Raw genomic sequence first — 72089 nt, forward strand, 5'->3', positions numbered from 1 at the left:
CAGTAGTCCGGTGCCGCTGGATAGGAGCGTTGTGGATCCACAACGCTGCTTTTGATTAGCCTTGATATTTGACTAGCTTTAAGTCAGACAGGATAGCTGTTTGCAGGTAGCATTATAAATGTCCAGAGTCAGTCATCAGGTGAAAAAGGATTGAGTTTGTTCTTTGTACATGCTTGATCATATATTACACCAGGTGCAGAGTTTCTGCAGGGCACCCCTAGGGTACATCCCCATGTGGCATTCTGTAAGTACCACTGCAGACATCTTTGTAAAAGTAAGGCAGTGACATCCAAAGGGTGATGTGCAATGCAGCTGTGGAAGCCATAAAAAGATTGTCCAGACATATAATATTGATAGCCATAACCAATCATAAGAATAGGTTATCAGGAGGTCCAACATCCAGCACCTCCACCGATCAGCTCTGGCAGTGACTAGCCCCATTCATTGTATATCACCTTTTGCCAATTCCACTCCAGTCCCCCGGTGCCATCTTGTGCCTGTAACTACTGACTGGCCAGAAGTCAGGAGTTACATCACAAGATCTCAATGTAACTCTATGAGAACCAGGTTCTCATAGACTTGTATTGAGTTGTGACCTCTGGCGCGCTCCGTGAAACACTGGTGCTGCTGGCAGGTCACAAGTCACAGGAACAGGAGACCAGAGTGGTGATGGAAAAAGATGAAGACTGTGGCAGTGGTGCATGACCAGGGGCGCAGGGACTTAGATATAACACCACTCCAGCAGAGCTATTAAAAAAAAATGCTGGAGTGGTGCTTTAAAGCTGTCAGCAGATTTCACAATACAAAGTGCATATGTTATTAAATAGCTCTTAGACCTGATGATACTGGTGTTGTTTTCTTTTTAAAACTCATTAGAATGACTGTTTAGTCCTAATAGTAAGATGAGCTTTTTATGAGTCCAGCTATCACTATCAGTTTCCAGCTACAGCTTGTACTGAGCTGTGGGAGATCGCAGCAGGGACAGTGAGGAGCTGTCAATCAGGCTGGATAGACGGGGATTACTTTTACAACTTGTAATTCATACTGTATCCAGCCATACTAGTTTTCACAGTAAATACGGGATCCTGATGAGCAGGGGTGTCGGACATCAACTGATTGGATATTGTTGCCCTTTTTTAGGCAGAGGTTATTAGTATATGCCCAGACAACCTGTATAGAATCTTATACATAGCAGTGCTACTGTAAAATGCTGCTGATTTTCTGTCCGGAAAGCCACTGTTTTCATTATGTGGGCACTTACCCTGACACTTCTCCAGCCTGAATCTAAGAAGTACGCGCGCTGCTGCTCTCAACACTAAGGCTATGTTCACACACTGCGTTTTTTACCTGCGTTTTGGGTCCGTTTTTGCTGCAGAAATTTCTTGAGAAATTCTTGTAACCTTTCTGCAGACATTCCCCAGCAAAACCTATGGCAAAAAAAATTAGCTGTGCACACACTGCGTTTTTTTCTTAAGAAAATTCTTTCAGTAGATTTTCTTAAGAAAAAGAATGAGCATGTCACTTCTTTTCTGCAGCTAACTGCGTTTTTTGCCATAGATAATTGGCACAATAATGCAGGGAGCAACCAGAGGTAAAAACGCACCAAAAACGGACCGAAAACGCGGCAAAAACGCAGGTGCGTTTTTGGTGCGTTTTTTAACACAGGTGCACTCTTAAGAAATTTCTTAAGAAAAATCATTTTTCTAGTGTGAACATAGCCTTACATCATATCCATCATAACAGGCCTGAAATATTTCTGATCATATTTCTTCCAAGGTAGCTGCTAGGTACCATATTTGGGGGTGGGCACGTTATGGACATTTCGATGTATAAGGGATTTGGGGAATCTTTTTCCCACATCCCCCTTACATTATGTTATTGGCCTGGTATGACTGAATCTGTATCTAATCCTAGCCCTCCGTGTCTTAGAAGTGTGAAGCAGCTGCACTGTATACTCGGTCCACAGTAAAGCATTGGAGAAATCTCTATATGAAAGTCATTTAAAGGTCAGCCAGCAGACAGATGTAAACAGCAAGTCCTTCCCCCGAGCCTGCAGTCTACCCGTACAGTAAGGTGTCACACAGGACTAAATTTAGTTACCAATCATGTAATGTATACTGTGCCGGTGCAGGGATGAGTCTGTTTCTACACATTTGGCCAAGAGTACAGAGAACATTGCTGTGATCGGTAATTACATTTCATGGTGTGTGGCATTAGGTAAGAACAAATGACGTGAAGAAAATGCCTACAGACTCTCAAAACTAGCAGCAACTGTGCCCTAACTCCATCAGTGGACCTGCAAAAAGAAAGGATGACGGAGTAGAGCTGTATACTGAATATAGTGTTATTACCGTGCTCCTCCAGCAGTATAGTAGATCTGTCACTGATGGGAATCTCAGGTTTGTGCTATGTAATCTGAGAGCAGCATAATGTAGTGGAAGAGACCCTGATTCCAGCTATGTCACTTACTGAGCTTTGCTATTTCAGTACAATCAGTGTTTTATTAGCAGGAGGTTATCACTGCAGGACAAGCTTCCTAGTCCAGCCAACACTGAGAACAGCATAATGTAGTGGAAGAGACCCTGATTCCAGCAATGTCACTTACTGGGCTTTGACTGCTGCCCCCACTAAAATAAGTGATACATCGCTGGAATCGGGGATCATGATGCTGTCGGGGTACAAAACCTGCCAACAAATTCCCTTTTAATTTATTCACCCTCATATGATAACAAGATGACTCTGGTCATACTCTCCCCAGTCTATAGAGCAGAGCCAACTAGGGATGTCCAGGAAAGAGAAGACTATTTTGACTTCTGTATTGGCAAGGGAGTATCTTTTTTTTTTTTTTTTTTTTTTTTTTTTGTTTATATAAATAGTCTCATAGAGAACACAAACAATATATAACCATATTTAATTGTTATTGTCTGAAGATTTGTTCTTTTAGTAGACATTCACTTCCATCACAAGAACTGGCTTGTAATCAAGTTAGTGCGGGGTGCATCATTACGAAGTATGTGGCACAGGTGTAGGGTCCCAAACCCCATGCATTCTGTTGTAGAAAGCCTATGGCCCCGATTCATGAAGATGGGCATTGTACATGCAAATATTGATGAGGAAGTATGGTGGATTAAGAGGTGCCTCATTCACTGGCTGCCTGCCCATAAGTTTATGGGTGTATTGTGTATTTTCGCTGTATAAAAGGCAGCGTCTTACAGCTCCAGCACAGTGGATGGGGTTTATAGGAATCTCCTGCCCAATGGGCTTCTTGTTTACGCTGCATAACTGATCTGAGATGCAGGTTGCATATCCGCCACATGTCAATTTCTCCTGCGGGAACACTGAGTTTTTTGTGCAGATTTTCTCCATAGACTTGCATTACATGCGGAAAATCTGCATGTAAAAAATACACGTGTTTCCAAGGTGGAAACGCATAAAAGATGTATGTAACCCACACATAACTGTATCAATAACGTTTTGCCAAATACCAGGAAGTATAAAAAACAAAGCAGCTTTATTTAAAGAATGAGAGAGTAATAAAAAAAAAAAAACATCAAACGTGATAAAAAAAACCCAGAACAGAACACAAGTGACTTAATTTACATATTGGCGCAAACAAAAAATCTGCCTGTAGGAATGTAGCTTAAGGCGTCTGACTGGACCTTGGGAAAGTGGCCTGTCCGGCGCAAAAATGTGTTGGTATTAATATAAACCATTTTGGGATCCCAAGGGTCTTCATTCCTACATCGCAGCCTAGATGTGATAGTCTCCATAAGGCCAGGATCACACTTGCGTGAGTGTCGGATCGCACTGCCCGGACCTGCCTCGGCTCTCCTGACAGGAGCGGGTCAGAATCACAGAAATGCATACAGCAGAGCCGCTCCGGTCAGGAGAGCCGCGGCCGGGCAGGGCGATCCGACACTCGCACGAGTCACACGCAAGTGTGACTCCAGCCTAATTGCAAACATTTGTGGCAAGGCGGAGACTGGAGTGAGGTTTGTGGTGAGGCAGAGGAGACCGGAGCAAGGGGTTTCAGGCAAGGCGGAGGAGACCGGAGCAAGGGGTTTCAGGCGACGCTGAGGAGACCGGAGCGAGGGGTTTGCGGCGAGGCAGAGGAGACCGGAGCGAGGGGTTTCAGGCGACGCCGAGGAGACCGGAGCGAGGGGTTTCAGGCGACGCCGAGGAGACCGGAGCGAGGGGTTTGCGGCGAGGTGGAGGAGACTGGAGCGAGGGGTTTGCGGCGAGGTGGAGGAGACCGGGGCGAGAGGGCTTGGGGCGAGGCGGAGGAGACCGTGGCGAGAGGGCTTGGGGCGAGGCGGAGGAGACCGTGGCGAGAGGGCTTGGGGCGAGGCGGAGGAGACCGGGGCGAGAGGGCTTGGGGCGAGGCGGAGGAGACCGGGGCGAGAGGGCTTGGGGCGAGGCGGAGGAGACCGGGGCGAGAGGGCTTGGGGCGAGGCGGAGGAGACCGGGGCGAGAGGGCTTGGGGCGAGGCGGAGGAGACCGGGGCGAGAGGGCTTGGGGCGAGGCGGAGGAGACCGGGGCGAGGCGGAGGAGACCGGGGCGAGGCGGAGGAGACCGGGGCGAGGCGGAGGAGACCGGGGCGAGAGGGCTTGGGGCGAGGCGGAGGAGACCGGGGCGAGAGGGCTTGGGGCGAGGCGGAGGAGACCGGGGCGAGAGGGCTTGGGGCGAGCGCACAGCTCGTAATGAATGGTCGCCACGCTCCGTCCTGCCCCAGCTTTACCTGGACAAAACTGACGTGAAACCGCCAAGTCCCATCTTTCTTTCCAAGGTTGTGCTGTGCAGATTTGCCGGCTGTGCAGTGTCTCCCGCCAGATTTCTGCACACTGCCTGTTACTTTTTGCACTCACTATAGATCTTTCTGGAGGTTTATGTACCTGTGTTGTGAGATCACGTCTGATCTTGTTACCCATTATAAGACCTCATGCACACATTCAGTATTTGGTGCGTTTTTCCCTCAGTATTTGTGGCCAGAACCAGGAGTGGTGATAAATACAGCAGTGGTGACGGTGACGTGTTTCTATTACACTTTCCTCTGTCTGGTTTTGCGTTACAAACACTGAGGTAAAATACTGACTACATGCTCACCGTGTGCACGTGGCCTTAGTGCTTTTTCTAGGCAGATTTTCAGTATTATTTGAGGGGGTTTTTCACCCCTCCATTGGTGTGCAGACATAAGCTGAGCAGCCCGTAGCAACCAGGCAGACTGCAGCTCGTGTTCCTATGGCAGACATGGAAAGGAGTACCTGTCTGGTTGCTACGGGCAACGGCTCTCCTGCGGTGGGAGGTGCACCATCCCCCGTCCTATAGGAGCACGCCTCTCCCCGCAGGACAGGGTTAATCCAAGCAGTGGCCGCGGCGTTGTGGGCGTGTCTGGTGACGTTGTGGGCGGGGTATACGTGCCCTTCGTCATTCTGGCTTTAGCAGGGGGGAGGGGACTGACGTCTGGCCGAGCGCGGTCACGTCACGTACTCGCCCCCTGTGTTGTGAATAGAGGAGCAGGACGTTGTGTCTTAAAGGGACAGAGCCCCGGGTGCGTGCTGCTGGTGCCTGTGCAGTACAGCGCGTTCCCCAGTATCCGGGGCTGGGTGGCAAGCGAGGAGCCGCCTGTGACCTCCGGTGAACCCGGCGTGCAGGGACTGACACTGAGGCAGTGGGTACGTTACCGACACAGCGGGGCAGGATGTTGTGAGCGCCCAGCTCCTCCCCCTGACATGTAAATACTGGTCACCGGGTCACGTGCGGAGCGCGGAGAGTCCCGGTGACCCGCCGGCGGGCGCACGTGCTGGCCAGTGTGCGCTTGTTATTGTTCCGCCTCCGCCCGGCCTCTCTCCTCCCTTTGTGTCTCGGGACGGGTGAGTGCCGCCGGAGACGAGGCCTGAGGTGGGCGCTCTCCGCCTTATTCCCTTTGTTGTTGCTTTGTTGTTTCCTGTGGAGCACATGGTGAGGCTGGAGCTGCTCTTAAAGCCACAGCTTCTCCCGCAGCCCGGACCCATGTGGTCATCAGTACAATGCTGGCAGTCAGCACATGGCTGCTACCCCACAGAGGGCACTGCTGCATACATGTGCTGCCATTCTCTATGCTGCGTTACATACAAATGTCTGGCAATAAGGTCCCTGCGTTCTGTCCATCTACACTTGGAAACATCTGATACACACTCGGGTGGGGTATCGTGGGACACTGGGATCCACTCCAGGGGGAAATTCTCCGGCAAGGGGATCTGCACCTGCAAGGAGGGTAGGTAGCCATCCAGCGAGGGGGTGGATCTACACCTGGGAGAGGTATCGTGGGACACTGGGATCCACACCTTGGGGGGATGGGGGGGTTCTTGGAGAGGGGATAGTTGTCCAGCAGGTGGTCTGCTCCCAAGTGGGGCACTGGGATCCACACCTCACAGGGGGGTTCTCCAGCAAGGGGATCTGCACCTTCTGAGGAGGGGAAATAGTCGTCTGAGGGGGATCCACACCGGGTGAGGTATCGTGGGACATTGGGATCCATATCTCGTGGAGGGAGCAAGTGGATCTGCACCTTCAAGGAGAGGGGTTAGTTGTCCAACAAGGGGGATCTTCACCTGGGTGGGGTGGGACATCGGGATCCACACCTCAGGGGGATGGGGTATTCCGGCAACGGGATCTGCATCTTCGAGGAGGGGAGGTAGTAATCTGGCAAGGGGAATCTTCACCCAGGTGGAGTGTCGTAGAACACGGAGATCCACACCATGGGGGTGGTTCTCCGACAATGGGATCTGCACCTTTTAGGAGGGGAGGAAGTCGTCTGACTAAGGGATCTACACCAGGTGAGGTATCGTGGGACACTGGGATCACACCAAAGGGGGGTCTCTAGTAAGGAGATCTGTAACTTCGAGGAGGGGAAGGTAGTGGTCCGGCGAGGGGATCTACACATCGGGATCTCTTATGTATTCTTTCCTGACACTGTCTTTAATCAAGTGCTGGTAAGTTGATTGCATCAACAACAAAAAAAAAGCACCCCAGAAATGTAGGCAATATTGCCTTTACAGGATCTGTTTCTCTTTGCGCTGGAACTGCTGTAGTTTTTTTGTTTTTTGGGGGGGTGTTACGCACATGCAGCATATTTATGTCCACTGTATTATCTTAACGCCATGAGGATTATGGCTAATACATTGACATTAATGCAAAACCAGTGGAAAGGGTCTTTGTCCTTAACACCCCCCCCCCCCCTTTAACTGTTTAACTGTTTAGAACTGCTTTGGGTGTTCTTATGTTTTGTAACCTATCTACTTTTAGCGAGCACTTCCTCCTCTTCATCACTCTACCAGCACTATAGGGGCTGGAACTTCTTACCCCCCCCCCCCACTTCTCTGCATATATCACACCTGCTACTGTCCAATAGCTAATAAAGAATGCATCAGATTGTGAGTGCCAGGTTTAAAATCTGCAGTTAGTCTGATTTGTCATACACTTTTCGTCATCTAAAGCAGGTAAGTGATTTCTTTCTTGACCCAACTGATATGCTTTTCCCATATTTGATATAAATTTTGTCTTAACATTTAAAAATAGTATTGCATTATGCTTAGTTTTGGGGGGGTTCCCCATCAATTGAACCGTCATCTTGGCTTGACCCGACAGACCCCATTGTAGGACAATATGGTCCCTCAGGCACCGTTGAGGTCTGCTTTATTGCAGATCCTGGGTCTAACAGAAGCCACAATGCTGATCTGAAAACAGCCAGGCTCAGATAACTAGACAAGGTCATTTGGGGCAGTGGGCACCGTGAAATGCCAATTACCTTACAAGGTTCTGACAGATTGATGAAAATGCCATTTTTATTGTGTAAATATTGCCCAAACTGTGACCGTTGTGTTTTTCCACATTGTTCAGGCACCTTAATTGCCCACTAACCGGTGAATTTGTGCGAGGGGAGTTGTTGATTGTCACAGTAGAAGTATCTTGGGATCATGATGCTAATGGTGGTCCCGGAATAGCTGTAGAAAGAATAAGTACGGTTGTTAATGGCACTACCAAGGCCCGTTTCACAGATCCAACATTTCGACGTAACTGGCACACTCCAGTACAGTGTAATACAGTACAATGGCATTGCGGCAACCTCCGGTCATATGCTGTCATTTGATCGGAGCTTGTTGCGATGCCATTGTACGGAAATGCTGGATGTGTGAAACGGGCCCTAGGAACACTAAACCTAGAAACGAATGAACAGCAATGAAGTAGCCCTCACTAGCCACTGGACATTGTAGAACGCCTGTAGAGAGCACAGGGGCTAGTGTGCTGCAGAGCAGTGCTGTCATGTCTCCACCAAGGAGCTGGACTTGGTGCTCTTTAGTCCTGCTGGAATCTGACTACAACAGGTTAGCTTCTGCCAGTTGTCCTCAGTGAGAAGAGAGGACATGGTCTATCTTCTGAGATGCACAGAGGAGATTCCTTTTTATATATCTCATGTTTAATTGTAATATGAGAGAAAATTGTATCAAATAAAAGCTCTTCATTTGCTGACCCAATTGCAGATCAGATCGTACTGAACTTTGACTTAGGCCTCTTTCACACGTTCATGAAAAATCACGGACGTGTCAGAGGTTTGTTTTGCTCTCCGTGACCAGTGTTTATGGGCTACGTGTGCTATCCGTGATAACACACGGAGAATGGGAGCTTTTTACTCACCTGTCCCAGGCTTCGCTGTCCGTGGTGTTGATCTTCGGTCTCCGGTCCTGCCGACTCCTCGCTGCTGCTGCTTCCGGGCCGCAGTGAAGTGATTATTCAATGAGCGGCAGTCGGAAGCAAGTGACAGCAGCGTCAGAGACAGCAGGGCAGGAGAAGGTGAGTAAAGTTTTGTTTTTTTTCTCACAGACACATGTCTTTTCTCCAGTGCGTGTCACATGGAACACATCCATGTGGTCCGTTTGCATTATGTGTGACATGTTTTCGTTCCATGTGACACCCGTGATGCCGGAGAGAAAACGGACATGTTGCCGTGGGAAACACACGTAAGTACGGAACCGACACACGTTCCGTCCGAAAATACGTGTCAAAAACCATAGGTTCTACATGTCTCTGGTACGTGAGAAAACTGCCAAACGCGTACCGGAGGCACGTACGTGTGAAAGAGGCCTTACAGACAACAGATAACTGTTCCTTATTTATTATTCACCTGGGTACAGCCTGTGCGTTTGTTTCCTTTACAATAGGTTTGAGGTACAACTAGTGGCCAAAGAAAGGTCAAGAAAATTAGCTCTAACTCTAGAGCAGGGTTCCCCAACTCCAGTCCTCGAGGGCCGCCAACAGTGCATGGTTTCAGGATTTCCTTAGCATTGCATGGGTGTTGGAATCATCAACTGTGCAGGTGATTAAATTATCACATGTGCAATACTAAGGAAATCCTGAAAACATGCACTGCTGGCGGCCCTTGAGGACTGGAATTGGGGACCCATGATCTAGAGTCTGGGAAAAGAGACTGAAGAAACAGAACCATAGTCAGTATTTAGTAATATTTCTCGTGGCTAACATACTGGCCATAGAAGTAAGTAGAGCACTGATTCCCATTAGGTGTCGGCACCTCTGGCAAAGCCAAGGACAGAGCAATCTGAATCTACAAAAACCAGTGTGATTGATATGGAGCAGAAACCTAATGTGAACCGTCTGAGGCCTTGGTTCCACTTGTGCATAGAAGAGAAGGTGTTGTTGCAGTATGTTCACACTGTCAAAGACAAGTGTTTTTCAAGCATGTTTTTTTTTCCTTTTTTCTTCCCTGGAAAACATGAAGCTTCTTTCGTATTTGATGTTCCTTGACAGGTTTTTTTTTTTTGTTTGTTTTTTTCCCCCAATCTTTTTTTGAAATCTGTAAAGAAATTTACAAAACTCTAGTGCTTTTATGCATGGCAGAAACCCCCCAAAAAATGGCCAACACCTATGCTTGTGTTTTTGCTTTTTTGCTGTCCCCTTGACTTCTATTGTGAAGTATTAAGTGTCTTCCTAGCAGAAAGCCCTTAAGAAATGTCACTTTTGAAAGGTTGTGTTTCCACTTAGAAATGCAGTGTGGACATACCCTTAGGCCCTGTGAGCACTAAACGTTTTTGCTGCGTGACCACAAAAACGCAGCATGTCAATTATTTCTGCGTTTTTCACTCATTCAATGCAGTGCACAAAAACGCGGTAAAAACGCACCTGCGTTTTTTTGGGCGCAAAAAAAAATGTCTAGTGCGCACATAGCCTTCTCCCCAGGCATGGTAAGGAAATGGGGTTGTGTATGGTAAGCTGGAGAGAAGGTGTCTCGTGACTTTCCACCATGATGGCCTCCATGGCATGTTTCATGCTGAGGTGTGTTCACCAAAAACATTACTCTGTACATCAGCCCACATTGGTTGTACAAGTCCTACCACCCGTGTGGTGCATGGGCTCTAACTATCAGTTCATGGCCAGTGTATAAAATCTGGTTGCCTCTTTTAATTGCTTGTTGTTCCACCTCCGTTTGTATACAAACATGCTGAATACCGTAGCCTGTAATGAAAAGCATGCCATCATTCCAGTAATTATCATATACACACGGATGAACTCTTATAATTGTACAGTATGATCGCAGAATGTCTTATGAGAAGATTCCTATAGGGCTGAGGATCACAATGGAAACTCAAGGACTAGACTGTTTTTTTAGAATATGTAATTGGAATTGTATATAGAAAAGTAATATAGTTGGCACCATGATTACAAGTATGAGCAATTTATGATGCCAGTATTAATATGCCAAACCGAGAAAATGATTAGTTCTTTAAACTAGTTCCTAGTGCTCAAATGCAAACCATAATGTTCTCCAAATGCAACACCAGACTTCAGCCATGTTCTAATGAGAACTGTAGGATCACATTTATATATGCCACTACTGGTAAACATTTGAGTAATCTTAATTATTAGGAAGGAGAATGACTAGTGTGGTCAATGGCAGAGGAAAGAACGGATTATAAACTCCATGGTGTAATAGACTGACCATAGATAAAGGCACAATTAAGGGGTACATACAGCTTTGATGGCTGACCGGTCTCACCCTTCAGCTCTTTCCCGGCTCCCCTTTGCACATGATCGCTCAGCTTACACAGGCATTTGTGTTCTCACTGGAGAAAGCCACTGTCAGATTCCTGGCACTGGCTCATCACACCTGATAGTAGAAGAATTGAGTGTTTGAATTCAGACTGCTCGATTCTGATCTTCCCCAACATCTGTCAGAAGGTACTGTCACACATAACGAGATCGCAGCTGAGTCGCGGTTTCTGTGACGCAGTAGCGATCCCGTTAGCGATCTCGTTATGTGTGACACCTACCAGCGATCAGGCCCCTGCTGTGAGATCTCTAGTTGTTGCAGAATGGTCCAGGCCATTTTCTTCAAAGGCGATGTCCTGCTGGGCAGGACCCATCGCTGTGTTTGACACTGTGATAAGGTGGCTTTACACACTGCAACATCGCAAACGACATCGCTGTAACGTCACCGGTTTTGTGACGTTATAGCGACCTCCCCAGCGACATTGCAGTGTGTGAAACACATCAGCGACCTGGCCCCTGCTGTGAAGTTGTGATCGCTACAAATCGTTCAGGACCATTCTTAGGTCCTTTGTTTCCCGCTGTGCAGCATGATCGCTAGAAAGTCTCAGTGTGTAAAGGGGACTTTACAGCGACTTCCCTTTCAAAAAGCTGCTTTACAACGTCCCCAACAACCAGCTAGGTCGCTCTGCAGGTCCGGATCGCTGTTGCGTCGTTGGCCAGGTTTGCCTGTTTGACAGCTCACCAGAGACTTTGTAGCGATCCCGGCCAGGTTGGGATCACTGGTGGGATCGCTAGAAAGTTTCAGTGTGTAAACCCAGCTATAGGGTCACAGTGACTGCTGAGATCGTTACACAGGTCGCTACTGCGACCTGTATTGTTCCTGCATCGTTGGTAAGGTCTGACTGTGTGACATCTCACCAGTGACCTCCCAGCGACTTACCTGCGATCCCTATCAGGTCACATCGTTTTCAGGATCGCTGGTAAGTCGTTGTGTGTGACTGGGCCTAGAGGAAAGTACTGAGGACAAAGGGATGTTAGTTTGCATGTTACGCCACAATCTGATGGTTTGCCAGACTTTAATGTGTATTGGAGCCTTTCTATCAGGCTAGTTTCACACTTGCAATGTGCGGCATTCGTCGCATTGCGTTGTGTGACGGATGTAATGGATGCGTTGCATATAGTGGCACAACTGACGCGACGGATCCTGTAAAACGGAATTTGTTGTAGCTTTTTTTTCAGCAATGTACTCAACTGACCATGCTCAGTTGTGTAAAGACTGATCAGTCACAGGAATCCATCAAATGACGGATTCCGCCGCCATAGGCTTCAGTTATAAAAACGACGGACGCCAACGGAATCCTGCACATTGCGTTTTTTTGCCGCTCTGGGAAGCGCAGAAAAACGCTGCATGCGTTCTTTCCGCCCGGCGGATGCAACGCCATCCGTCTCAATGCGTCGCCAATACAAGTCTATGGGAAACAGCGCACATCCGTTAACGGATTGCGCTGTTTCCCAAAGCGGCAGATGGCGACAGCTGCCAAACGACGCAAGTGTAAAAGTAGCCTAAGATGTTGCTGCTTCCACTTGAGTTATATTGTAATACATCTTTGCTAATCCTGTTAGGTTACTGAAGATTTATGGCAGTAGGATTCCTGCTATCTTTTTGTACATATAATGCTAACTTATCAGCAATATACTAGCTGTGTAATTTACATTGTCCCAGCTCATGTGCATCCATATATTCCCCCTTTCCTTTTGTGCAGTGTTTCTAGTTTACCCAATGACCTGAAGCTTCAGCCTTCTGCTTGTAAGAACTGATGGAGAGAAACCCATCACAAGCAGGAAGCATGGGAGAAGGGCTGAAGTGGTATCTGATGTGAACAGCGCCCTGCTGCTTCATTCATAGTCTATGGCATTGACATGGGTAGCTGAACAGTGTGTTCAGGCATCATCCGTGCTGTAAACTGAGTGGATAAGCAGGGCAGAAGCTTTGACATCACTGTACTTGGCTCCTTTGGGCACTAGTTCTCTGGGATACAGAACCCCAGTTCTAGAGATCATTGGGGTTCACGCAGTCATACCCTCAATGTACTGGTATCATTACTACAATTGCCATAATTTACTATAGTACAAAAGCTCTTGAGTATTGATATTGCACTTTTTTTTTTCCTCTCTTTCGCTCTCCTTTGGACTTAAAGGGAAGCCAATGAAAATATCTGATCTGCAGGCTGTATGTTATTGAACAAGAGGAGCTGAACAGATAAACATTATTGTGGGAAAGTGTCAGTATACCTTGAATTTTATTCATTGATAACCCTGGTGTTTGCATTATTAGGTCCAGTTGGCTGTCCTGTTGATAGCCTTCTCTGTATGACTGTAGAGACGGCTGTCAATCACTGAGTAGGACCTCCCACTTCACTCTTAGGCTTACAGACTCCTAAACCACAAGTTTTATACTGAATCCCTTCCAACAAACTATATATTATTGCTCTCCACTTGTCTATACCATGATGTCCACAGGTCTGACTTCATGTACGATAAGACAGGTGCTCTTTAAAGGGGTTCACTTGGTACTGTCAATTGAATAGGTCGTCCTTATTAGAAGAGTGGGGTCTGCCCACATAGAACTGCACTAATCTGCACAATTTAAAGGCCATTATTGTCTCAACTGGACTTTCCCCCCAGTGACCTGAACTATGTCTTAAGATAAGTCCTTAGCTGATGCCAGGGAATAAGGCTCAGTTCTGTGTTTCCAGGCTAGATCTATGCAGGTGAGGGGGTTGTCCAGCTGGGGCGAACCCTTTGAACTCCCCTCACGTTATTCTGTGTGACCAGGAGTACACATAGGGCAGATTTTATGTTACTATTGAATGTAAACCATTTACCTAAATTCTAAAATGTTCCAGAAAGACTTGTGCTGCTTTTCTAGGCATAAACGTCCTAGGACTACAACTTGTTAACTTCTCCTAGCGGTGCCATGATTGCTCACGCAGAGGACCTCCTATACCCCAAACAAGTTCTCTGAGATCTGATTGGATTAAAGCCTGCTTTACATGTTACGATCCAGCATACGATATCGTATGCGATCGTAACCACCCACATCGTATGTGCGGCACGTTCAATTTTGTTGAATGTGCCGCACAAATGATTAACCCCCGTCACACGTACTTGCCTTCCATACAACCTCGATGTGGGCGGCGAACATCCACTTCCTGGAGTGGGAGGGACGTGCGGCGTCACATCGACGTCACGCGGCAGCCGGCAAATAGAAGCGGAGGGGTGGAGATGAGCGGGACGTAAACATCCCGCCCACCTCCTTCCTTCCGCATTGTGGGCCGCAGGAGACAGGTGAGATCTGTTCATCGTTCCCGGGGTGTCACACACTGCAATGTGTGCTACCCCGGGTACGATGAACAATCTGACGTTCAATTCATGAGGAATGAACGACGTGCGTGCGATGAACGTTTTACCGTTCATTCGCAATCGCATGTAGCTGTTACACACTAAAACATACCTTACGATGCCGGATGTGTGTCACTTACGTCGTGACCCCGCCGACATATCGTAAGATATATTGTAGCGTGTAAAGCGGGCTTAAGAGTGCAATTTCTGAGGATATTAGTGATCAGACACTCCCTGTGATGCTGTTATTGGGTTATTCGTTTTTACTCATGAATATATTCTTTTACAGAACGAAAAACTGCAGTGAGGTCACCCATTGTTGGAAAAGCCCTGCTTGCCACTTTGCCTTCCAGACATCACAAATGCGACCATGGGAGCTGGCAGTGAATAGGTGGCCTCCTTCAGCCCCCATAAACCAGCGGAGGTTCTTTGGACCCTGCAGCACCCCAGCACACCTCAGGCGAAGGTAGGAGCTGCGGGGCTCTGGAAAAGGTATCACATTCTAACACCGCGTGCATCATGGGCTTTCTCCCTTTGTCAGTTTCTTATGGCATTTATAGGAAAATGTATAAATCTTTACACCCAGTATATGAAGTATACACATGAGCTGTAGCCTCTTTTTTTGGTGTGAGCCAACAATATATATTATACACCTCAAGTGAAGTTCTACGTACTCTTGGATCTGATGGGTTTTGAGTGAAGAGAATATGATAACTCCGAATCCAATCTAAAGTATCCTGGTGAGTGAGGAAGCGACCCATCAGTGTTTTCTGGCAGATTGGGACATCAAGCCATTGCACCTTCCAGCTCTTCTCACAAATCATTGTCAACTGAAGTTGTGCTGTCTTGGATAGTATTTTCTCACCGTGGGATACATTGTTACAGCGTGGTGGTAATTAGGCCAGCGTACATCTAAAAATTGAGGAAAAACAAGACTTTATGAGCCATATGGCCCCAATTTCATATGGACTGGTAATTTTCTCGCCGGTGTTGATTAGGGGAAGTAGTGGAGTCAGACGATCCTGATTCACACCTTCTCATGAATCTGGAGCGTCTGACAAGTCTATGACCAGAATAGGATTTCTGGTGTAGGGAACGCCACCACCCGCCATGAATTAGACAAGCTGGGGCGTCCTGCCATTTTGCCAGAACTGATATAAACTGGATTACGAGGGGCTGCTAAGTCTTTGGCTTTACCCAGAAAGAAACAAGATAGGATGATGAAACTTTACATTTATTCCACATACTCTCCACTGATGTCAACACACTTCTTACATTGTTATGTTAAGTTCTGTAAGCCTAGCAAAAAGAAGACTTTCTGTTGTGCCTCAAACCAGGCATCTGTAGCAGCCATGGCATCAGAAATGGTGTGAAATTTGGTACTCTTGAGGTGTTTCTTCAGGTTTGGAAACAGATGATAGTCGGAGGGAGCTAGATCTGATGAATAAGGTGGGTGGTCAACCGGCTGGATGCCCAGCTCTGCCAGTTTTGCCGTGGTCACTTGAACAGTGTGAGTGGAGTCGTTTTGCAGGAACAAGATGCCTTTAGATAGCTTGCCGTGCCTTTTGGCCTTCAGAGCTGCCTTCAATTGGTCCAAAAGTTCAGTATAATACTTTGCATTGATGGTGCAACCCTTTAGAAGGTTGTCCACTAGCAGCACACCCTCCTTCTCCCAGAACACAGACACCATCACCTTAGTGGCTGGTTTTTGCACCCTGAACTTCTTTGGACGAGAAGAACCACTGTACTTCCACTCTTTTGACTGCTCCTTGTTTTCAGGGTCATTCAAATAAATCCAGCAATCATCCATAGTGACCTGTCGATCTAAGATGTTCTTATCGGCCCAGAAACTTTGTCAAATTAACCTGGAAGTTTTCACTTCCATGCGTCTCTGACCTGTTGTCAAACATTTGGGGACCAACTTTGCAGATAGCTTCCTCATGTCCAAATGTTCATGGACAATGACACAAACACGTTCACAGGAAATCCCCACGATATTTGCTATTGCTTTAGCTGAAATTTGTTGATTCTCCAGTATGAGGTTGTGCACAGCATCAAACATCTCTGGAACAACAACCACTCTCGGTCGTCCATGGCGTTCCTTATCATTGGTGCTGAAGTGGCCCGTTTTATATTTGGCAACTGAGTTCTTTTTTTAATCAAATATTTTTTATTAATTATTAAGTAATTATACAAAGCCAATATCATCGATCCAACAGTAAGATACATAACTACAAACGTCCCCCCCCAACATCCCCTCAGTGTGTACATTCCCCACATTAATACAAATAATCACTCATTTTGTACCTCTCAGTGATATACATCGGAATGTGTAGAACCAAATGACCATGCTCAGAAACCATCCTCCCCCCCACTATTGTTTATCCATATTGCAACCACGGATTCCACAACCTGTCAAATAGTGAAAGTTGTCTCCTTTTTCCATATATGCTTTTCTCCATCCGGGCTATATATTCAACATATGCGATAAATTCCCCTCTAGTCGGTGGGTCCTCCTGCATCCAATGTTTGGCTATTACTTTCCGTGCCGCATATAGCAATCTAGCAATCGCTGTCTTAAAAATGTTGTCTACTTTGATTTCTTCCACATATCCCAGAAGACAAACCAAGGGTTGTCTGGGAAGTTCGCATCTATAGGCCCCTTCTATTTTGTTTAGGACTATTATCCAGAAGGACGTCAACCTGGGGCACGTCCACATCATAGGGAAGATGCCGGCATCGTCTCGATTACACCTAGGACATTCAGAGTTACTCCTCAGTCCCATTTTACACATAATTAGCGGGGATCTATATGCCCTATTCACCACATAAAGGTAGGATAATCTTGCTGGTTCACTCATTGATAATTTTGGTATGTATTCCAGGACACTTTCCCCACACCTCATCAGTGATCCGATCTAGTTCTCCCTCCCATTTAGTTCTAGTTCTTACTGGATGATTAAGCAAATATGAGTGCACTAGATCCCTAATATATGGTTGATATGGCTCCTCTTGTGAATCCACCACTACACACACATTCCAGTACTAGATCCGCCTGAACCAGCAGTCATTGCTTAGTCCCTTGAGCAGTCACTGCATGTGCCATCCGTCTATAATGGTACCACCAGGATGGAGAGATCCCAAATTCGTCTTGTATTTGTGTAAACGGTTTCAAACCTCCCTGTTCTAGAATTTGCCACATATACCGTATGCCTTTGCGAGCCCATTCCTTAATTTCTTTGTCGCTCCATTGGGAGACCCAGACAATTGGGTGTATAGCTACTGCCTCCGGAGGCCACACAAAGCACTACACTTAAAAGTGTAAGGCCCCTCCCCTTCTGCCTATACACCCCCCGTGGGATCACGGGCTCCTCAGTTTTCATGCTTTGTGCGAAGGAGGTCAGACATCCACGCATAGCTCCACTGTTTAGTCAGCAGCAGCTGCTGACTATGTCGGATGGAAGAAAAGAGGGCCCATACTAGGGCCCCCAGCATGCTCCCTTCTCACCCCACTTTTGTCGGCGGTGTTTGTTAAGGTTGAGGTACCCATTGCGGGTACGGAGGCTGGAGCCCACATGCTGCATCCTTCCCCATCCCCCTTAGGGCTCTGGGTGAAGTGGGATTTTACAGGTCTCCAGGCACTGAGACCGTGCTCCATCCACAGCCCCTGGAAAATCTGCTGGATATGGAGCTGAGTATCGTCAGGGACATGGCCCTGCTACATCAAGGTACTCTGTGTCCCCGTACAGACCGCGCGCAGACACACTGCAGCATTGCTGGGTGTGTTAGTGCGCCGGGGACAACAGCGCGCGCGCTGGTGCCACTACTCACTACAGCTTTGCTGAGTGAGTCTATGTATTGCGAACTGCCGCGCCGGCCGCTGCTGTTAGTTTAAAAGATGCTGCGGCGCGGCTGGGACTTGTGGTGCGCCGGGGACTTCCGCGCTGGCCGTGCATGTATGACGGCCGTGCTTATTAATCGAGTCCCCGGCTTTTGCGGCCTAGTTTCGTTTCGTTCCCGCCCCCAGGCCTGCCAGTCAGGGGAAGGGCGGGACGCTGTACAGAATGTCAGCGCAGAGGGCTGGAGTCTATTTACATACTCCAGCCCTCACACTGGGCACAGTGGGACACCAGTTTCCCGCACTTTGTCTGCGGCACGCCCACGGTCCGCCCCTCTTCACAGAACGCCGGCAGCCATTCCTGTGGTGCAGTCTGAGCTGGAGAGGGGAGACAGGTTCTGGGAGACCCAGACACGGGATTCTGGCGACCACACACCCGCGTTTGAGCGGGCGGTAAGCGGCACCCCTGGTGCTGACCCCACTTAGTGCCGAAGTGTACATTTGTATTTTTATGCTTCCATGCTATACATTGCACTGTACGGTCGCTGGTGACTCTTGGCTATATACCCTCCTATATTGCTCAGAGGAGACAACAGCATGTCATCCGCAAAAAGCAAGGGTGCCAAGGCACAAGCTTTCTATGCTGCTTGCACCGCATGTGAGGCTACTCTACCTGCAGGTTCCACTGACCCCCCACTGTGTGCAGTGCTCGGCCCCTGTGGCAACTGCTCGGCCGGGGCCTCTGCTAGAGGTGACCCAGGGAGAACCACCTGTGAATACTGTCCAGGTGACGGGGACAGAGTTTGCAGTCTTTGCTGATAGATTGTCTGTCTGTGACTATGACTAAAATTCTAGAAACTTTGCAGTCTAGACCAGTAACTCAGACCAGGGGCACTGTTGACTCATTGCTCCCTGGTCCCCCTCAATTGGAACAGCTCCGCGCTCCGGGAGTGTCCCATGCATCCCAGGGTGAAGGCTCTGACACGGACGACAGTCCCAGACAGCCTAAGCGAGCTCGCTATGAGCGGCCCTCGACTTCATCACACTGGTCAGGGTCCCAGCAGGAGGACTCTCTGTGTGATGAGGCGGAGGTAGCTGGTCAGGATTCTGATCCTGAGACCGCTCTCAATTTGGATACGCCTGATGGTGACGCCATAGTGAATGATCTTATAGCGTCCATCAATAGAATGTTGGATATTTCTCCCCCAGCTCCTCCGGTGGAGGAGTCAGCTTCACAGCAGGAGAAATTCCAGTTCAGGTATCCCAAGCGTAAATTAAGTACTTTTCTGGACCATTCTGACTTTAAAGAGGCAGTCCAGAAACACCACGCTTACCCAGATAAGCGTTTCTCCAAACGGATTAAGGATACACGTTATCCCTTTCCCCCTGACGTGGTCAAAGGCTGGACCCAGTGTCCCAAGGTGGATCCCCCTATATCCAGGCTTGCGGCTAGATCCATAGTTGCAGTGGAGGATGGGGCTGCACTTAAAGATGCCACTGACAGACAGATGGAGCTCTGGTTGAAATCCATCTATGAAGCTATCGGCGCGTCGTTTGCTCCAGCATTCGCAGCCGTATGGGCACTCCAGGCTATTTCAGCTGGTCTTACACAGATTGACACGGTCACGCGTACATCTGTTCCGCAGGTGGCATCCTTAACCTCTCAAATGTCTGCATTTGCGTCTTACGCGATTAATGCTGTCCTGGACTCTACGAGCCGTACGGCAGTGGCGTCAGCCAACTCCGTGGTTCTACGCAGAGCCTTATGGTTAAGGGAATGGAAGGCAGATGCTGCGTCCAAAAAGTGCTTAACCAGTCTGCCATTTTCTGGTGATCGACTGTTTGGTGAGCGTTTGGATGAAATCATTAAGCAGTCCAAGGGTAAGGATTCATCCTTACCTCAGCCCAGACAAACCAAACCCCCAACAGAGGAGGGGGCAGTCGGGGTTTCGGTCCTTTCGAGGCTCGGGCAGGTCCCAATTCTCCTCGTCCAAAAGGACTCAAAAGGATCAGAGGAGCTCAGATTCTTGGCGGGCTCAGTCACGCCCAAAAAAGACAGCCGGAAGACCCGCTACCAAGGCGGCTTCCTCATGACTTTCGGCCTCCTCTCTCCGCATCCTCGGTCGGTGGCAGGCTCTCCCGCTTTGGCGACGTTTGGCTGCCACAGGTCCAAGACCGTTGGGTGAGAGACATTCTGTCCCACGGGTACAGGATAGAGTTCAGTTCTCGTCCTCCAACTCGATTCTTCAGAACGTCTCCGCCTCCCGACCGAGCCGATGCTCTTCTGCAAGCGGTGTGCACTCTAAAGGCAGAAGGAGTGGTGATCCCGGTTCCTCTTCAGGAGCAAGGTCACGGTTTTTACTCCAATTTGTTTGTGGTACCAAAAAAGGACTGATCTTTCCGTCCCGTTCTGGACCTAAAACTTCTCAACAAGTACGTGAAAACCAGACGATTCCGGATGGAATCGCTCCGCTCCGTCATCGCCGCAATGTCTCAAGGAGATTTCCTAGCATCAATAGACATCAAGGATGCTTATCTCCACGTGCCGATTGCTCCAGAGCATCAGCGTTTTCTACGCTTTGTGATAGGAGACGAACACCTTCAGTTCGTAGCTCTGCCTTTCGGTCTGGCGACAGCCCCACGGGCCTTCACCAAGGTCATGGCAGCAGTAGTAGCAGTCCTGCACTCTCAGGGACACTCTGTGATCCCTTACTTAGACGATCTGCTTGTCAAGGCTCCCTCTCAAGAGGCATGCCAAAACAACCTGAACGTTGCGCTGGAGACTCTCCAGAGTTTCGGGTGGATCATCAACTTTTCCAAGTCAAATCTGACCCCGACCCAATCGCTAACGTATCTTGGCATGGAGTTTCATACTCTCTCAGCGGTAGTGAAGCTTCCGCTGGACAAACAGCGTTCACTACAGACAGGGGTGCGATCTCTCCTTCAAGACCAGTTACACCCCTTGAGACGCCTCATGCACTTCCTAGGGAAGATGGTAGCAGCAATGGAGGCAGTCCCTTTCGCGCAGTTTCATCTGCGTCCACTACAATGGGACATTCTCCGCCAATGGGACGGGAAGTCGACGTCCCTCGACAGGAACGTCTCCCTTTCTCAGGCGGCCAAGGAATCTCTTCAGTGGTGGCTTCTTTCCACCTCTTTGTCAAAGGGAAAGTCCTTCCTACCCCCATCCTGGGCGGTGGTCACGACGGACGCGAGTCTGTCAGGGTGGGGAGCGGTTTTTCTCCACCACAGGGCTCAAGGTACGTGGACTCAGCAAGAGTCCACCCTTCACATCAATGTTCTGGAAATCAGAGCAGTGTATCTTGCCCTACAAGCCTTCCAGCAGGGGCTGGAAGGCAAGCAGATCCGAATTCAGTCGGACAACTCCACAGCGGTGGCATACATCAACCACCAAGGAGGAACACGCAGTCGGCAAGCCTTCCAGGAAGTCCGGCGGATTCTGACGTGGGTGGAAGACACGGCATCCACCATATCCGCAGTTCACATCCCAGGCGTGGACAACTGGGAAGCAGATTTTCTCAGTCGCCAGGGTATGGACGCAGGGGAATGGTCTCTTCACCCGGACGTGTTTCAGGAGATCTGTCGCCGCTGGGGGATGCCGGACATCGACCTAATGGCGTCCCGGCACAACAACAAGGTCCCAGTTTTCATGGCGCGGTCTCACGATCACCGAGCTCTGGCGGCGGACGCCTTAGTTCAAGATTGGTCGCAGTTCCGGCTACCTTATGTGTTCCCTCCTCTGGCACTGTTGCCCAGAGTGCTGCGCAAGATCAGGTCCGACTGCCGCCGCGCCATCCTCGTCGCTCCAGACTGGCCGAGGAGGTCGTGGTACCCGGATCTGTGGCACCTCACGGTAGGACAACCGTGGGCGCTACCAGGCCGACCAGACTTGCTGTCTCAAGGGCCGTTTTTCCATCGGAATTCTGCGGCCCTGAACCTGACTGTGTGGCCATTGAGTCCTGGATCCTAGCGTATTCAGGGTTATCTCAAGAGGTTATTGCCACCATGAGACGACTAGAAAACCAACCTCCGCCAAGATCTACCACAGGACGTGGAAGATATTCTTATCTTGGTGTTCTGCTCAGGGATTTCCTCCCTGGCCATTTGCATTGCCTACTTTTCTTTCCTTCCTACAATCCGGTTTGGAAAAAGGTTTGTCGCTAGGCTCCCTTAAAGGACAGGTCTCAGCGCTATCTGTATTTTTTCAGAAGCGCCTAGCACGACTTCCTCAGGTACGCACATTCCTGCAAGGGGTTTGTCATATCGTCCCTCCTTACAAGCGGCCGTTAGAGCCCTGGGATCTGAACAGGGTTCTAATTGCTCTCCTAAGGTGGTATCCCCCTTTCATCTCAATCAGGATATCTCCTTACCTTCTTTGTGTCCTCATCCAGTTCATCAATGTGAAAAGGATTTGCATTTGTTGGATCTAGTGAGAGCACTCAGAATCTACATTTCCCGCACGGCGCCCCTGCGCCGATCGGATGCACTCTTTGTCCTTGTCGCTGGTCAGCGTAAAGGGTCGCAAGCTTCCAAATCCACCTTGGCTCGGTGGATCAAGGAACCAATTTTTGAAGCCTACCGTTCCGCGGGGCTTCCGGTTCCCTTAGGGCTGAAGGCCCATTCTACCAGAGCCGTGGGTGCGTCCTGGGCATTACGGCACCAGGCTACGGCTCAGCAGGTGTGCCAGGCGGCTACCTGGTCGAGTCTGCACACTTTTACCGAGCATTATCAGGTGCATACCTACGCTTCGGCGGACGCCAGCCTAGGTAGACAAGTCCTTCAGGCGGCGGTTGCCCACCTGTAGGAAAGGGCTGTTTTACAGTCCTGTCACGAGGGTTATTTTACCCACCCAGGGACTGCTTTTGGACGTCCCAATTGTCTGGGTCTCCCAATGGAGCGACAAAGAAGAAGGGAATTTTGTTTACTTACCGTAAATTCCTTTTCTTCTAGCTCCAATTGGGAGACCCAGCGCCCGCCCTGTTTTCTTAGGGATTTTTGTTTTTTTCGGGTACACATGTTGTTCATGTTGATTGGTTTCAGTTCTCCGATGTTCCTTCGGATTGAATTTGTTTTAAACCAGTTATTGGCTTTCCTCCTTCTTGCTTTTGCACTAAAACTGAGGAGCCCGTGATCCCACGGGGGGTGTATAGGCAGAAGGGGAGGGGCCTTACACTTTTAAGTGTAGTGCTTTGTGTGACCTCCGGAGGCAGTAGCTATACACCCAATTGTCTGGGTCTCCCAATTGGAGCTAGAAGAAAAGGAATTTACGGTAAGTAAACAAAATTCCCTTCTTTGCCCATTTTATATATATCTCTGAGAGATTATCATTTTCCCATACCGGAGTGTATTTGGTTATTGCCGTAACCCCCCTCATCTGTTTGATCTTTCTCCAAATTCTGTTCACCAAATTGAGTGTAGGGCATGTTTTCCCTAGTCTCCCAAATGACCCGTCCTCCCAACACCAGTGGTTGCCGACAGGCAACTGAGTTCTTAACTGTGGAATAGGCATCATTGATCCTCCAATGTCTGCGACATATCACCATGAATATCCTTTTCAGATTTTCCTTGCAGGAACAAGAATTTTATCACTCCTCTACTCTCGGTTGCTGTGATTATTGCATTAGACGCCGCCATTTTGTTTACCCGCGTGCGTAGAACACTATTGCCAACATAAAATTTTGAAAACCTATATTAGACACGTAAGGCTTTCATGTGATGTAACATTCGTTACCATAGAAACAAAAAAAAAATCACAAAGCCAAAGACTAAGCAGCCTCTCGTAAGAATGCCAATTTGCAAAATTGCAGTTGCCTTTTCAAAGTAATTTACACCAGAATTCTGGTGAATTTCATTTGATTTTTGACCTCTATTGAGTTTGTCTATTTGAAGTAGCAAATGCAGCCATATTAGTTGTCACCTTGGAACTGTTAAACCATCATCTTCAGTGTGTTCAGTATTCAAGGAAGTACATTCAAAGGTGACAACCAATATGGCTGCACTTTCTCACTTTTCTTAGAAATAAAAAAAGTATTGCCTAGATTCAACTTGAGGGTATATTACACACATTCGACTTGAGGGTGGTTTCTATGTGTACCCCATTTGTGGCGTAGCAAGGTCATGTATAAAGCAAAATTAGTCTTCTGCTGACATGAGGGCAAGGAACAAGAATTTGTGGTCAATCAGCCAATTGTGCAAAAAAACCTTAATCTGTGGTCCGTGTAGGCCATGGGGCGCATGCATGCGCAGTCAGTGTAAGCCTAGGGGAGTAGCCACAAGTGAGTTTAGGCGCAGTCACACGTGCGCAGTCAGTGTAGGTGTAGCGCAGTGTACGTAGGCCCAGGGTTGCAGCCAAACATGCCCAAGCGGTCAGTGTAGGAAACTTAATAAAATTGGTATCCTTTAGCTAAAACAAATTGCTTACCTGACTACCAGCCAGTGATGTATAATAACTATCTGGAAGACTGACCATGCACTGGTTTTACCAGGTCCGATGGTTTTCACTTATTTCAGAAAAATGTCACAACTTTTTATTCTCTTTCTCAGTAAATATTGCAAAATTACCAAATTTTGGCCAAATTAGGTTTTGGGTTGGTGTGTTGTTTTTTTTTTTAAAGTGTATTCATTTAAACAAATGTTTGTCTTGGGAGTTGTCCCATTTTATTACTGGCATTTTATATTTCTTTTTGCTTTCTTTCTAGCCCTCCAACGAGGCGCCAGTGGGGCAGGAGGGACAGACCTCAGCAGGGCATCCTCATTCAGGATGATAATTCTTTCCGGGCTACTTTCTTTCCTGTAGATGAACACAGAGTTTTTGCCCTCACCAGCACTCCTCCACGAATGCTCCATCCCGCTGCACACTCCACTCAGCAAACCCCATTCATGGTTGACCTTCATGAGCAGGTAATTTTATTTGTCATCTATATTCTGCATTCAGTAGAAGTGAAATGTGGCAGGCTGCTAACTCTGTATTAGTCGGTGCTCATTTGTTTAGATATAATCTATTCTGTTTTCTTACTAGGTACACCAGGGACCTGTCCCTCTGTCATATACTGTTACAACCGTAACCCAAGGCTTCCCTTTGCACACTGGGCAGCACATCCCAGGGTGCAGCACCCAGCAGTTGCCAGCATGTTCTGTCATGTTCAGCGGCCAACACTACCCCCTCTGCTGCCTTCCTCCTCCGGTAGGTGGAATTGGTAACATATTTTTTGTTGAGTTTGGAGACTTTCGGTTGGTCCAGATATTGCAGTCCGTACGTAGACCTTGAACATCAGATGTGTGAAGCCTTCATTATGAAGAACAATGCTTCCTCCTCTTGAAGAACAAAATGACATATAGTCACCAGTGCTGGGCCGTGGAGTGTTGAGTAACTTTGGCTACTCTCGTATACTGTATAAATGCTTTATTAGAGAGTGCATTAAAAGGGTGAAATGTATTCTTCAGCTGGAACAGGGAGTGTATGAAAGAAGGGGGAATGTTAAAATGTTTGAGAAGCTATGGTCTCCTTGGCTGCAATGCGAATAGGATGAGTGATGGACCAGTAAACTGGTCTGGGATCGGGATAGCCGTCGGAGACCTCTGATGTGTGTTTTGTTCTATTTGTGTTACTAGTTGTTCCTCCTGCACAACGGGATGGTTGCTATACTACAGTTGGAGGGTATTCTAAGGCTATGTGCGCACGTTGCGTACAGTCACTGCAGAAATTTCTTCAGCGATCTGAAGAGCACATGTGCGCTTTAAATCGCTGCAGAAATGTCCATAGTGAAAGAAAAAAAGCCGATTCCATGCGCTCTGCCTGCAGCTCCTGCCATAGACAGAGCAGGGGCTGCCGGCAAAGCGCACGGAAGAAGTGACATGTCACTTCTTAGAACGCAGCGCTTCGGCAGTAGCCGAAGCGCTGCGCTCTAAAACGCCACGTGCGCACGTCTCCTGCACAATCTCCATAGACTGTGCAGGGGACGCATGCAGTTACGCTGCGCTACAAAGCGCAGCGTAACTGCATGTATTTACGCAACGTGCGCACATAGCCTTAGTGTGTACTAAATGGGATGTAGTATCGGGGAGAAGTGTTGCTGCCGGGGTGGGGGAGTGGGCGGGAGGGGGAGTTAAAGGGGTAATAGATGTGATAAACTTAATTTGGATGCCGATTTGTTATTCGGCTATATGTATTCTGTTTTAATAAAAAAGAATCTGATTTAAAAAAAAAATGCTTTAAGTGACGTATGCTGCCTAGCACCCATCTGGTACTTGCCTTTAGCCATTGGCCACCAGATCTCTTTTACTTGGCTTGCAGAAAGAGGCTGCTTTTTATCTAATTATTATGATCACCTTTATATTTTAAGCATAGTAGACCTTCTCTCTTTTTCGTTCCAGCTCATCCCTGGGTGCACAGTGCAGCAGCTTCCTGTCTCGTACCAGCCATTTCCTCCTCTTCTTTCCAGCGATCATTACATCTTGCATCCTCATCCACCGCTGCCACCACACCAGCCACCTCATATGGCCTCCCTTACCCCATTTGTTACAGTGCAACCACAGAGAATGGTAAGTGCTGAGATAAGAATGTTCTTCTTATATGGTTTATTATACTGTTAGTGCATATGGTAAACAATATAAGCTTACATAGGAAAACGTTCCTGCAACTGTTTATTCTAATCCCTTTTATATTTTTATTTTCTTGTTCCTGCATGTGACTTATATCTGGCGTCGTTTTCTAATTACAGTACAACCTTGAGTATTCTGCTTTAAAATGATTTCCTCAGTCCATTCATATGGTTAATACGGCTGTTTATTTAGCCATTCTTTGCATTGTGCCCCAACAAGAGGTGTTGAGTGCATGGATCGAATTGTCTGCTATGTAAGAAAAACACAAATCACATCACTATATGAGATAGTTGCATGATCCCAATAATCTACCCCTTGATTTTCTCCGATTGTCCTGAGTGCACATGTAGTGCCCACTTGGGATATGGTAAGTAAAGGGAGTCTCCGTACAGATCGCCTGTACTTGGTTTCAATAGTTACTCGGTGCACCCTAGGCGCTGACAAACATTTAAGTGCACCCTCACACCTACTTGTTTTTTAGTCTCTCTCCATAATTAGTATGGTACTGTGCAAAAGTTTTAGGCAGGTGTGAGAAAATAAAACAATGCTTTAAAAAAAAAAATAAGAGATGTTAATAGTTTCTTATACCCTAGCAAAGTGAATGAACAGAAGACAAATTAAAATCAAATCAGTATTTGGTCTTTAAAACCACATAAATTCTTCTAAGTCTAGCCTATACAGTCAAGAAAGGATTAGGATGATAGTCAAGTGTATGAATTACAGATTATACCAAATAGGTGATAATCATTTTCATATCGAAGTTGAAAAATAGTCATTACTCCCTTCCTCCGAACCTGGTTTTCACCTTTCTCACTAGGCCAATTTTTACAATTCGAACCAATGTCACTTTGAGGTAATAACTATCACTTCAACGGATCCCAGTGATTGAGTTTTGTTTTCTTTTTTCGTTATATAATGAAACAAGAAAAATTGTTTTGCATCTGCGTCCCACACCTTACGAGGATACGGTTGAAACCAGAAGTTTACATACACAATCTAAAAAGACACATCTGCAGGATTTCCCTCCGCTCTCTATAAAGACACATCTGCAGGTTTTTCTCACTATCTGACATGAAATCATAATAAACTTTTCCTGTTTTAGGTCAATTAGGAACCAAAATTATTTATATTTGCTAAATGCCAGAATAGTGAGAGAGGAGAATGTTTTTAAGGCATTTTTTTCTTACTTTCTGCAAAGTCAAAAGTTTACATACACGAAGAGTACTATGCCTTTAAATAATATGGGACAGCCCATATGATGTCATATTTTTGGAGGCTTCTGGTTTATTGGCAAGATATGAGATAGAGACACACCTGTGGTGTATTTTTAATACACACCTGAAACACGCTGGTTCTTTGTGTAGCATCATGGGAAAGTCAAAAGAAATCGGCCAAGATCTCAGGAAGAGAATTATGGACTTGCACAAGTCTGGATCATCCTTGGTTGCAATTTCCAGATACCTAAAGGTGCCTTTTTCATCTGTACAAACAATTATACGCAAGTACAAACAAGATGGGAATGTACAGCCATCATACTGCTCAGGAAGGAGACTGGTTCTGTGTACCAGAGCCAGAAATGAGCGTGCTTTGGTCAGACATGGGCATATCAACCCAAGAGCAAAAGCAAAATACCTCGAGAAGATGCTGGCGGAAGCTGGTAAGATTGTGTCATTATCCATAGTGAAACGAGTGCTGTATCAATGTAGGCTGAAAGGCCACTCTGCCAAGAAGAAGCCATTACTCCAAAAGAAATATAAAAAAGCCAGATTAATGTTTGCAAATGTACATATGAATACAGACTGTAATTTTTGGAGACATGTTCTGTGGTCTGCTGAAACTAAAATTGAACTGTTTGGCCATAACATTTACATTTGGAGGAAAAAGGGAGAAGCTTTGAAGCCGAAGAACACCATCCCATCTGTGAAACACGGGGTGGCAGCATTATGTTGTGGGGTTGTTTTGCTTCAGGAGGGACTGGTGCACTTCACAAAATAGATGGTATCATGAGGAGAGAAGATTATGTGGCAATACTGAAGCAACATCTCAAGACATCAGCCAGGAACTTAAAGCTTGGGTGGAAATGGGTCTTCCAAATGGACGATGACCTGAAGCATACTGCCAAACTGGTTACAAAGTGGCTAAAGGATAACAGTCAATGCTTTGGAGTGGCCATCAAAAAGCCCTGATCTCAATCCTATTGAAAATGTATGTGCAAAGGTAAAAAAGGCAGGTGCTAGCAACATGACCTCCGAACATGGCTCAGTTACACTAGTTCTGTCAGGAGGAATGGGCCCAAATAATTCCTACCAACTATTGTGAGAAGCTTGTGGAAGGAGATCCAAAACATTTGACCCAAGTCATACAGTTTAAAGGCAATGGTACCAAATACTAATGAAATGTATGTAAACTTTTGGTTTTGCAGAGAGTAACAAAAATGGTTTAAAACATTCTCTCATTATTTCTGGCATTTGGAAAATATAAACAATTTTGGTTCCTAATTGACCTAAAAGAGGAAAAGTTTATTCTGATTTCATGTCAGATAGTGGAAAAAACATGCAGATGTGTCTTTTTAGATAGTGTATGTAAACTTCTGGTTTCAACTGTATGTTGGATATGGGAATAGACTTGCTGGTGCACTTAATAATATAAATTCCCTGACGAAAGAACCTGCGTTGTTCCAAAATGTCTAGGACATAGGCCCCTAGAGGCTGCTGTACTCATCTGTGATGTCATACAATCTACTGCGTGGTTTGCCTACATAGCTGAGACCACAATCGGCCAAGGCGTCCCAGCCACAACATCGCACGTAAAGTGGGTGCAGGCGCTTTCACAGGATATACCCGTACGGCCCTTTGTGTCCTCTCTGACACCTGACTTCATCGGGGTTCGTTATCTACCCTCCAAGAAAACAGTTGTCAAGCGGCTATCGTCTATCTAAATTTACTATAAGTCTAACCATACGATAACAGTGCAGCACTAGTTGAAATTTATTATGCTTCATAATGGAGTCTGTATCTCCTTATGGTGTGGTACAATTTATCCTACTAAACACTTCAGGTTTGAGGTACCTATACTAGGTTAAAAAAAATTCAAGTATTCTAGTTCTATGGTTTTCTAAACAGTTGATGAGTAGACACAAAATTATTGAGGCCGCTTATTACCTAATATTCTTCAATAGAAGCCTTTAGATACTCATGTGGCTAATAACCCTTCACATGCTTCAGAGGAACTAAAGCAATGTGGATTAAAAAAATAAAATGTAACTTTTTACAATAAAAATGTAACTTTAGCGTTTTAATAAGGGTAAAAGAAGGAAATGGGCCAATACAATTTGTTGTGCAATTGTTCCTTACTACAGAAATACTCCATAAGTGGTGGAAAACTACTGTTTGGGTGCACAGCAGCCCTCAGCGAAGGAGTGCTACTTAATATTTGAAGTGCAAAAGTGGTTGGAATAGATAACAGATGCCATGTCGCACTTGCAGAACCTAATGTGCCTAAATTTTGCAAACACACCCCCCCCCCCCCCCCACACACACACACACACACACACACACACACACACACACACACACGTTGCCCCATTTTGGAAACTACACACCTCAAAAAATGTATCTAGAGGTGTGGGGAGCACATTCAACCCCTATGTGCCTCACAGAATTTTTTATTATGTTGAGCCAAGAAAATAAAATATTTTTACCAGAAAAATGTTGTATAATCCCCAAATTTTTCATTTTCACATTGGAACCAGGAGAAAAACCTCCATACAATTTGTTGTGCAATTTATTCTAAGTGCGCTGATGCCCCATATGTGGAGGAAAACTACTGTTTGGGTGAATGATAGGTCTCCGAAGGGAAAGAGCCTGATTTTGGACAAAATAGATTCCAGACACCATGTCACATTTGAAGATCTACTGACATGCCAAAACAGTAGAAATACCCCCATAAGTGAATCCATTCTGGAAACTAGGAAAAAAGGGAGCAGCAAAATCCAGCGGAAAACGTACAAAGGTCTTGATCTTAAAGTAAATATTATTTTATTCCAAACTTCATTAAAAATGTAGTATTCCTCAACATGGGACAAAAAACATAGGAGGTGGCAATCCACAGGACTACGCGTTTCAGCTTCAGTAAGGTGAAACATAGTCCGGTGGATTGCCACCTCGTATGTTTTTTAATTTTATACTTTAAGATCAAGGACTTTTGTACATGTTTTCCGCAGGATCTTGCTGCTCCTTTCCCCCCCCCCCCTAATTCTGGACTGTGTGGCTGGCCGCCATTCTGTTTCTATATTTCTTCATCGTTCCTATGGGAGACCCAGACCATGGGTGTATAGCTACTGCCTCCGGAGGACACACAAAGTTACTACACTCAAACGTGTAGCTCCTCCCTCCTAGCATATACACCCCCTGCTAGCCAGTCCTAGCCAGTTTCATGCTTTGTGTCAGGAGGATCACACACACACATGCATCCTTTTTTGATTTTTCATTTTTTCTAAAGATTTGGAAGAAAAGCGGGTCAACTGGACCCCCGGCATGTCCCTTCACACCCCCCTGGCGGCGGTGCTGTTAAGGTTGATTCAGGGCAAGAGCCCTTCATGCCGCGCTCCTTCACCATCCCTTAGGGGCTCTGGCTTGAAGTTAGAGCCCACACGGTTCTCACTGCCTTGCAGGAGACCGGCCTCCATCCGCAGCCCTTTGGCAGGACCCTGCTGGACGGAGCACTGGGCCCTGCGTCTCAAAGCTAAGTATAGAGACGTTATTCAGAGGGTCCTTCTGCAATGTGGGGCACTTTATTGGGGGGACAGTGATTTACTTTGATAATGCTGCTTTTCACTGTGTTCTGGCCGGTTCCACGGTTTTTACTGTGTACCACGCCGATGATGCCTGATTTTCGGCCGCATGTATAACTCTAGGCCCCGGCTTCAGCCGCGGCCTAGTTTCGTTTCGTTCCCCTGCATGTCAGTCATGCAGGGGGACACTGCAGCGCCGCCCACCGGCCGCTCTGTACAGGGGAGGACACTCCTTTTTGAGGAGATGATTCCCTCCCCTGTACATCTCCTTAGCCCTCCGATTCCCGCTCCTGGGTTAACCCCCGCCCCCCCCCCCCCTCACTCGGGCGCCATTTTCTCAGCGTTCTTAGTACGCTGGTCGGCGCTGGCTGCTCTGCAGTGCAGAGGGAGTGGATATCTGGCTGGGGGTCCAGGCTTGGAACCCGGGGGGCACTCATAATAGCGGCCTGATAAGTCACAACCTCTGGTTGTGCACTTTTATACACTAGCAGGGCATTCTGAAGGAGTTAATTCTTTATTATAGAACCTCCTCCTCAGCAGCATGTCTCACACTAGGAGCAAAGCTCCAAGGCTGTACACTACATGTTCTGCATGTAGGCATATTGTCTGAACTAGCACAGACCCACACTGTAATGGTTCTTATGTGGTGGTACCTCAGCCTGGAGTCTCCCCGGGCTGAACCCCTGTCTTGGGTATTCTAAACATTCTAGACAGAGCCCCCCACCTCTGCAGCATGTCTCACGGAGCGAGGCTGCAGGCTTGGTAGTCTCGTACGGCTCTACCGAGCTCATAACCACTGTGGCCCCTCAGCTTGGAGGCTCATTTATGGTCCCTCCAGCTCCTCCGGTTTCGGTGGCTTTTTTTCCAGGGGTCGGCTGTCCCGGCATCTGCTGAGCATGCAGCCCCCTTCTCAGGGCGTTTTCTGCTCGCTCAGCAAAGCTCACAGACCCCGTCGTCCTCACAGGGAGACGTAGGGTCCCCTGTACTCCCCGTCCCGCAACTCCGATTACGAGCTGACTCACTGGGCGAGGAGGATGTCTCTACCAGGGGCTCGGACGCTACTTTAGGTACTTTGATCCGTCCGTAGGTGACGCGGATGCGAATGATTGGATTGCGTCCATTATACTTGTACTGGACCTCCATCCGCCTATATCAGGGGAGTATTCCCCGCTGGCAGAAAGGCATCAGTATACCTTTAACAGGACGAGGAGCGTGTTCCTTAACCACTCCAGTTTTCAGCCCGCTGCGTCCGAGCCCACAGCCTGTCCTGCAGATCCCACAGCGGGGTTCTGCTGCCTGTCTCCCCCTCCCATCAGAGGTGGTCAAGGAGTGTACTCATTCGCCAGGGGTGGCCACTCCGGTGTCTAGACTTTCAGCCCGGATAGTTGTATCAGTGGCTGACGGCACCTCTATAAGGATCCCACGGTACATTAATTATTGTACTGGACCTCAATCCGCCGGAGTTACCTTATCTAGGGGAACACTATGTGTGTTCCTTAACCACTCCAGTTTTCAGGCCCTGTGACCAGCCCAGGGTCCGCTCTGACAGTCGCTTCCCATGAAGCGTGATTCTGAGGACTGTGTTTCCCCTGTCCACCAATGGTGGTCAAAAGGTGGGCTCATTCACCTCAGGTGGCTCAGCCCGGACCGTTACGTCAGTGGCTGATGGCTCCTCTGAGGAGATGCTTTCCCTCACAGGGACGCTATGCCCAAGACGGTTGCCTGAACTTCCAAACTTCAGTCTTCTCATCCTCTGCCAGGTCTGCCATGCTGGATACCGCACGGCGGTGGTCTTGGCTACTTCCTCACTATCCGCAGGCTCCTGTGGCTTCGGAAATGGAAGGCAGATGCCTCTATAGAGGTTCCTTGCTGGGCTCCCCTTTTGGTGGGACCAGTCTCTTCGGAACCAACTGGATGAAATTTAGGAAGCTCTTGGCGAGGAGAGTTCTTCCTTGCCACAAACCTAAACCAGGGATCCTGTCCAGGGCAGGAATCAGTTGAGGTTTCGGTGGTTTCCGTTCCTCCATCTGATCGTCCTCTAGCTCGGCCTAGGTTCATAGAATCAATTGGCTTGAAGCTGCGTCTTCAGAAGACCGCAGGAGATGCTGCCACTTAGTCAGCTTCCTCCGAGCTATCTAGCCACGCCAACCTCCTCCTGGTCGGTGGCAGGCTCCCTCCACTTGGCGACGTATGGTTCTAACACGTCTCCGTTCAGTGGGGGCGGGATATATCTCCCATGGCTACAGGATGGAATTCTGTCCACCCGCCAAACAGATTTTTTCTGTCACCCCCTCCCGGCTCCAAGGCCGCCGCCTTCTCACAGGCCGTGGCATTTCTTGCAGGCCAATGGAGGAATTGTACCGGTTCCCGACTGGGAACGGTTCTGAGATTTTTGTTTAAATCTATTTCTAGTACCCGAAGAGGGCGGTGCCTTCCGACCTGGATCTTTAGCTTTTCAAGCATGGTCAGGTGTGGCGTGTTCACATGGAGTCTCGGTCTTGTTCCGTGTGTTTTTTTTCACCGGATCAATCAAGAACCCAAGGAGATTCCCTAGCAGCCATCGGCATCAGAGATGCCTTTCTGCAGGGGTCAATCGCAGTTTCACACCAGCGTTGACGACGTTTTGCCATCGGAGTGGTCCAATTCGTGGCTCTTCCCTTGGGGTTAGCCACGGCCCCTCGAGTATTCTCATTGGGGCTGCTGTGATTAGGGTCCTGCACCCCTAGGGATTGGCAGTGATCGTTTGCCCTGGACGGCCTTCTTCTCGGGGCTTCATCCAGTGCAGACTCTTAGCAGAGTACTTCGCTTACTCTCGCCACTCTAACCTATTCGGGTGGCTTGTCATTCTGTTCAAGTCCACTCTGACTTCGAACCAGAGGTTCTCAGGGACGCAATTCGAGACTCTGTCGGCTCTTGTAAAGCTGCTCTTAGTTGATCAGTAGTCCCTCCGCTGGCGGTCGACGTCGTTCTATCAGACACCAAATACAGGTGCTGGTCAGACGGTGGCGTCAATGGAAGTGATTCCTTGCCCAATTTCTCCTGCGTCCTCTGAGACTGGATGTTTTCCGCTGCACACGCGAACTCCCTCCTTCCACGGGGTGGTGGCTTTGCCACTGACCAGGGGCTCGTTTTCAGTGGTGGTTTCGGCCACTCTGTCTCAGGGACTTCCTGGCCCCGTCCCGGGTGACCCTCACCAGGGTGCTGGTCTTTTCGCCTTGGGAGCAGTATATCTCCATCAATGGGCTGGAAATCAGAGCTGTATTTCTAGCTCTCTAAGCCTTCACCATCTGTTGGCGGCTAGGCACATTCGAGTCCAGTCGGACAACGTGACAGCGTTTTCCTACATCAACTTCCAGGGCGGGACACTCAGCCGCCTGGCAATCTTAGCGCCTCAAGATTCTTCAGTGGACAAGGGACTCCTAGTCCACCGTATCCGAAGCCCACATCCTAGATGTCCAAACTGCGAGGCAGACTATTTCAGCTGTCCAACCGTGGTCCACAATCCTCAGGTTTTGCGGTAGACACACTGGTTCATGTTTGATCCCAGCTTCGTCTCTACCTCTTGCCCAGAGTCCTGCGCAAGATCAGTAAAGGGGGCCGTCGGGTCATTCTCTTACTCCAGACTGACCCAGGCAGGCTTGGTACTCTGACCTGCTCCTTCTGTCCGTTGGGTTGCCATGGCATCTTCCGGACCGTCCACACCTTTTCTCAAAAGGTCCGTTTTTTCCGTCAAAATTCTGGATTCTCAGATTGACGGCGTAGCTATTGAGTCCTGGATCTTGGCGACTTCTGGTATCCTTCCTGAAGTCATCTCCGCTATGACTCGAGCCCCAAAGTGTCCTTGGACCTTTTTAGCCTTGCCGACCCTCCTGTCCCTTCCACAGTCCAATCTACAGCTAGGACTATCCCTCATTAAGGGACAGGTCTCGGCTCTGTCAGTATGTGCCAGCGGCGTATCGTCCGGCTGGCTCCGGTGCGCTCCTTTAAGGGCGCATCTCACATCATTCCGCCTTTCCGGCGGCCTATGGAGCCCTGGGACCTTAATCCGGTCCTCCCGGTTCCCGGAAACCCCCCTTTGCGCCTCTTAGGCAGGTTTCCTTGTTTCATCTTTCACAGAAAGTAGTCTTTCTGGTGGCTAGAATTTCCCGCCAGGGAGTTCTGGCTGCACTCTCTCTGAGTCACCCCCTTTTTGGTCTTTTGCATCAAGACAAGGTGGTCTCCGTCCGACTCCGGACTTTTTTCCTTAAGGTGGTTACTGCTTCCACCTTATCCGGGGCAATTTTCCTGCCTTCCTTTTGTCCGGCTCCTGTTCATCGCTTTGAGGAAGCGTTGCATATCCTGGATCTGGTGCGGGCGCCCCGGATCTATGTGTCTCGCACCGCCGTTATTAGGCGGTGCACCTCTCTCTGGTACTGACTGCTAGTCAACGTAGCGGTCTCTCGGCATCTAAGCCGACCCTGGTTCGTTGGCTTAGGTCGGCCATTTCCGAGGCCTGCCAGTGTACTCAAGTGCCTTCCCCGCCGGGGATCAGAGCACATTTGATCAGACCTGTCGGTGCCTTTTGGGCTTTCAGGCGCCAGGCTACGGCTCAGTAGGTCTGTCAGACTGCAGCTCGAATTAGTCTGCATACTTTTTCGAAGCTCTATCCAAGGCATGCTCTTGCTTTGGCAGACGCGGGCTTGGGCAGACTCATCTTTCAGGCGTCTGTCGCCCATTTGTGAAGTTGGGTTTGCCTGCTTCTCAGTTGTCTGTTTATTCCCACCCATGGACTGCTTTAGGACGTCCCATGGTCTGGGTCTCCCATAGGAACGATGAAGAAAAAGAGAATTTTGTTACTTACCGTAAATTCTTTTTCTTATAGTTCCGTCATGGGAGACCCAGCACCCTCCCTATTGCCTGTTGGCAGGTTTCTTGTTCCGTGTGTCTTCACCGGCTGTTATTGTTGTAGACAGACGTTCCGGTTCTTCCGGATTTTACTCTCTCTTCTTGTGGGTGGATGTCCTCCTTCAGCTTTTGCACTAAACTGGCTAGGACTGGCTAGCAGGGGGTGTATATGCTAGGAGGGAGGAGCTACACGTTTGAGTGTAGTAACTTTGTGTGTCCTCCGGAGGCAGTAGCTATACACCCATGGTCTGGGTCTCCCATGACGGAACTATAAGAAAAAGAATTTACGGTAAGTAACAAAATTCTCTTTATCTACTTACATTGGAAAGTACTCCACTAATCTTCACGGACATCGGTAAGCTGGCAAACAACTTTTGTATCATTCTGGAAACTATGCCTCTAATGTTGCTTTGGCCCCAAGTTTTTCATTTTTGAGGCAAAGAAAGCGCTAAGCTCCGAAGGTAAGGCGCACCATATTGGAAGTTCAAATTTAGTTGGAATGGTTTGCGGGTGCCATTTCACGTTGGCAGAGGCGCTGACATGCCAGAGAAGCAAAGTACACCCCTCAATGAAATTATCTAGGGGTGCAGTGAGCATAGTGACACCACAGGTGTCACAAAATGTTATACTGTATAAAGAAGATACTATAACAGAAGCGTGAACATAGTTCCTGAAATAGTTTAAGGGAGAGAGAATCCCAGATGATGCTCAGCTGATCTGAGCAGTTTTCTTCAAGTAGAAAGAAATCCGCAGCACTCACAGGTACAAAATATCCTTTATATAGTTAAAAAAAAAAAGTTTCACCAAAGAGACTGCAGTATCGAGGGAGAGAGGACATAAAGTGCAGGGGTGAAAAATACGTCAGGTGGCCGTTTCGCGCATGTGTGCTCTTCTACAAGTGCGTTTCAGACCCGTAAAAGTGCACACGTGCGCGAAACAGAGCTTGTCCGATGCCTTGAGCACCTTTGCACTTGCCCTCGATACTGCAGTCTCTTTAATTAAACTGTATGTGAAAGAAAAAATGCTTTTTACTGGTGAGTACTACGGATTTCTTTCTATACTATTGGGCAGACAAGAAAAAACAATTACTTTTTTGCCACTAAAATATTTATTTTTTTTTACCCCAGATTTCCAATTTTCACAAGGGTAATAGGTTAGAAAGGCTCCTTGATGTGTTGCACAATTTCTCCTAAATGTGGCAATGTACTATACAGTACTGTTTGACCAAATGACAGATTTTCCTAGAATAGTTTGCAGAGCTCCTGAGTGCCAGAACAGCAGAACCCCCCCCCCCCCCCCACTCAGGTGGCTACATTTTGGAAATTACACCCCTCTGGACACTCTTCGACAATTTTGTTAGACGCCCATGAAGTCAAACGCAGTGGATGTTGCAGAATTAAAAATTGCAAATAAACCCTTTTGTAGTGCCCATACATTGTGTCCAGCTCATGCTTCTGGAGACACCCACCCCCGCACATTAAAGAGACCTCTCCAGTACAAGAATGCGAGATGTGGATGTTAACTGTGGCTTAGGCCTCTTTCACACGTCTGTGAAAATCACGCACGTTTGTCCTCCGTGTGCCATGTTTAAGGCACACAAGTGTTTTCCGAGTGGTATCCGTGATAACATACAGAGAACGGGAACTTTCTGCTCACCTGTTCATGGCGTTGCTGTCCATGGTGCCGATCTTCGGTCTCCGGTCCTGGCGACTCCCCGCTGCTGCTGCTTCCGACCCGCAGTGGAGTGAATATGCAATGAGCGGGGGTCGGAAGCGAGTGACAGCAGAGACAGCAGCACTGGAAAATGTGAATACAGAAATTCTTTTTACTTCACAGGCACGTGTGTTTTCTCCGGTGCGTGTCACACGGATCACATCCATGCAGTCCGTGTGACACCCGTGATGCCGGAGAAAAACTGAAATGTCTTCGTATGGCGCACTTGTATGCTTCACTCGGTCCATGGCAAAACACGCATGTGAGCGCAGACCCATTGATTTTAATGGGTCTACGTGTGCCCGTGTCTCCGGCACGTGAGGAAAATGACCAAACACGTACCAGAGATATGGACGTGTGAAGGAGGCCTTAGACACATTGTTGTGCTCAGAAGCTAGGGGACAGCTGGAATTTGTTCTTTTTTTTGGGGGGTGGGGGGGGGAACTTTTCCAGAGATTTTCTGCTGCCATCAACCTTTATTTCCATTAACAGATGACGAGTGATGACTTGGGGTTTTGTGTTTTTTTTTTTTTTTTTTTTAATTTTGTTTTGGGGGTTTCTTTGTGGGGGGGGGGGTGGCGATATAGTTAAATGCTATTTTGTGGATCAGTTCACATTTATCTTGTGCTCTATGCTTAGCACTTACATCAGGATTTCCATCTCCATCTCAAGAATACATGATCAAGGTGAAACCCCCAATAGATCCATTCACTGAGGCAGCAGAGTTACTCTCGACTCTGTTTAGTCTCTGTTCAGCGGTGTCCGTGTTTTCAATGTTGCACAAAACTGTTGTTGACCGCACTTTTGTGCACGCCGAAAAAGATGCATAAATAGATGGACCCCACCACAGGCCATTACAGTGATTTTTCTGTTGGGAATTTTATCAAACCCCTATCTGACCATGACGTATAGGTAGGGCAAATGTTATGAAAGGGTTAACAACAAATTTTGTAGACTGCTTAAAGGGAACCTGTCACAGGATGTTTATAATACTTGCCTAACGGTCTGTGCAGAGCAGACTGGTCGGATGGGCGCCTCCTTTCTCTGGGTCTGCGCCTCCTGTTTAGGCCATCTTTGTCCTTCTTCTGAAGCTAGTGTGGATGACATGTTCTACGTAATACGCACAAGCCGACATTGAGGCCCCGCGTAGGCACACTTTGATCTGCCCTAAGTAGGACCTCAATGTCGGCTAGTGTAGATGACGTAGAACGCGTCATCCACACTAGCTTCAGAAGGAGGACAAAGATGGCCGAAAGAGGAGGCGCAGACCCGGAGAAAGGAGACGCCCAACAGACCAGTCTGCTCTGGACTGACCATTAGGTGAGTATTATAAACATCCGGTGACAGGTTCCCTTTAAAACTGGAACAGCCAAACTGATTCAAAGGGGAGGTTGTGGAAGACCGTTCATGTCACAGGCTACACTCTATGGCAAGTCTAAGCACAGCAACAAGACCCAAGGTAGTTATACAGCATTAGGAAGGTCTCTCCCAGGCAAAGATTTAAAAGCAAACTGGGCTTTATGTGCTATTCAAGCTCCTTTGACAAAGCATCAAGAAATGGGCAACATTGAGGCCCAAAGACGCAGTTGTCGGCCAAGGAAACGTTTAGTTCAGCAGATGGAAGGTAAGCATGATGCATTTTTATTTTGAAATCTGGAATGTCCACCAATGTCATCAACTCAAAAAAGGTTGCAACTAGTGGGACCCAGCTTCTCTCAATCTACTGTTGGAGAAATCTGGCCAAAAGTGGTCTTCATGGAATAATTGCCTTAAAGCCATATATTTTTACAAGGGATCAATCCAAGTAACTCAACTATGCACAAAAACATAGGAACTGGGGTGCAGAAAATGGCAGCAGGTGATCTCGACTGAGAAATCAAAATTTTAACTATTTGTCTCTAGCAAAAAAGCGATACATTATTAGGTGTATTCAGGTAACTGTGAAGCATGGTGCAGGGTCCTTGAAAGTTTGGGGCTCCCTTTCAGCAAATAGAGTTGGGGATTTGGTCAGGACTAATGGGGTCTTCAATGCTGAGAATTGCAGGTAAATACATATCTATCATTCAATATTATCAGGAGATGTCTGGCTCCAAATGTATTCTGCAGCAGGACAAATACCCCAAATTTAAAGTAAATGTCATTAGAGAGAACCGGTCATGTGCAAAAAAAAAAAAAAATAAAATTAAAATTCTAATTATTTGCAGATAAATAGGTTGCAGAGTGACCTAGAAATCAAAGAGCTGGGTAATTATTACAGCCGCTCCTCGCAGTTTAGTAGAGAGTTTTACCATTTATTGGCATGGGTATCTCCCCCCATACTCTGTAACGCTCTACCTCAGCATATCAGACTCTCCCCTACCGTGGAAAGCTTCAAGAGGAACCTGAAGACCCACCTCTTCCAACAAGCCTACAACCTACAATAGCCCTCAGTCCAGTAGACCACTGCACAACCAGCTCTGTCCTCACCTATTGTACCATCACCCATTCCCTGTAGACTGTGAGCCCTCGCGGGCAGGGTCCTCTCTCCTCTTATACCAGTCTGTTTTGTACTGTTAATGATTGTTGTACGTATACCCTTTCACTTGTAAAGCGCCATGGAATAAATGGCGCTATAATAATAATGGGTGAAAACCCTGTAAAAAAAAAATAAATAAATAAATAAACATGCTGTAGATTTGAAACTGCTTCAGATCTGAAAGTAAAAAAATAAGCAACGTGTGGATGAGATTTCAGAGATCTCGTTCACTTTGCTGGGAGCGTGGCAGAAATGCGTGTGAACAATACCCTAAGGTTTCTGATGGTGTGTATGGCACTTTTTAGACATCCTGATTCATTAGAGGAATGTGCATATTAATGAATCAGTCCTGCATTCCCCCTCATCAAGACCAGTGAACAACGCTGATATTGATGAATCCAAACTATATGGCCTGTGAGTAAGGCCTGCTTCACACGTCTGTGTTTCCGGTACGGGTAATGTCCGTTTTCACACGTTCCGGAGACACTGACACAAGTAGACCCATTAAAATCAATGGGTTTGCTCACACTTGCATGTTTTCTATGTGTGGAGCATGTATGTCACACTTGGAGACAATATGAAGAGGAGAAAATCTTGAAATGCTTAAATGGTTTTATTTTGTGCATAGATCAAAAAAGAAGTTGATGATAATTCATCCATCCATGGATGAATTATCATCAACTTCTTTTTTGATCTATGCACAAAATAAAACCATTTAAGCATTTCAAGATTTTCTCCTCTTCATATTGTCTCCAAGTGTGCCAGAATTATTTTCTATTAGACTTGCTGCTTTTTCTGAGCACCTAAATTTAACGCTGTGAGCCAGGAATAATCGTTTTCCATGGAGCATGTATGTGTCTGTGTTCTCCACACACAGATATGTCTGTTTCTCTCTGATAGCACAGATGTCACACGGCCTACACACTGATGTGCTCCGTGTGACATCAGTGTGACACGTACCTGAGAAAACACGTCTGTCAAATAAAATGCTTTTCTATACTCACCTGTCTCCACCGCTGAGGTCTCCAGCGCTGCTGTCACTTGTGTCCGACCCCTGCTCATTATGTTTATTGCATATGCACTGCACTGAGGACCGGAAGCAGCAGTAGCGCTGGACACAGCAGCACCATGGACAGGTAAGTATAGAAATTCATGCTGTCCGTGTGCTATGCGGATCTCACACTGACAGCACACGCTGAACACACACATACGCACTTGCACTACAGACCGTGCAAAACGTGTGTTTTGCACGGGCACGTCAAAGAGGCCTAAGAAGAGTGCAGTCATCAAGAGAAGAATAGTACACTATGAAAGAGAAGTGCAGGCAATCAGGTGGGAATATAATTTTTGAGGCCTGACACAAATAGCCGAGTACTGTTGTTTAGCACTATGTTCAGGCTTGGACCACAACAATCAGACATTCCTCACCTACACAATGGAGTATGTCCCCACTTTTCTGGGGGTTTTTTTGTTTTTTTTTTCCTGTGTATTTCTGTAAACTTGTGCACACTCTCTCTGTGGGACTTCTATATAATTTTGTAAACTGCAGTTGGAGAAATTGGTTGTTGAAGACCTGTGTCTACAACAAGTATTTTTCAATACTAATGACCGCCCCCACCTTAATTTAATACAAGCAGCGAAGCTGGGATCTGTTCTGTATTGACGTTCATTTTTATTTTAAACATTTTATAGCCACTGCAAAGGATAGACAATGAGCTGGATCTCCGAGGGGAGCAACATCACATGGGCAACTTCCCATTCCACCACTCTCACCCTGTGCCTGCATTGCCCCATTCAGTGCCCATGCATTACCTCTCCCATGATGCACTGCACCAGGAGCTGTCCTTTCCAATGGTAAGTTTGCTAAACCTATACCAGGAAGCTCCTATGTGACTTTTCATTCCTCCTGTACGGTGTATTTCCTAGGCTTTGTGGTCCTCTTTCTATGACATGTTCTTTTGCAGATTCTTGCTAATGGGGACTATGTCATCTCATATTGCTTAGCTTTATGTTTTGGACATATAGGGCTCTAAGGCTGGGGCCACATGGGGCACTACTGCGATGCTCGCATGACACACGGCTCGTGCTGGCAGCACAGCAGGAGCCGAGTGTCATACGAGTGTCCCTGCATCTGCCGTCCGACTGTGCGAGCGGGCCGGCTCTTAAGAGGGGAGGGAGGGATTTATCTCCCTCTCTCCTCCGTAGCCGGCTATTGCAATTCTCACTTTGCATGCATGGTACACCGGTGTACCATGAGTGCAGTGTGATTTTTCTCTCGCCCCATTCACTTGAATGGGTGCCAGAGAAAGAGTCTCAGCTTACAATTACTGCATGCTGCGATTGTTTTCTCGGTCCGATTAGGGCTGAGAAAATAATCGCTCATGTGCACTGACACACAGGCTAGAATTGGTCCGAGGGGAATGTGATGTTTTATTGCATTCCACTCGCACCGATTTTCTCGCCGTGTGGCTCAGGCCTTATGGTTAGTGTTTGTAAGGGGTCATCTTATGCCAGAAGTAGAATTGTTACCAGGGCTGTGGAGTCGGAGTCGTGGAGTCGGAGTCTGAGTCGGAGCTCATTTTGGTGGAGTCGGAGTCGGTATAAAATGCACCAACTCCGACTCCTAAAATATATAATAAATTGGGGACAGGAGTGCAATGCAGAATGTGCTGAATATTTTACTAAATAATAACATTTAGTATAATGCTTATATTTAAGTGAAAAATTTATTGTAGTACAATGTGGAACATCAGACATTTAATTGTTTTTATGATACAATAATCAAGATATTTGGATAGAACATAAAATATTTATTGGAATACAACTTTAGAACACAAAAAACTAATAAATTGTAAATATGTAATATATATATATATATATATATATATATATATATATATATATATATATATATATATATATATATATATATATATATATATATATATATATATATATATATATACACACAGTGTATATACACACACAAGATATATATGTAATCTACTGTATATTACATAGTGTATTACATATTTACAATTTATTACAGTTTTTTGTGTTCTAAAGTTGTATTCCAATAAATATATTTTATGTTCTATCCAAATATCTTGATTATCGTATCATAAAAATTATTAAATGTCTGATGTTCACATACACATATTCATGTACTACAATAAATTTTTCACCTACCTAAGCAATATATGTAGGAGCCGGAGCCGGAGTCGGAGCCGGAGTCTGAGTCGGTGCAAGAGAATTTGAGGAGTCGGAGTCGAAGGTTTGGCTTACCGACTCCACAGCCCTGATTGTTACTATTGATTTGTATTTTCCACTTGATGATTGTAGGTTTTCTCTTCTCTATTACTTGTAGCCATACGCTCATCTGATGCCACGGCGACTACTACACAACGGTATCGCCTGCAGCAACCACTGCCACCTCCTGCACTGCCTCCTTCATATTACCCTAGTTTTTTGCCCTACTTTCTGTAAGTATTCTTCCTCCTATCCGAGTGGGTCGCTTGCTTATCTTGTAGCAGCATTATGACCTATGGCCACACTTATTGCCGTCAGTTTTAAGTTCAAATATCCTCTTCCTGCAGCTCCATGCTCCCTGTATCGCCCACTTCTGTGGGCCCATCCATCAGCCTGGATTTGGATGTAGATGACGTGGAAATGGAGAACTATGAGGTCAGTTTTGTCAAACAGTAGATTTAATAATGGCTCACTTTTCTGCCTATAATGTTAAACAAACATTGCTTTATTTTGTCATACAGGCACTGCTTAATTTAGCTGAACGCCTAGGAGAAGCAAAGCCACGTGGACTCACCAAAGCCAACATAGAGCAGCTTCCATCTTACCGCTTCAATCTTGAAAGCCACCAATCGGAGCAAACCCTGTGAGTAATTGTGTATCGATAGTGTCATTAAAGCTTCTTAGGAATAAGGTCATGCAATAGTTAATAACATATGAGCATGCCAGCCTTATAGCTAATAGTCAAATAACAAGGCAAGTTGTCATCTGGAGTACATAATGTAGAGCAGTAGATCTGACCTAGCTGAAGGTACATTTTGGAAGTTTGGTAAGAATTGGTGATAAGTTAGCACTACCATGCTTGGGTGCTTAGTATTGTAATGAGCAGTTGGATTGCTTGGATGGGCGCGACTCCAGTAAACTGAGTATAATGGAAGTCAATGGGGAATGCAAGCATTTTATCAACAGTTACCAGAAAAATGCTCAAGTGCCCCATTGATTTCTAATATACTCCAGTCGCTAGCATCCAACTACTTGTTACAAGCACTCAAGCATGGTAGTGCTCACTCCTCACTAGTAAGAATGTCCAGATCTGTTTACTAATGCTTCAGGTTACGTTTTGCTTTAAAACTCAGACTTTGTCTGATTTGCGCTGATTTCATCTGTTAGAATGGATCCTGCATAGATCCATTGGCAAAATGATTTCTGCTAGATCCGTTATTTTTTTTCTTTGTTTTTTTTTTTTAACATGGGAGCCCATGGAGGACAAATCCGTTAACGGATTCATATTGATCATCCATTTGTAATGGATCCTGTTAGAAAAAAAACTGGTCCATTTACAAATGCAAGAAAAATAGATGGCTAAATAGCAATTCGTTAAAGGATCTGTCCTCCATAGACTTCCATGTTAAAAAATAAGAAAAGGATCACATCAGTTATTTAACAGCTGACAAAAAAGTTGTCTTTGCAGACCTTTTTTGCCAACAGATCTGATGGATCCATCAAAACGGAAGACTACTGGACATGTGAACTCAGCCTTAAGCCCTGTGCACGCACAGTAGATTTGTGTCTCCAGCGAAAAACGCACCCAAAAAACACGCGCGTTTTTGCCTGCGTTTTTGTCCCTGCGTTTTTTAAACATTATCAATGGCAAAACACCAGGGACCTGCAGAAAAGAAGTAACATGCACACAGCAGTTTGGCTATCTCATAGACTTTGCTGGGGAAGGACTGAATGAAGTTTATGAATACAAACTGCACCAATTCTGTAGCAAAAATAGAAGTGTGCACACAGAGCCTTGGAAAGTTTTTTTGGGTTTTTTGTTTTGCTTTAGTTTTCTTTTTCCCTGTGAAGGAAGTTTGAGTTAGGCTACTTTCACATCAGCATTTTTTTGTGTAGGTAAAATACTTCAAAGTGCATTTGACCGGATCCTGTGCATTCCAAGCTCACTGCATGCAAACGCAAGTTACCGGACATTATTTTATCGGATCCTTCTACTTTTTATGGCTGCTGCGATGGATGCAGCAGGACACAGAATTTATTTCGGCTGGCACTGGAGTCAGCTGAACTCCTGATCTCATAGCCCGCACAACGCTGCGATGGATGCAGATTAACAGCAGTCACTGCCTGTTGCTGATCACGTGTGACCGTGTGCGGATTGTGTGGTCTTGAGTTCAGTTCAGATCAGCTGACTCCAGTGTCGGCTGATTACTTGTTCTGTGTCCCGCTGCATCCATCGCAGAGTGTGCGTGTTGGAGTTCAACTAAGTTCAGATCAGCTGACTCCAGTGCCAGCCGTCTCAGCTGACTTCACAGCCCGCACACGCTGCGATGGATGCAAGGGGACACAGAACAAGTAATCGTCTGGCACTGGAGTCAGCTGATCTGATGACTTGTTCTGCTGGCTGTGTGGTCAGGAGTAGGGATGGGTGAGCAGTAAAACGCCCAGGTGCTCGATGCCAATGTCGATTTTTTTTTTTTTTTTTTTTTTTTTTTTTTTTTAATTTTTAAGAAAAAACTCCTAGGGTTAGGGTTAAAAAAAAAAAATGCATGGGCTCCAGCTGCATTTTCTATTGCTTAAGGGCACCCCAAGCAGCTACTGGCTGCTAACCCCCACTGTTTGGTGTTACCTTCACTGGCAATGGAAAATCCTGGGAAGCCCCTTTTATAAAATTAAAAAAAAAATAAAAAAATTTCATAAAGTGGAGAGTATTAAAAAAAAAAAAGGGGAAAATAACACGGTATCGGCCACCTGCTGTACAACACTATATCAGGTGAGTGTGTATCTCACACCACTTAAATCTTGTGCTTTTAAGGTTCCACACAGGAGCACCCTCTCCTTTTCATTTCATAACTTTCATAAAATAATTGAAAAAAAAAAAACAACAAACGATATGGGCTTAGCCCAATTTTTGTGTCCAGCCTGGTATAACTAGGCAGCTGGGGATTGGAATCCGCAGTGCAGGGTGGCCCAATCTTTCTGGGCCCCCCGCTGCGAATTTCAGTCCGCAGCCGCCCCAAGAAAATGGCTCTTTCTGGTGCTGTATCCAACTCTTCCAGCGACCCTGGTGCCGGGTGGCATGCTGGGTAATAAGGGGTTAATGCCAGCTTTGCTTTACCAGCTGGTGTAAAGCCCGAGATTCTTAATGTCATGCCAAGTTTGACCCAGCCATTTAGAATCTCCCAATAAAGGATTAAAAAAAAAATCACACAAAGAAAAATACTTCATTAGAAATAAATACACAGACACACTTAGGAGACTCCATCTTTATGACTCCCTCTCACCCCTCCACGATTCTGGTTTTCTGTCTCCTTCAACCGATGCAGCTCTGCTATATCATAAAGCACAGGGGAGGAACTACTTTCTGAGCACGCTCAGTACAGACAACAGGATCCTGCCTATCAGAATGCGGTGACTTCCGGTAGAGCAGGATCTGGCGCTCATTGAACTGCATTGTGGGTACCGCCACAATATCACGGATCCAGTGAGATGCATTATTTTGTCAGAATTCAAAAACGCTACAAGTCGCGTTTTGAAAAAAGATAAAATACCACATCTCACCGGATCCAGTGTGTGCTGCACGCAACTGCAAGTGACCGCATCTTGCCATGATTCCATTGCAAATGGTCTGAAATGACAACGCATTTATAAAGGATTTGATTTGGTTTTGCGGCAAAAAAATCCATTCTTGCCGCAGTTAAAAAAAAAAAAAAGGGGGTGGGGTTTATATGAAAGCAGCCTTTGTTTTGTCACTTATTTATCCACACTACAAAGACATACAGATAGGGAATCTAGATTGTGAGCCCCAATGGAGACAATGTTGCTGATGTATGTAAAGCGCTACGGAATATGTTAGCGCTATATAAAAATAAAGATTGAGATTCTAGCTAGATTGAAGGAAGGGGAGGAGATCTGCTTCTAGCGCCTCCCATCTTCATAGAATCTCATCAGTAACAACTGCCTTCTCACTGAATACAGATTTTACATCAGATAATGACTGATCAATTCTGGCAGAGAAAGAAGCAACTTTTTCATGTTCACTTTTTTGATTAGTGCAATAAAAATTAAAATGCCAGTTCCGCTGTGTTTCTTACTATGAAAATGCATAAGTAAAGCTGTCTGTTTTTCCTTTCAGGTGTGTGGTGTGTTTTAGTGACTTTGAAAGTCGGCAGCTTCTCAGAGTGTTACCTTGTAACCATGAGTTCCACGCAAAATGTGTTGATAAGTGGCTCAAGGTATGTTCCACAGCGTGTGAGATGGAAAATGGGGTCTGTCTTATGGCAGTAAAGAGTGTTTAAAACTTAACAAAGAAATATATGGTATGGACAAGTTCAACACTCCTGTAGTGTTAACTTTATGTGACGGTGGACATATTCTGTGGCCAATATTCTGGTATATATAAATCAGTATACTACAATCAGACACATGATTTCTATTACTGTAATACAAAGAAATGTAGGAGGTACATCATACATTTTATTTTTTTTTTTTTTTTTTTTTTTTTTAACTATGCCATCCATCAGTAATAAGGTGACCTCAAAGGATGGATCCTAAACTCTGACTATATAATAATATTTATTCATTTATATAGCGCTATTAATTCCACAGCGCTATACATACATTGGCACTACTCTCAAAATATGTCCACCAAGCCTCAAATGATCTGGGGAAGAGAGAGGATTTGGCTTGGCTCTAATTAAAACTGGTCTGTAAAAAGATGGGTGGAAAAGGGTTCCTACACTGACTGCAGTGCTGCAGACATGGGGGGCAACATCAGACTCAGCGGAGGACCTGTAGACGGTGACTGAAGACAGTTTTTTGGTTTATACAAACTGCAGCTTTGGAGAGGGATTATCTGAAGGTGGAATACTCCTTTTAACTTAAGTACAAAGAAAGCCAGTGGACTTTTGACACGATTATGAAGAATTGTGGATTATTAAACATATTTTTTGTTGTGCTCAGCCAGGATTCCTCTTATCTTTTTTTTTTTTTTTTTTTTTTTTTTTTTTTTTTTTCTTATTTAGATCAGAGATTGTAAAACTTGCGTCAATTAATTTTGACCAATTGTGGAGAAAAACAAAGTTGTCTTATGGGTTGTGTGATCTGTTCACATTTGTCATGGTGGTTGGTGTTGATCTGTTGTACAACTAATGTTATCACCTGATTGCCCCCTAAAGATAATTATTGGGGGTTCTGTACTGTTATGATAATGAAAAGCTCAATGAACGCACCGGTTGTAGGCATGCATTGCAGGCTCTATTAGTAATTCCGCCATTGCCAAGCATTATACAATTTACATACCTCCCAAACATGTGACTAATGTGATTGCTTACGTCAGAAGTAAATGTACAGCCCTATATTGACAGTTCACTGCAGTAACGACCATGTCTTTTTTTTTTTTTTTTTTTTCTCTTTCAGTCCAACCGCACATGTCCCATCTGCCGGGCTGATGCCTCTGAAATTCACAGAGATGGGGATTGAGGACAGCAATTTTCCCTCTTGCCTCCTGCCGGTGCACAAACCCAGAGGGATCAATACAAAATAAACCAGCCTCCTTGCCTGACTCGGATGCTTCAGCTTCCCCCTCCACCTGCACTAGTCCTTACAGCTAGGACACAGCAGCTTTGAATCTGGAGGTGGTGTCGAGTCACACATTCCACTGTCTCCATCCTAGTACCTCTCCACCCCAATACTTTCCAACAGTGCCCCTTCCTTATGTATTTCAGTTGTGGGCATTGGGAGGGATTTGAGGTGTGTGTGAGATGAATTGGGTTCTAAATGAGAGATGCTTTTTCTCTCTTTCCTTTCCTCTGACAGTAGCTGAGGCTAACAGGAAAAGACTGGGTCATTGTGGCCAGTGCTAGCCCCAAAAGGGGACCTTGAGGCATTACCAGGGGCTCCCTGTTTGCAAAAATTAACTTCTGTCAGTCCCTTAGTTGAGGGAAGTGTCACAGCTGCTTATTTAAATATGTTTGCACTGATGCCCTAGCGGGCAGTTTTATTTTCTTTTATTGCATTGGACCAGATGTTGTGCTCCACCTCTATCATTTGCTGCCATCAGACACATCTGCGGTTGGAGGTTCATGTGTATTTGGCATTAATCGCTTGATTTCTACTTCATTATCTGGCCTTATAATCTAGTCTCTAATGTTCCTCCATCTTTTCTAAGCGGTGAGCTGGAAGTCAGAGTCCTGATAAGGCCTTTAGCATCGGATGTGATTTTATTCTCTCGATCCAGTGATCACTCCTCGCTTCTTCTCCCTGGAGGTATACCGGAGACCATTATACGTTTATCACCAGCTTTTTCTTTTCATACCAGCCTGATGGCCGTGTGCCATTCTCCATGTATTTGAAGCTTCAGTTGCTGGAATTTCTGGATTCCTTTGTTTCCTATCCTGTTGAGCATATGTGTTGCGTGGACCAGTCTGGAGGTGCAGGGGCCTTTTTTGCCCGTGTTCTCCCTGTTTATTTCTGGTAGTAGAAGCCCTGGTAATGCCTCCTCAGTGTATTTTGTTCGGCAGCAGGTCACACAATTGCAGGCTGGTGTGTGATTACAGGGTACACTCTGTTGCACGCCATGCTGTGTTTTTAGTGAGCGTGTTGCACTTGGCACCCGCATTTTCCCCCACCCCGGTTTCTGTGTTGACAGTAGCACAGGGGAACACGGGCGAGCGGCTGCCTTATTTACTGATTTGTATCTGTTTTCGTTCAAGTTTGCATGATAGAACAGCAATGAATTCAACACAAGAGCCAGCCAACCATTTCTGATCTGTGTGCGCGTCTAAACGGTCGGGCAGAAAGAATCTGTCTTAATGTTTCACAATATGCATGTCTGAGCAGCTTGGAATATGGTATCTGCTAACCCTTGGCCGTCTGTGAAGTGACGTGAAGGGGGGTGGGGGGCTGGGACAAGCATTATATAGGGTTATGTATCATGCTGAGCTGATTCCTGCTGTGCACTTGTTCGCAAGCAGAAGGCACCTGAACTGTTTGTTGGGATGTGAATGTCTCGTTGCCTGCAAAGGTCACACTCGGGCAGGGATTGTGCGATGGGGTGTTCCTAGACCAAAAGTTAATTAGTTTATAATACTGGCCCTCTAGTATATTACAGCGTAATAACGTGTGGAAATATATTACTATGTTAATGGCTAATTCTACATACAACTGGTTTCATTATGTTAGTGTAATCCACATCACGGCTAGAAAGAGAGAAACTCATGCAAATCACCACTGCTGTAACCTGTAGTAAATTGGGATTGTAATTCTAGACGTATCGTATTTCACAGGCTATCGAATCAATAACCTTTTAAAACAATGTTCTATTATCTGTCTGTGGAGTGGTGGCTTTGCAGTCCTCTTATTGTGGGGCTAGTAACCAGTCTTTTTAGATTTTTGTTTAGACAGTACACCTTTTTTTTTTGTTTTTCTTTTTTTTGCCCTGCTTTTTGTGGGCTTAACCCCCCCCCCCCCCCCCCCCCCCTTCGGCCACTGTTTTGGCTGTAGATGTCTTCCTCTCCACTGACCACTTCACTGTTCTCACTGTTGACAATTCTGGAAATAAACTGCAGCTGCAGAATGATATATACATGTATATCTAAATGTATGGGTGTGTGTGTGTATATATTAGTCAACAGCTGTTGTCTTTCCAATCCATTATGCTTGTCCTTTCATAGGTCACAAATAAATGTGGTTCATATATTTTCCCTGGTCCACCACAATTGGACTACGGGAACACTATGGGTGGTGGACACTTCTTGCCTTACATAACGGCAGCACATCAGGTTTCAAGCCATATGCTGGCAGTGAGAACAGTGGAAAATTCAACTGTTCATATGCTGGAGCATGATTGTATCTGCTATTTTCTTTCCACCCTCACAATAGATAAAATTTCCTCCCCCCCAGTTTTATAAACTGCCACATTGGGGCTAGTGGAAGAAGGTAGTACTGATTATAGCAGAGAAACTGGATTGAGAGCTTGTCTTACAGCACACGTTACCAAAGGTCTTACTGTATATAATAACACTTCAGACTTCTCAGCAGACTCACCCCAGACAATAGCAGTATCTGCTGCGTATCTCTCAGAAAGCCCTTACCTGGTGGAGATGTCTTCTGCGAAATCAGAGAAGGCCCTCTCCAGCAGAAAGGGTTTGTCTCTTCATCCACCCTCTGCTCCACTGTATTACATACATACGGTTCTTCCACTAATCTCAGTAGGAACCCCACAACTATAGTACAAGTGCTGTGAAGCTCTAGAAAAGCACTTGGCACTTCATTATCAGTCCGCTTAAGTAATACCCATTGATTTAGGATGTCCGTGATTGCTGCATAGATGCCACTTTTTTACTCTCTCTATATATGTTCTTTTAATCACCCCTATGGTGGGATATAGTGGATTGTTTACTGTATCATCCTAACCTCCTGGACCCCATACTCACACTGGGTTTGATTGATCTCAATTTTTCCCTCCCACTAACATTCCTGCCCCCCCAGAGATGTGGCTTCCCTTACTCAGGGTCCCGGAGGTGTCTTCTGTGTTAGATTTGTATATCTATATGTGTGCGTATACATATAGATATATCTCTATATATAAACTTTTTATTTTTGGCTTTTGGTACTTGCACATTTACTGGTTACCTCATTCCCATGTATGTATTTGAAAAAATGCTAATATATAGAAATGGTTCTTGAAGCTATCAAAGTGTGTTTCTTTTCCTCCGTTCCATTGGAATAATATTGGTTTGTAGCATTTAACATTACCTAGTAATATTGTATTATATATATATGTGTATACTGATTGAAATTTTTAACAGATTTGTACTTTTTTTAAAATGAAAGTTGCTAGTTTTGCTTGACCTGGTAGTGCAATCATTTATTTTTTTTAATGTTGTGGCTGAATTGAGAGGGTTCACTAATAAATGTACAAGGACAATACTGGAGTCTCCTGGTCCTTTTTGTAAAGTGCATATTTTTTATACTTACTAATATCCTGGAGAAAACATTCATAGTCGCATCTGTGGAAAAGAAAGCGGAGCCCAACTGAAGTTACTGGCTAGACCTCTCCGAATGTGTTATGAAGCTCTTATGAACCTGCGGTGATGCCAGTCATTTGTGGCTGCAAATTGACCAAAATTATGCATCATTAATTGGCTGAAACCTTAAATCTACATGTTTAATACTATATAGGTGCCCAAAAACGCTGCCAAAACATCTCTGATCTGTCAAGGCATGGATGCTACAATACCTGAAGGCCTCATCTGTAAGAACAGAAGTCCTTACTGCACAACTACCAAGGTTAAGAGGACACTCTCGCTCTATTCAGTCTATTGTGGATGATGAAAACAATTAAATGATGACTGCGTTGGGCTAAGTTAACATGACCATTTAAAAAAAGGTCCGCTTTTCATCCCGAATACAAATTGACTAACTTTTTGATCTGTATTGCATGGCATACAGTGTAACCTCTGTTAACAAGTAACCCGGTTTGGGAGTATTTCGCTATACGAGCAAAGCTTGCTGTAAATTTGTAACTCAGTTTACGAACAAGCTTTGCCGTACGAGCAAAATACTCACTGCACACACTTCCGGTTCCGTACTTCCACCACGCTCTGACCCGCTTTGCAGACTGCACAAACACACACGCACGTACACACACACACACTGCACAAACACACGTACACACACATATTATGCTCGCCTTACCTTCCGTTCTCTCGCCGGCCTACCGGTTCTTGTAGTTCACCGCTACAGGATGTATATCATCGGGTAACCATCGCGACGAGGGAGGAACTTCCGCTGTCAGCCGTTACTCAAAGGCAGTGCGTGCCGCTGACCAATCAGAGCCAAGCAGCTCATGCCTTTGACGTAAGCGCGCTGGCAGTGGAAGCTTTAGCATCGGTCTCGATGGGTATCCGATACACATCCTGTACTGGCGAACTACAAGAACCGGGAGGCCGGCGATTGAACAGAAGGTAAGGTGAGCATAATGTGTGCGTGTGTGGAATGGCACAATAGGCGACCAAGATGGGACATTGAACAAGTTGTGGAAGGAATTGTCTGCATTGCAATGATTTCCTATGGGAAATTTTGCTTTGCTGAACGAGTAACTTGGTTTACAAGCACACTCCCAGAACGGATTGTTCTCCTAAACCAAGGTTCCATTGTACTTCCTTTTACATCAGCAGTTAAAAGACCAAATACACTTTTGTATGTTAAGAAATGCAATGTTTCCATAATAACATATAATACAAAATTATATTGTAGTACCATGTTAGTCAGAAAAATTGATGTAAATACTTTTATGTTGAAAATGACAAAAGTAATTTACTAGTGATGCCTTTATTGGCTAAAAAATATTTGCAAGCATCCAGAGCACAAAACCTCCTTCATCAGGCAGGTTTACAAATCTCAGTAAATCATCTGTAAATAGCCTAAAGAAGGAGCCTCTCTGCTCTGAAAGCAAGCACGCGTGTGTGTGTATTATATATATATATATATATATATATATATATTATACAGTGCCTACAAGTAGTAATCAACCCCCTGCAAATTTAGCAGGTTTACACATTCGGAATTAACTGGGCATTGTGACATTTGGACTGTAGATCAGCCTGGAAGTGTGAAATGCACTGCAGCAAAAAAGAATGTTATTTCTTTATTTATTTTTTAAATTGTGAAAAGTTTATTCAGAGGGTCATTTATTATTCAACCCCTCAAACCACCAGAATTCTGTTTGGTTCCCCTAAAGTATTAAGAAGTATTTCAGGCACAAAGAACAATGAGCTTCACATGTTTGGATTAATTATCTCTTTTTCCAGCCTTTTCTGACTAATTAAGACCCTCCCCAAACTTGTGAACAGCACTCATACTTGGTCAACATGGGAAAGACAAAGGAGCATTCCAAGGCCATCAGAGACAAGATCGTGGAGGGTCACAAGGCTGGCAAGGGGTACAAAACCCTTTCCAAGGAGTTGGGCCTACCTGTCTCCACTGTTGGGAGCATCATCCGGAAGTGGAAGGCTTATGGAACTACTGTTAGCCTTCCGCGGCCTGGACAGCCTTTGAAAGTTTCCACCCGTGCCGAGGCCAGGCTTGTCCAAAGAGTCAAGGCTAACCCAAGGACAACAAGGAAGGCGCTCCGGGAAGATCTCATGGCAGTGGGGACATTGGTTTCAGTCAATACCATAAGTAACGTACTCCACCGCAATGGTCTCCGTTCCAGACGAGCCCGTAAGGTACCTTTTACTCTCAAGGTGTCATGTCAAGGCTCGTCTACAGTTTGCTCATGATCACTTGGAGGACTCTGAGACAGACTGGTTCAAGGTTCTCTGGTCTGATGAGACCAAGATCGAGATCTTTGGTGCTAACCACACACGTGACGTTTGGAGACTGGACGGCACTGCATACGACCCCAAGAATTCCATCCCTACAGTCAAGCATGGTGGTGGCAGCATCATGCTGTGGGGCTGTTTCTCAGCCAAGGGGCCTGGCCATCTGGTCCGCATCCATGGGCAGATGGATAGCACGGCCTACCTGGAGATTTTGGCCAAGAACCTCCGCTCCTCCATCAAGGATCTTAAGGCCGGTTTCACACATCCGGCTTTTTGCCGGATCCGGCGCTCTCCCGTACAGACAATACAGTACAGTGACAGCGCTGTAACTTCCGGGTCACATGCGCCGGTCACATGACAGCATGTGACCGGCGCTTGTTGCGCTGTCACTGTACTGTAGTCACTGTATGGGAGAGCGCCGGATCCGGCAAAATGCCAGATGTGTGAAACCGGCCTAAGATGGTTCGCCATTTCATCTTCCAACAAGACAACGACCCAAAGCACACAGCCAAGAAAACCAAGGCCTGGATCAAGAGGGAAAAAATCAAGGTGTTGCAGTGGCCTAGTCAGTCTCCTGACCTTAACCCAATTGAAAACTTGTGGAAGGAGCTCAAGATTAAAGTCCACATGAGACACCCAAAGAACCTAGATAACTTGGAGAAGATCTGCATGGAGGAGTGGGCCAAGATAACTCCAGAGACCTGTGCCGGCCTGATCAGGTCTTATAAAAGACGATTATTAGCTGTAATTGCAAACAAGGGTTATTCCACAAAATATTAAACCTAGGGGTTGAATAATAATTGACCCACACTTTTATGTTGAAAATTTATTAAAATTTAACTGAGCAACATAACTTGTTGGTTTGTAAGATTTATGCATCTGTTAATAAATCCTGCTCTTGTTTGAAGTTTGCAGGCTCTAACTTATTTGCATCTTATCAAACCTGCTAAATCTGCAGGGGGTTGAATACTACGTGTAGGCACTGTATGTATATATGTGTGTGTGTATATATATGTGTAATATATATATAAATATATATATATATATATATATATTATATATATATTTTTATTTATTATTTATTTATTTTTGAATTATATTTATTTTTATATATATATATTTCTGGCTGGCCAATAATACTAACCCTCTTTTCACATCGACATATCCATAAAAATCCGAAACTATTCATTAACCCCTTCCCGACCTTAGATTTACCCATATGTCCTGGTTGGGAAGAAGTTCCCGACCAAGGACGTATGAGAACATTCCAGCAATCATGCAACCACTGTGATTGCACAACGGTGATTGCATGAAGGTGCCTGCAGTTTCTGACCGCACAGCGTCAGGACTCGCCACACCGGGGGGGTTTCTAAGACCAGTTCCCTTCCAGAGACCGCTCTTCCTCATTCCTGCTTGGAGACATGAGTAGAGCGGTCACTACTGTGTTCTGCTGCGATTTGTGGTGCCATAGCGTTTTTTTAGGCCTGTGCCGCTGCTCTTGCTATGTGCAGAAGAAAAGATATTTCTTTTTTCCTCTTAATTACCTCATACTGTTCCTTTTTTTTTTTTTTTTTTTTAATCTATTCCACTCTCTTTCTCCCCACCACCCCCTTCTGCCGCCCGAATGCTGATCACTACTTGATTACTAATCATTAGTTGCTCGCTTGTCTTTTTGGCAGTTTTATATTTTTTTTCACCACCTCTATGCATCCTGCAGCCACTGATCAGTGACTCACACCACTGATCAGCATCAGGGCTCGCCTTTTGGCTTAGGACTTTTTTTTTTTTTTTCCCCTGTCCATGTACCCCCACCCCCCACACATACCTTTTGCACTTAATGCGGCGTGCGTCCTGCAGTCGCTGAGCTGCTGATTAGTAACTCGTATCACTGATGAGCATCCGTGCTTGCTTTTTACTTAGGACTTTTTTTTTCTTTCCATGTCTGTTTATTTTCACCCATTTTTGTGTTTAAATCTAGCAGCCGTTGAATGCCGATCAGTGATATAGATCACTGATTGGCATAATTGTTGTCTATTAAAGTATTTTCTTCGGCGCTCCATTGGGAGACCCAGACGATTGGGTGTATAGCACTGCCCTCCGGAGGCCACACAAAGCAATTACACTAAAAAGTGTAAGGCCCCTCCCCTTCTGGCTATACACCCCCAGTGGGATCACTGGCTCACCAGTTTTCTGCTTTGTGCGAAGGAGGTCAGACATCCACGCATAGCTCCACTGTTTAGTCAGCAGTAGCTGCTGACTCTATCGGATGGAAGAAAAGAGGGCCCATACTAGGGCCCCCAGCATGCTCCCTTCTCACCCCACTTGCGGTTTGTAAGGTTGAGGTACCCATTGCGGGTACGGAGGCTGGAGCCCACATGCTGCTTTCCTTCCCCATCCCCCTGAGGGGCTCTGTGGAAGTGGGATCTTACCGGCCCCCAAACCCTGAGGCCGAGCTCCATCCACAGACCCAGAGACCCTGCTGGAGGAGCTGAGTACAGTCAGGGACAAGGCCCTGCAACGTTCAGGTACTCTGTGTCCCCGCACAGACAGGCCACGCACACTCCAGGCTTGCTGGGTGTGCTAGTGCGCCGGGGGCACTAGCGCTGCGCGCTCGGGTTAGAGTCACTGCAGCTTAGCTGAGTGATTTTATGTCTTGGGAACTACCGCGCCGGCCGCTCCGGGAGCGGCGGCGCCGCTGGGACTTGTAGTGCGCCGGGGACTCGCGCTGCCCGCGCTTTTACGGCGGCAGCGCTCATAAATCTAGTCCCCGGCTTTTGCGGCCTAGTTACGGTTCGTTCCCGCCCCCACCCTGTCAATCAGGGAAAGGGAGAGACGCTGTTCTATAGCCAGCGCCGAGGGCTGGAGTCTTATTTACATACTCCAGCCCTCTCACTGGGCACAGTGGGGACGCAAGTTTCCCGCTCTTGGTCTCAACACGCCCAGGGCCCGCCCCTCTCCACAGGACGCCGGCAGCCATTCCTGCATGCAGTCTGGCTGGAGAACGGACACAGGCTCTGGGGGACTCAGACAAGGGACTCTGGCGACCACACACCCACGTTTATGCGGGCGGTAAGCTGCACATAAGTGCTGGCCCCACTAGTGCCACAGTGTTATTTGGTGCATTTTTTCTCTGTACCATATATATTTATATTGCACTGTACAGTCGCTTCTTGGCTTATACCCTCATTGCTCTGAGGAGACAGCAACATGTCATCCGCAAAACGCAAGGGTGCCAAGGCACAGGCTGTATGCACTGCTTGTGCCGCATGTGGGGCTAATCTACCGGCAGGTTCCAATGACCCCCATTGTGTGCAATGTTCGGTCCCTGTGCCACTTCGTCAGCCAGAGTCTATGGTAGTAGTGGCCCAGGCAGAGTCGCCGGTGAACCCTGCCCCGGTGACGGGGACAGAATTTGCAGTTTTTGCTGATAAGATGTCTGTGACTATGACAAAAATCCTGGAAACCTTGCAGTCCAGGCCAGTTTCTCAGACCATGAACACTGCTGTGTCTATGCTCCCCGGTCCCCCTCAGTTGGAACTAATCCGTACTTCAAGGGGGTCCCAGGCATCACAGGCTGAAGACTCTGACTCGGATGACAGTCCCAGGCAGCCTAAGCGGGCTCGCTGGGAAAGACCCTCGCCGTCATCACACTGGTCAGGGTCTCAGCGAGACGAGGCTCTGTATGAGGAGACAGAGGTGGGTGATCAGGAATCTACTCCTGACACCGCTCTCAATCTAGATACCCCTGATGGTGACGCTATGGTAAATGACCTTATCGCGGCCATCAATAGACTGTTGGATATTTCTCCCCCAGCCCCTTCAGCAGAGGAGGCAGCTGCACAGCAGGAGAAGTTCCAGCTCCGGTATCCTAAGCGTAAATTGAGTACTTTTCTGGACCACTCTGACTTCAGAGAATCAGTCCAGAAACATCATGCTTATCCAGATAAGCGTTTCTCCAAACGTCTTAAGGATACACGTTATCCCTTTCCCCCTGACGTGGTCAAACGCTGGACCCAGTGTCCAAAGGTGGACCCCCCCAATCTCCAGGCTTGCGGCTAGATCCTTAGTTGCAGTGGAAGATGGGGCTTCACTTAAAGATGCCAATGACAGACAGATGGACCTTTGGTTAAAGTCTGTCTATGAAGCTATCGGCGCGTCGTTTGCTCCAGCATTCGCGGCCGTGTGGGCACTCCAAGCTATTTCAGCTGGCCTGGCACAAGTGGACTCTATCATACGTCCAGCAGTGCCGCGAGTAGCGTCCCTAACCTCGCAAATGTCTGCGTTTGCGACTTACGCTATCAACGCTGTCCTGAACTCTACGAGCCGTACCTCAATGGCGTCTGCCAACTCTGTGGTTTTGCGCAGAGCCTTGTGGTTAAAGGAATGGAAAGCAGATTCTGCTTCCAAGAAATGTTTAACCAGCTTGCCACTATCTGTAGATAGACTGTTTGGTGAACAATTGGCTGAGATCATTAAACAGTCCAAGGGTAAGGACTCCTCCTTACCCCAGCCCAGATCGAGCAAACCTCAACAGAGGAAGTGGCAGTCGAGGTTTCGGTCCTTTCGAGGCTCCAGCAAGACCCAATTCTCCTCGTCCAAAGGGACTCAAAAGGAGCAAAGGAGCTCAGATTCCTGGCGGGCTCATTCACGCCCCTAGAAAACAACCGGAGGAACCGCTTCCAAGGCGGCTGCCTCATGACTTTCGGCCTCATCCCTCCGCATCCTCGGTCGGTGGCAGGCTCTCCCGCTTTTGCGACATTTGGCTGCCACAGGTCAAAGACCGGTGGGTAGCAGACATTTTGTCTCACGGGTACAGGATAGAATTCAGTTCTCATCCTCCGCCTCGGTTCTTCAGAACCTCCCCACATCCCGACCGAGCAAATGCCCTTCTGCAGGCGGTGTGCTCACTAAGAGCAGAAGGAGTGGTGATCCCTGTTCCTCTGCAGGAACAAGGGCAAGGTTTTTACTCCAATCTCTTCGTGGTTCCAAAAAAGGACGGCTCGTTCCGTCCTGTTCTGGACCTAAAGCTGCTCAACAAGCATGTGAACGCCAGGCGGTTCCGGATGGAATCCCTCCGCTCTGTCATTGCCTCAATGTCTCAAGGAGATTTCCTTGCATCAATAGACATCAAAGATGCTTATCTCCACGTGCCGATTGCTACAGAGCACCAACGTTTTCTACGTTTCGTGATAGGAGACGACCATCTCCAGTTCGTAGCTCTGCCATTTGGTCTGGCGACAGCCCCACGGGTTTTCACCAAGGTCATGGCGGCAGTGGTAGCAGTCTTGCATTCTCAGGGACACTCGGTGATCCCTTACTTGGACGATCTACTTGTCAAAGCACCCTCTCAAGAGGCATGCCAACACAGCCTGAATGTTGCGCTGGAGACTCTCCAGACTTTCGGGTGGATCATCAACTTTTCAAAGTCAAACCTGGCACCGACTCAATCACTAACGTATCTTGGCATGGAGTTTCATACTCTCTCAGCGATAGTGAAGCTTCCGCTGGACAAGCAGCGGTCTCTACAGACAGGGGTGCAGTCTCTCCTTCAGGGTCAGTCGCACCCCTTAAGGCGCCTCATGCACTTCCTAGGGAAGATGGTGGCAGCAATGGAGGCAGTCCCGTTCGCGCAGTTTCATCTGCGTCCACTTCAATGGGACATTCTCCGCCAATGGGACGGGAAGACAACTTCCCTAGACAGGAAAGTCTCCCTTTCTCAGACGGCCAAGGATTCTCTGCTATGGTGGCTTCTTCCCACCTCATTATCGCAGGGAAGATCATTCCTGGCCCCATCCTGGGCAGTGGTCACGACAGACGCGAGTCTGTCAGGGTGGGGAGCAGTTTTTCTCCACCACAGGGCTCAAGGGACGTGGACTCAGCAGGAGTCCACCCTTCAGATCAATGTTCTGGAAATCAGGGCAGTGTATCTTGCCCTATTGGCCTTCCAGCAGTGGCTGGAAGGAAAACAGATCCGAATTCAGTCGGACAACTCCACAGCGGTGGCATACATCAACCACCAAGGAGGGACACGCAGTCGGCAAGCCTTCCAGGAAGTCAGGCGGATTCTGATGTGGGTAGAGGAAAGAGCATCCACCATATCAGCGGTTCACATCCCGGGCGTAGAAAACTGGGAAGCAGACTTCCTCAGTCGCCAGGGCATGGACGCAGGGGAATGGTCCCTTCACCCGGACGTGTTTCAGGAAATCTGCCGCCGCTGGGGGGTGCCGGACGTCGACCTAATGGCGTCTCGGCACAACAACAAGGTCCCGACCTTCATAGCGCGGTCTCGCGATTAAAGAGCTCTGGCGGCAGACGCCTTAGTGCAAGATTGGTCGCAGTTCCGGCTCCCTTATGTGTTTCCACCTCTGGCACTCTTGCCCAGAGTGTTACGCAAGATCAGATCCGATTGCGGCCGCGTCATACTCGTCGCCCCAGACTGGCCGAGGAGGTCGTGGTACCCGGATCTGTGGCATCTCACGGTCGGCCAACCGTGGGCACTACCAGACCGTCCAGACTTACTGTCCCAAGGGCCGTTTTTCCATCGGAATTCTGCGGCCCTGAACCTGACTGTGTGGCCATTGAGTCCTGGATCCTAGTCTTCAGGATTATCCCAAGGGGTCGTGGCCACCATGAGACAGGCTAGGAAGTCCACTTCTGCTAAGATCTACCACAGAACGTGGAAGATTTTCTTATCCTGGTGCTCTGCACAAGGAGTATCTCCCTGGCCATTCGCGTTACCTGTCTTTCTTTCCTTCCTGCAATCTGGGTTGGAAAAGGGCTTGTCGCTCGGCTCCCTTAAAGGGCAAGTCTCGGCACTATCCGTGTTTTTTCAGAAGCGTCTAGCACGACTTTCTCAGGTGCGCACGTTCCTGCAGGGGGTTTGTCATATCGTACCTCCGTACAGGCGGCCGTTAGATCCGTGGGATCTAAACAAGGTCCTTGTTGCTCTCCAGAAGCCGCCCTTCGAGCCTCTGAGGGATGTGTCACTTTCTCGACTCTCACAGAAAGTGGCCTTTCTGGTAGCGGTCACGTCTCTTCGGAGAGTGTCCGAACTAGCAGCGCTGTCATCCAAGGCTCCTTTCCTGGTGTTCCACCAGGACAAGGTAGTGCTGCGCCCCATTCAGGACTTTCTCCCTAAGGTGGTATCCTCTTTTCATCTTAATCAGGATATCTCCTTGCCTTCCTTTTATCCGCATGCAGTTCATCGGTATGAAAAGGATTTACATTTGTTGGATCTGGTGAGAGCACTCAGAATCTACATTTCCCGCACGGCGCCCCTGCGCCGCTCGGATGCACTCTTTGTCCTTGTCGCTGGTAAGCGCAAAGGGTCGCAGGCTTCCAAAGCCACCCTGGCTCGATGGATCAAAGAACCAATTCTTGAAGGCTACCGTTCTGCTGGGCTTCCGGTTCCATCAGGGCTGAAGGCCCATTCTACCAGAGCCGTGGGTGCGTCCTGGGCATTACGACACCAGGCTACGGCTCAACAGGTGTGCCAGGCAGCCACCTGGTCGAGTCTGCACACTTTCACCAAACATTATCAGGTGCATACCTATGCTTCGGCGGACGCCAGCCTAGGTAGAAGAGTCCTGCAGGCGGCAGTTGCCTCCCCGTAGGGGAGGGCTGTCTTTGCAGCTCTAACATGAGGTATTTCTTTACCCACCCAGGGACAGCTTTTGGACGTCCCAATCGTCTGGGTCTCCCAATGGAGCGCCGAAGAAGAAGGGAATTTTGTTACTTACCGTAAATTCCTTTTCTTCTAGCTCCTATTGGGAGACCCAGCACCCGCCCTGTTGTCCTTCGGGATTTTTGGTTGTTTTTCGGGTACACATGTTGTTCATGTTGAATGGTTTTCAGTTCTCCGACGTATCTTCGGAGTGAATTTGTTTAAACCAGTTATTGGCTTTCCTCCTTCTTGCTTTTGCACTAAAACTGGTGAGCCAGTGATCCCACTGGGGGTGTATAGCCAGAAGGGGAGGGGCCTTACACTTTTTAGTGTAATTGCTTTGTGTGGCCTCCGGAGGGCAGTGCTATACACCCAATCGTCTGGGTCTCCCAATAGGAGCTAGAAGAAAAGGAATTTACGGTAAGTAACAAAATTCCCTTCTTTTTACTGAATAAAGTCAGGGCTAGCATCACTTGCGGGTGGTCAGTTCTTTTATTTATTTTATTTTTTTCTAATGTCGTGTTTTTGTTTGTTTTTTTTTTTTTATTTCACCAAATTTGTGTTTTGTTTTTTTCTTTGTCGCTCCTAATTGGGAGACCCAGACAATTGGGTGTATAGCTACTGCCTCCGGAGGCCACACAAAGTACTACACTTAAAAGTGTAAGGCCCCTCCCCTTCTGGCTATACACCCCCCCGTGGGATCACGGGCTCCTCAGTTTTATGCTTTGTGCGAAGGAGGCCAGACATCCACGCATAGCTCCACTGTTTAGTCAGCAGCAGCTGCTGACTATGTCGGATGGAAGAAAAGAGGGCCCATACTAGGGCCCCCAGCATGCTCCCTTCTCACCCCACTTTCTGTCGGCGGTGTTTGTTAAGGTTGAGGTACCCATTGCGGGTACGGAGGCTGGAGCCCACATGCTGATTCCTTCCCCATCCCCATTAGTGCTCTGGGTGAAGTGGGACTTTACCGGTCTCCGGGCACTGAGGCCGTGCTCCATCCACAGCCCCTGGAGGATCTGCTGGATACGGAGCGGAGTTTTCTCAGGGACAGGACCCTGCTCCATCAAGGTACTCCGTGTCCCCGTGCTTGTCGCACGCACACTGCAGCATTGCTGGGTGTGTTAGTGCGCCGGGGTAAACAGCGCTGCTGCGCTGGTGCCGTTACTCACTACAGCTCTGCTGAGTGAGGTGACTTTGTACGATCGGCCGATCCGGCCGCTGGGGTCAGTGTTTACTGGTCGCGGCTGGGATTTGTGGTGCGCCGGGGACTTCCGCGCTGGCTGTGCATATATGACGGCCGCGCTAGATTACTACAGTCCCCGGCTTTTGCGGCCTAGTTCGTATCGTTCCCGCCCCCGGACCTGCCAGTCAGGAGGAGGGCGGGACGCTGTACAGTCCAGCAGCGTTAAGAGCTGGAGTCTGTTTTACATACTCCAGCCCTCACACTAGGCACAGGGGGACGCAGCTTCCCGCTCTTTTGTTTGGGACGCCCACGGTCCGCCCCTCTTCACAGGACGCCGGCAGCCATTCCTGCCTGCACGCTGAACTGCGGAGGGGAGGCTGGGAGACCCAGACAAGGGATTCTACGATCTCACACCCGCTTTTCAGCGGGCGGTAAGCAGCCCTCAAGGGCTCTCCCCCACTTGTGCCATAGTGTACTTTGTATTTTGTGCTGGCAATACTTTGCACTGTACAGTCGCTGGTGGTTTTCTGGTATATACCCTCCTTAGATTTCTCAAGGAGATAACAGCATGTCGTCCGCAAAAAGCAAAAGTGCCAAGGCACGGACTTTATATGCTGCTTGTACCGCATGTGGGGCTACTCTACCGGCAGGTTCCACTGACCCCCATTGTGTGCAGTGCTCGGCCCCTGTGGCAATTGCTCAGCCGGGGCCGCTGCTAGAGGTGACCCAGGGAGAACCACCTGTAAATGCTGTCCAGGTGACAGGGACGGAGTTTGCAGCTTTTGCTGACAGATTGTCTATGACTATGTCTAAAATTCTTGAAACATTGCAGTCTAGACCAGTAACTCAGACCATGGGCACTGTTGATCCATTGCCCCCTGGTCCCCCTCAGCTGGACCACTTCCTAGCTCCGGGGGTGTCATATGCACCCCAGGGTGACGGCTCTGACTCGGACGACAGTCCCAGACAACCTAAGCGGGCTCGCTATGAGCGACCCTCAACTTCATCACACTGGTCAGGGTCCCAGCGGGACGACTCTCTCTGTGATGAGGCGGATGTAACTGATCAGGAGTCTGAGGCTGGGGCCGCTCTCAATCTAGATACCCCGGATGGTGACGCCATAGTGAATGATCTTATAGCGTCCATCAATAGGATGTTAGACATTTCTCCACCAGCTCCTCTTGCGGAGGAGGCAGCTTCACAGCAGGAGAAATTCCATTTCAGGTATCCCAAGCGTAAATTAAGCACGTTTCTGGACCACTCTGACTTTAGAGACGCAATCCAGAAACACCACGCTTATCCAGATAAGCGTTTTTCCAAACGGCTTAAAGATACACGCTATCCTTTTCCCCCTGACGTGGTCAAGGGCTGGACACAGTGTCCCAAGGTGGACCCTCCAATCTCCAGGCTTGCAGCCAGATCTCTAGTTGCAGTGGAAGATGGGGCGGCACTTAAAGATGCCACTGACAGACAGATGGAGCTCTGGTTAAAATCCATCTATGAAGCTATTGGAGCGTCGTTGGCGCCAGCATTCGCAGCCGTATGGGCACTCCAAGCTATTTCAGCTGGGCTTACACAGGTCGACACGGTCACACGTACATCTGCTCCGCAGGTGGCACCCTTGACCTCTCAAATGTCTGCATTCGCGTCTTACGCGATTAATGCTGTCCTAGACTCTACGAGCCGTACGGCGGTGGCGTCAGCCAACTCTGTGGTTTTACGCAGAGCCCTGTGGTTGAGAGAATGGAAGGCAGATTCTTCTTCCAAGAAGTGCTTAACCAGTTTGCCTTTTTCTCGTGACCGATTGTTTGGTGAGCGTTTGGATGAAATCATTAAACACTCCAAGGGTAAGGATTCATCCTTACCTCAGCCCAGACAAAACAAACCTCAACAGAGGAGGGGACAGTCTGGTTTTCGGTCCTTTCGAGGCTCAGGCAGGTCCCAATTCTACTCGTCCAAAAGGACTCAAAAGGATCAGAGGGGCTCAGATTCGTGGCGGACTCAATCACGCCCAAAAAAGCCAGCCGGAAGAACCGTTACCAAGACGGCTTCCTCATGACTCTCAGCCTCCTCTCTCCGCATCCTCGGTCGGTGGCAGGCTCTCCCGCTTTGGCGACATTTGGTTGTCACAGGTCAAAGACCGTTGGGTGAGAGACATTCTGTCTCACGGGTACAGGATAGAGTTCTGCTCTCGTCCTCCAACTCGCTTCTTCAGAACTTCCCCACCGCCCGACCGAGCCGATGCTCTGCTGCAAGCGGTGTCCGCTCTAAAGGCGGAAGGAGTGGTGACTTCTGTTCCTCTTCAGGAACAAGGTCACGGTTTTTGCTCCAATTTGTTTGTGGTGCCAAAGAAAGACGGGTCGTTCCGTCCCGTCCTGGATCTAAAGCTGCTCAACAAACACGTAAAAACCAGGAGGTTCAGGATGGAATCTCTCCGCTCCGTTATCGCCTCAATGTCTCAAGGAGATTTCCTAGCATCAATAGACATCAAGGATGCTTATCTCCACGTGCCAATTGCGCCAGAGCATCAGCGTTTTCTACGCTTCGTTATAGGAAGCGAACACCTGCAGTTCGTAGCTCTACCTTTCGGGCTGGCGACAGCCCCTCGGGTCTTCACCAAGGTCATGGCAGCAGTAGTAGCAGTCCTGCACTCGCAAGGTCACTCCGTGATCCCGTATTTGGACGATCTACTTATCAAGGCACCCTCTCAAGAGGCATGCCAACACAGCCTGAACGTGGCACTGAAGACTCTCCAGAGTTTCGGGTGGATTATCAACTTTTCAAAGTCAAATCTAACCCCGACCCAATCACTAACATATCTTGGCATGGAGTTTCATACTCTCTCAGCGATAGTGAAACTTCCACTGGACAAACAGTGCTCGCTACAGATAGGGGTGCAATCTCTCCTTCAGGGCCAGTCGCACCCCTTGAGGCGCCTCATGCACTTCCTAGGGAAGATGGTAGCAGCAATGGAAGCAGTTCCTTTTGCGCAGTTTCATCTGCGTCCACTACAATGGGACATTCTCCGCCAATGGGACGGGAAGTCGACGTCCCTCGACAGGGAGGTCTCCCTCTCTCAGGCAGCCAAGGAATCTCTCCGGTGGTGGCTTCTTCCCACCTCATTGTCAAAAGGAAAGTCGTTCCTACCCCCATCCTGGGCGGTGGTCACGACAGATGCGAGTCTATCAGGGTGGGGAGCAGTGTTTCTCCACCACAGGGCTCAGGGTACGTGGACTCGGAAAGAGTCCACCCTTCAGATCAATGTTCTGGAGATCAGAGCAGTCTATCTTGCCCTACAAGCCTTCCAACAGTGGCTGGAAGGCAAGCAGATCCGAATTCAGTCGGACAACTCCACAGCGGTGGCATACATCAACCACCAAGGGGGAACACGCAGTCGGCAAGCCTTCCAGGAAGTCCGGCGGATTCTGACGTGGGTGGAAGACACGGCATCCACCATATCCGCCGTTCACATCCCAGGCGTAGAAAACTGGGAAGCAGACTTTCTCAGTCGCCAGGGCATGGACGCAGGGGAATGGTCCCTTCACCCGGACGTGTTTCAGGAGATCTGTCGCCGCTGGGGGATGCCGGACGTCGACCTGATGGCGTCACGGCACAACAACAAGGTCCCGGTTTTCATGGCACGGTCTCACGATCACCGAGCTCTGGCGGCAGACGCCTTAGTTCAAGATTGGTCGCAGTTCCGGCTACCGTATGTGTTCCCACCTCTGGCATTGTTGCCCAGAGTGCTCCGCAAAATCAGGTCCGACTGCCGCCGCGCCATTCTCGTCGCTCCAGACTGGCCAAGGAGGTCGTGGTACCCGGATCTGTGGCACCTCACGGTAGGCCATCCGTGGGCACTACCAGACCGTCCAGACTTGCTGTCTCAAGGGCCGTTTTTCCATCTGAATTCTGCGGCCCTGAACCTGACTGTGTGGCCATTGAGTCCTGGATCCTAGCGGCCTCAGGTTTATCTCATGAAGTGGTTGCCACCATGAGACAGGCTAGGAAACCATCCTCCGCCAAGATCTACCACAGGACGTGGAGGATATTCCTATCTTGGTGCTCGGCTCAGGGAGTTTCTCCCTGGCCTTTTGCATTGCCTACTTTTCTTTCCTTCCTGCAGTCTGGGTTGGAAAAAGGTTTGTCGCTTGGCTCCCTTAAGGGTCAAGTCTCCGCGCTATCCGTATTTTTTCAGAAACGCCTGGCGCGACTTCCTCAGGTACGCACGTTCCTGCAAGGGGTTTGTCATATCGTCCCCCCTTACAAGCTGCCATTGGAGCCCTGGGACCTGAACAAGGTTCTAATTGCTCTCCAAAAGCCGCCTTTCGAGCCTATGAAGGAGGTTTCCCTTTCTCGTCTTTCACAGAAAGTGGCCTTTCTAGTGGCGGTCACGTCTCTTCGGAGAGTGTCCGAGCTGGCGGCGTTATCATGCAGATCTCCATTCCTGGTGTTTCACCAGGACAAGGTAGTTCTGCGTCCAATTCCAGAATTTCTTCCCAAGGTGGTATCTTCCTTTCATCTCAATCAAGATATCACTTTACCGTCTTTGTGTCCGCATCCAGTTCACCAATTTGAAAAAGGTTTGCATTTATTGGATCTGGTGAGAGCACTCAGGATCTACATTTCCCGCACGGCGCCTCTGCGCCGCTCGGATGCACTCTTTGTCCTTGTCGCTGGTCAGCGTAAAGGGTCGCAAGCTTCCAAATCCACCCTTGCGCGTTGGATCAAGGAACCAATTCTTCACACCTACCGTTCTGCTGGGCTTCCGATTCCATCAGGACTGAAAGCCCATTCTACCAGAGCCGTGGGTGCGTCCTGGGCATTACGGCACCAGGCTACGGCTCAGCAGGTGTGCCAGGCGGCTACCTGGTCGAGTCTGCACACTTTTACCAAGCATTATCAGGTGCATACCTACGCTTCGGCGGATGCCGGCCTAGGTAGACAAGTCCTTCAGGCGGCGGTGGCTCACCTGTAGGAAAGGGCTGTTTGACGGCCCTATCACGAGGTATTCTTTTACCCACCCAGGGACTGCTTTTGGACGTCCCAATTGTCTGGGTCTCCCAATTAGGAGCGACAAAGAAGAAGGGAATTTTGTTTACTTACCGTAAATTCCTTTTCTTCTAGCTCCAATTGGGAGACCCAGCACCCGCCCTGTTTTTCTTAGGAAATTTGTTTTTTTCGGGTGCACATGTTGTTCATGTTGAACAGTTCAGTTCTCCGAGGTTGTTTCTCGGGTTGAATTTGTATTTAAAACAGTTATTGGCTTTCCTCCTTCTTGCTTTTGCACTAAAACTGAGGAGCCCGTGATCCCACGGGGGGGTGTATAGCCAGAAGGGGAGGGGCCTTACACTTTTAAGTGTAGTACTTTGTGTGGCCTCCGGAGGCAGTAGCTATACACCCAATTGTCTGGGTCTCCCAATTGGAGCTAGAAGAAAAGGAATTTACGGTAAGTAAACAAAATTCCCTTCTTTCTTTTTAGATTTTTTTGCTTAATTTTTCTTCTATTCTAATATTAAAGTTTAAACCAAACACACCCCTATATAAAATCTACTATGCACGCAAAAAATAAAATGTACTGCTTATCCTAAAGGCGGTATTCAGACACCCCAGGATACCAAGTGAGCCAGCGTTGGTGACCACCGACCCATTACTAATGACACCCTATGGACCTCACCCTGCCTGTCCCCTGACCACCCCCCCCCCCCTCCACTCCCAAAAAAAAAATATGAGCCAAAGATACCCAAGTTTGTGGCTCAGTCAGAAATCCAATCTGACACTGCTGCCCTCAGAGAAATGTTTTTGGGGCCTTTGTTCTTTACATGAGCATAGTGAAGTAGGTAGAAGTTATTCTTGTATTGATATTGTTATGACACTCCAGTGCTACACATGGCTCTGACTAATGATTAGCGAATTTTAAAATACTCGGATTCACGATAGTACTCGTTAAGAGTATCTAAAACTCGCGTATTCATTCCGAATAGTGTGTGCAATGCAAGTCAATGGGGAAAAACTCGTAGTGTAACGAGTAACCTGAATTCCGCACTATGTGAATAGTGAGACATTCGGGTTACGCATTACATTGCACACACTAGTCGGAATGAATACGCGAGTATTAGTACTCGTTAACAGTATCGCAAATCCGAGTATTTCGAAACTCGCTTATCATTATCTTTCTTTGTCGCTCCATTGGGAGACCCAGACAATTGGGTGTATAGCTACTGCCTCCGGAGGCCACACAAAGTATTACACTTTAAAAAGTGTAACCCCTCCCCTCTGCCTATACACCCTCCCGTGCATCACGGGCCCATCAGTTTTATGCTTTGTGTTGAAGGAGGCTGACATTCACACAATGCTCCACATTTAGTCAGCAGCAGCTGCTGACTATTTCGGATGAAAGAAAAGAGGGCCCCTAACAGGGCTCCCGGCATGCTCCCTTCTCACCCCACTGAGTCGGCGGTGCTGTTAAGGTTGAGGTACCCATTGCGGGTACATAGGCAGGAGCCACATGCCGTTTTCCTTCCCCATCCCTTAGGGGCTCTGGGTGAAGTGGGATCCTAACCGGTCATCCAGGCACTGGGACCGGGCTCCCTCCGCAGCCCCTGGTGGTATCTGCCGGACAGGAGACTGAGTATCGTCAGGGACAAGGCCCTGCAACTACAGGTACTCTGTGTCCCCTTTGGGACGGTGCATGGAGCACCTGGGCCTCAGACGCTGCAGCGCCTGCAGTGTTGATTTTTGTCCGGGACTACCGCACCGACAGTGCCTGCTTGCCGGCCACGGTTTTTACTTTAGTCCCCGGCTTTTCCGGCCTAGTATATTGAACTCCCGCCCCCGGGCCTGCCAGTCAGGGGCAAGGGCGGGACGGTCGGTCTGACGCCGACAGTGAGGGCTGGAGCACACATAGCTGTTCTCCCCCCTCACTAATCCCTATGGGGCACCAGATTCCCGCACTTTTTGTAAGTACGCCCCCGGCTCCCTCCTCCCCTGTGAACGCCGACAGCCATGTTTTTGCACATTCTGCCGGTGGAGGACGTCTGACTCAGCTCTGGGAGACCCGAGGCAGGGAATCTGGTGGCCACACACCGCTGGAGCGGTTGGTAAGCCACACCGGTTACCAGTGCTGGTCCCCCTAGGGCGCTGACCTGTATATAGATACATTATATTGTATACTTTTCCGGTTCAGCTGTACTGTTAAGGTATCTCTTGTGGCTATATACCCGCAGTGTTCACGCTCCTGGTGGACAACAGCATGTCGTTCACAAGGAGCAAGGGGGCCAAGGCACAGGGTTATTTTGCTACCTGTACCTCTTGTGCGGCTATGCTACCTGCAGGTTCCACCTACCCTCATTGTGTGCAATGCTCGGCCCCTGTGACACTCACTCAGCCAGAGCCTGAGGCACTAGGGGGTCCCTCGGCACAGGTAGAACCGCCGGCCCCTCCTGTACAGATGGCAGGGACAGAGTTTGCTGTTTTAGCTGACAAACTCTCTGAGTCGCTTTCACATTCCATGGCTCAGTCTATGGATAAATGGTCTGCTAAGTTTCTAGAGGTTTTGCAGTCCAGACCGGCCCTTACACAGGCCCCGGGCACTGCGGGATCACCCCCAGGCCCCTCTCGGTCTGCGACTAAGCGTGCTCCTGGTGTGGCCCCTAGTTTTTACGTGCAGGACTCCGGTACGGACCGGAATCCCAGACCAGCTAAGCGGGCTCGATTAGAATCTTCCCCGTCCTCATCACGCTGTTCGGGGTCTCAGCTTGAGGATTCTCTAGAGGAGGAGGCGGAGGTCGCAGCTCAGGACTCTGACCCTGACGTTGCTCTCAATCTTGATACACCTGAAGGGGACGCCATAGTAAATGACCTTATAGCG

The 72089-nt window shown here is 47.5% G+C and overlaps 1 protein-coding gene across 1 annotated transcript; it reads left to right on the forward strand.

The window, feature by feature from the left end:
• Window positions 1–5785: 5785 nt before the first annotated feature.
• RNF44 (ring finger protein 44) lies at window positions 5786–52980 on the forward strand. The gene is given in 12 exon segments (XM_075344656.1): window positions 5786–5870; window positions 14729–14905; window positions 24997–25198; window positions 25317–25481; window positions 26672–26839; window positions 42496–42657; window positions 44171–44198; window positions 44201–44285; window positions 44400–44487; window positions 44574–44695; window positions 48185–48284; window positions 49468–52980. Coding segments are annotated over 11 exon segments (1287 nt in total). The 5' UTR covers window positions 5786–5870; window positions 14729–14801; the 3' UTR covers window positions 49531–52980.
• Window positions 52981–72089: the final 19109 nt, after the last annotated feature.

This window comes from Anomaloglossus baeobatrachus, chromosome 4 (assembly GCF_048569485.1).
Source record: "Anomaloglossus baeobatrachus isolate aAnoBae1 chromosome 4, aAnoBae1.hap1, whole genome shotgun sequence".
Lineage (NCBI taxonomy): Eukaryota > Metazoa > Chordata > Amphibia > Anura > Aromobatidae > Anomaloglossus > Anomaloglossus baeobatrachus.